This window comes from Zerene cesonia, chromosome 4 (assembly GCF_012273895.1).
Source record: "Zerene cesonia ecotype Mississippi chromosome 4, Zerene_cesonia_1.1, whole genome shotgun sequence".
NCBI lineage: Eukaryota > Metazoa > Arthropoda > Insecta > Lepidoptera > Pieridae > Zerene > Zerene cesonia.
Window position 1 is genome coordinate 1,985,568 of NC_052105.1, and position 72,089 is coordinate 2,057,656.

General features: G+C 32.9%; 4 protein-coding genes across 6 annotated transcripts in view; 3 read left to right on the plus strand and 1 right to left on the minus strand.

Annotated features, from left to right (window-relative positions):
• The window catches only part of LOC119839774 (mucin-2-like), a 19,811-nt gene extending 6,718 nt beyond the window's left edge, over positions 1 to 13,093 (plus strand). Inside the window, exon 2 of the mRNA XM_038366214.1 lies at positions 10,694 to 13,093. Within this exon, the coding sequence (XP_038222142.1) occupies positions 10,694 to 13,093 (2,400 nt within the window). The remainder of the gene's footprint in view (positions 1 to 10,693) is intronic.
• Positions 13,094 to 20,050: 6,957 nt separating this feature from the next.
• On the plus strand, positions 20,051 to 23,282 carry LOC119839717 (pupal cuticle protein Edg-91-like). The gene is made up of 4 exons (XM_038366150.1): positions 20,051 to 20,149; positions 20,730 to 20,898; positions 22,054 to 22,266; positions 23,032 to 23,282. The coding sequence occupies exons 1-4, from the start codon at positions 20,141 to 20,143 to the stop codon at positions 23,211 to 23,213; spliced, it is 573 nt and encodes a 190-aa protein (XP_038222078.1). The 5' UTR covers positions 20,051 to 20,140; the 3' UTR covers positions 23,214 to 23,282.
• A 526-nt stretch (positions 23,283 to 23,808) lies between these two features.
• On the minus strand, positions 23,809 to 33,941 carry LOC119839673 (conserved oligomeric Golgi complex subunit 1). Of its 3 annotated transcripts, XM_038366078.1 has the most exons (15): positions 33,676 to 33,941; positions 32,556 to 32,723; positions 31,743 to 31,885; positions 31,182 to 31,336; positions 30,587 to 30,815; positions 30,237 to 30,369; positions 29,470 to 29,642; positions 28,554 to 28,726; positions 28,093 to 28,219; positions 27,474 to 27,696; positions 26,864 to 27,197; positions 26,219 to 26,659; positions 25,827 to 26,009; positions 24,971 to 25,003; positions 23,871 to 23,981 (listed from the first exon to the last, which is right to left on the minus strand). In XM_038366078.1, exons 1-14 carry the CDS (start codon positions 33,810 to 33,812, stop codon positions 24,980 to 24,982), a joined length of 2,643 nt encoding a protein of 880 aa, XP_038222006.1. In that variant the 5' UTR covers positions 33,813 to 33,941; the 3' UTR covers positions 23,871 to 23,981; positions 24,971 to 24,979. The 3 variants fall into 3 exon arrangements, with proteins under 3 accessions (XP_038222005.1, XP_038222006.1, XP_038222007.1); XM_038366077.1 differs by lacking the exon at positions 24,971 to 25,003 and having other exon boundaries at positions 23,809 to 23,981; XM_038366079.1 differs by lacking the exon at positions 23,871 to 23,981 and having other exon boundaries at positions 24,966 to 25,003.
• A 7,643-nt stretch (positions 33,942 to 41,584) lies between these two features.
• On the plus strand, positions 41,585 to 44,941 carry LOC119839775 (mucin-5AC-like). Its single transcript, XM_038366215.1, has one exon. It carries the CDS (start codon positions 41,585 to 41,587, stop codon positions 44,939 to 44,941), a length of 3,357 nt encoding a protein of 1,118 aa, XP_038222143.1.
• Positions 44,942 to 72,089: the final 27,148 nt, after the last annotated feature.

Sequence of the window (72,089 nt, forward strand, 5' to 3'; positions counted from 1 at the left end):
TTAATATTTACTAATAAATATATAAAGCTGAAGTGTTTGTTGAACACGATAATATCAGGAATTATTGTACCGATTCACCATCAAACATAATCCCCGAGTGCAAAATACATATTTATGAAACACGGGCGGAACCAGGGTGGACTGCTAATTAACATTAAATTTAAATGAGTATTTATTTCTTCTTAAAAATCCTATTGTTTCTTATTAAACACTTAACTTAAAGTAGGTGAAAGACAATCAGCGGCATTCATGATCAATATGTAACTTAATATAGGTATTTTATTCAATTGTGGAGTGATCTTTGATATATATCGTCAGTTGATAGAGACACACCGCTAGATATTAGATGAAGTCTTATTTCATTATGACAACATGATCATCGCTACTGTTTGATTTCTGTATTCAGATTTACAGCTTGTTTTGATTTGATTCTTAATCTATGTATTTAAAAAATATCCCCAAATGTGTTGTTATGCGTAAATTAGACAAATCTCGAATTCGGATAATTTTCGTTTTAATGTTTTGGTTAGGGCATAAGGGCATTTCTTATGGAGAAAAAACGTACCCATAATTAATAAACCAATCTAAACATAGTCTTTCAGTCCATATAAAAACCTTTATATTTGTCAGTCGTGCTGATACGACACTGCATACCTATATTGTCTGACAAGAAACATGGTTTGCTTGAAATGTCATAAATAAATGTATTATCTTTATAATCTGATACTGATATATTTTTATGATTATATTTACGATTATTTGACAATTACAGTTATAAAGTTCAATCAGTGCCGCCTTAAATTCTATGGTTAGCGGGGGCCTTTTTTATAAAGGCATTATCTATATTGCAAATATGCATACAATAATTGTATTTAGTGTGTTGCAATTCATCATTCGACTTTAAATATTTATAGAGATTATAAACTATAAGATTGCTTATAAGTAATAATATTACAATTAGGTTTGCATAAAGGAACACGACGGTAAAAATGTTTATTTCTATGGGTATGTAACTTCGCTGGTGAGAAAAAATTTAAAAATAATGTAGATTAGATATTCGGAATATTTATAAACACTCAACACTTTGTATTCTGGCGTAATTAAGGATGTATCTACTTAGCTGTGTCACATTTCAAAAGAATATAATCTTACAAAAAATATATCCCTTTCGTTCTTTTAAACAAAAATGACGCATAGTTTGCACTAACAAACGAGTTGCGACAAAAAAAACTGCCTGTTTTATTTTTGAGTCCAATAAATGACTACATTTGTAAGTTTTTTTTTTGTAAATTTAGACTCTAGTCACCGTGTGTATAAAATCAATTAGACATTCGACTAAAGAACCTCTGCTGTAACGTGGTTTTTTATCCTACAACTTTTTAAACTTTACCATTTATTTTATTTATTTTTTATTGTAAACAATAAAAAACATGTCTATAGAAGTTGTTGTAATGAAATGATGTAAAAAATATGTATATTTTATGTAATAATATGAAATTAGTGAATGATACATTAAATGAGAAAGTTGCTTTACAAACGGTTGATTGGCCCAAATGGCTAAGAATCTCGAGTACTTTTCGATACAATCATAAAAAGAAACAATCAACGCTTTATCAAAATCAGTTAATTAATTTGTTTTAGCATTGATGTTATAGACAGATACAAAGATACAATAATTAGACACGTCAACGCCATTTATTAATTTAATACATTTAATACCCGATTCTATATAAACAACGAAATTTTGCCAAACTGTAAAACAGTTTGTTAGCGATGCGCTCTGATAATAAAACCATAAAATTAAATACCGCAGGTTATAAATTACATAATTAAATCTCTATATTTTAAGATTTAAAAGTAAAAAAACCCTTAAGAATTTATTCAATCCTGGCATAGACATTTGAAGAATGTCCCTTTTTAATTGAACCTATTTTTATTATCAGCCAGTAAAATTGGTACGTATAACAAATTAGGGGCTTTTTATTAGTTAGATTTTCTTAACAACGAAAGCAATTGATTTTAAATATATAGGAAATGGCTGGCATCTAATTACAACAACTAATTACTAAATCGTTTAAATGTAATTATTAGTAATTTGAAAATAACGTTACTTGTTTTGCTAGAGTGGCGTTAAGCTTATTATAGAAAAAAACAGGTAAAAAAAACGATATATATATTCAAATACATATACGCCAAAATGTACTTTATTCTCTTTTGAGACATATCAATATTCCGTGTAATAAAATTGGCAAATTGAATTTACCTGAGAGTACATTCGTTAAAATTATCTATGCTGAATTAGATCGAGATCGTGATATGAAAATTTGAGTAATCTTATCAGATTGATTACAATCTTGCAGGTAATTGTCCTTTGAAGTGTTAATCTATAGCTTCCAATAAAGATGAGATAGAAATCTCCAAGCCGATCGATCGTTTTGATAGAATCTTTTATTTACGTAACGATGGAATATATAAAATAATATTGGAGGTACGATTTGTGCAAATATGTACTTTATTACCATGCATATAAAGGTTTAATACTTGTTATATTGTGGTAAACAATCACGCACAGCCTATAGACACTAAACTAATTAGAGAGTTTACAGTGTTATGCACGATATTAAGTAGGTGGACTTCCTCTTAATTTTTGAGTATTGTCATACTATTAGGCCTACTATATTAGTAACTACATTTTCTGAAAATGTTGAGAAAAATAATGTCCAAATAAATATAGCTACTCTGGAAATATCGCTTCGTCTTCAAATGTCAATTTAACCACCTTGAAATTTAAATGATTATTTATTTAAATTTTCCCTGCATTGTTTAAACTGTAAATAATGAAACAAATGCATTTACCATTAATATGAAGTATTCAGATTTATCTTTAAAGTGCTCGTGGCTTAAGGTTATAGTTAAATGAGTAAATTATTCACCCCGTGATTTTCTTCATTAACATACATATATATAGAAGTACCTATTCTGTGTCATTATCCAACAGTACTTTTATTTATGACTAAAATGCATTTCACATGAGATAATTTTGGTGTAATGAGGACATATTTTTTTAATTGTGAAAAAAGAAACTCAATTGTCAAATGTAAAAATAATAAAAGATCTGGACTTGTTCCGAAAATGTAATGTGATTGTCATTATATTTTCAGAAAAATAAGCTAAAATAATTAGGTTCTTATTTTCTATGTCCTATAATAAAATTTATAAACGTTTACAGCAATTTAGTTCTATAACCGTAAAATAAAAGCAAATACTGATAAAAATAAAAAATATTTAAAATACAATTTTTTCCGCGCGTTTCCTGTTTTAAGAAATAAGAATAAAATTCATTTCAAATAAATAATAGAACTTCCTACGTGCGGTATCGTGTATAAAAATATAAAAAATGTGTATATTTCATGAAGACAAGAAATTTATCTAAGTTAAAGAACAATAGTTTGAATAAATCTGTTAAAACTCATTTTTCACTTTTGCATAATAGAGGAAACAAGGCATTATCATGAAATAAAATAAAAAAAATGTAGTGTTTTCTTGTGTTTGATTTTACGCGAGTGTTGTACATTTAGAAATGCAAGACTTTTAAACAGACGTTAAACGCAATTTATTCATTATATTATTGCATATTATGTAGATACATAGCAAACTTTATCTACGAAGTCATTTCAAATCGTTTATTTACTGCATGTAACATGATTTCACAAATGGTACCTATATTCATTACATTAAAAAAATACTTTCACGAGGAGTACTTTCCTCGTATTTTATTATTCAGGAGTATTTTTTAAAGGTAGACAAATATGAAAAATAATCCAATCAAGTGCATCCGTATAATATCTACATATATTTACCGATTAGTACATAAAAAAAGGAAAAATCTTCTTTAACTTATCGGATTGGAAACCGCCGTTTTCAAAAACACGTTTTGTAGAATGAGTCTTATTGAATAAATAGTTGTTCTAGTTAGGGTCGTCGGTATTAAACGGTGTAGATTATGACGAATGTTTTTATGTTATATTTAATCTTTGTATGATATACGAAGTACATGAACTATTAGATAATCTGTGATACAGGCGAGGTAATGACCGAATTTCCCTCTACGATCCTATCACAAGAGTATCTATTTTGATAATTAAAACAATGTAGTTAATAATTAATAGTTTATTTGTAAGGATAATGCATTTTACAATGTATTTGAGGAAAATGGTTATACGCTTCAGTAATAATTTTACCCCAGCCAAAAAGATAATTTTGAAATCGACGATTGTATATGAGCTTATTCACTAGTAAAAAATACGAATCTTAAAAATATTTTCAGTTAACAAATGATAGTCACATTACACTGATTAAATTTATAGATTTAAGTCAGTTAACATAATTATAATAAACAGGTGGCATTTATACACTATTTCTCAAATATTTAGAATTGTATACAATTTGGTCAATGTAAAAATACTCTTTCTTGAAAATGTTACGACGTTTTCCCTTAAAAAAAGTGTTTTGAACGGATTACGATTCAATGAATCTTTAAATCAAAGATTATTGTTCGAATAATTACACAAAATCCAAGCTCATCGGATATATTAAAAGATAACAATCAAGTAATTTAATCTTATCGCTCAGATTTGGCCAGCTAATAGTTTTACTTAAGTATCATTTTGGTAATAGGCATAAGTGCCTTGAACGTGTTCTTGAAATACTATACGTTAATTGAGTTTTGTGAAAATAGTCCGTGAAAATAATTTAAGATTATTCAGTGCTTAAATTTTCATATCAAGATGTGTGAGATGTCGAATATTTATGTAATAACATGAAGCATGTGTGGTGCCTATATATTACAAGCATTATCAGTGATCGTTCAATTGGTTAATTATGAATTTGAAACGAAAGTGAATTTTGTTCATTGACACGTGCCGTTGCAAATACTCCGTCTAAAGAAATGTCGAAACGTTTGTTCGTTTTATTAATAACGCTATTAAGTTACACAGTTCTATGTGATGATTGTGTTAAATATGACTTCGAGTTTGATTTCGAGGGTACATTTCCGAACGATTGTGCCATGTGCCTCAATAGAATGCAGTGGCAATTAGGGAATTATGCGGACATATCTCTCACTCCACCGAATAATCGTAGCACGAAATTTGCGTATGCAAGGCACGATTTGAGTTGTATGTCGACGTATATATTTCCAATGGCTTTCAATGGTATATTTGAAGTGACTGCGTATATGAAATCTACGTCACCGGGTGATGCGTTGTCCGTGCTTGTGAACGAGATAGTTCCAGGCGGTTCGAATGGAGCTGTTGGAAATATCCCTTTCAGTGGAGAAGGATGGTTTACGAGAAGTACCCGCCTCACTGGTCCGGCTGAGTATCAGGGATATGTAAGTATTCTTAAGTGTAGGTTTTGCCTGCGAGATACGGACTTTAGAAAATAGTTGATCTTTGAAACTTTCGTAATGCGTGTATCTACTTAGAAAAACCAATTTTAAAAGGATTTTAACTATCTTAATTTCCGTGTGTATGTACTATCGTATGCACCTATCTACCACATGGAGATGGGTTATGGTAACCTAGAAAAAAACCACCTTAAAATGTCGGCATTTTACTTTCATATTACCTTCTCAGGCTGTGTTTAGCTTCCCACTTGTTCTATTACTAAGGCTATTTGTTAGCAGCCAGGATTGTTAAATTATTAGAATAAATAAAAGTTAGGACATGTTTTAGAAGTTATAAGATGATAGTATTGAATTCTATGCTAAAAATAATCACGCTAAGAATACGACTAATTTATCGACCATTTCTTTCCACATCGAAAGTAGTAACGAGTCGATCAAATTACGAGCTACTCGTATTACCCATAATGATTTAATGATTTTGATATGACGGTGCATCCAATTTTATCCGGTTCATTCCGGAATTGTGCAAACTAACTGCCAAAAAATGAACTGTCCCCATGAAAATTATCACTTATAAACTTTAATGACAAAATTTTTGTTTTTGCAAGAAAATTTATTAGACAGATCATTCGAAACGCCGTATAATATTATGCCTTTTCTGTTTTTTGTTGGTATCGGGTTGGAAAATCCTCATGGAGTCCCTCCGCCCTCGGGAAGGGCGAAGAGGACTGTCGGACCGACTCTTACTGACTAAAAACCAACCCGTGTTCCTCATGTACCCTGTGTCGAAGGACGGGTATCGCCGAAGCATTTGTCGCTATCCCCTGACGGGTATTGGCCCGCCAGATGGTCAGGCAGGCCCCGTCACCCACTGCGGCCGTCACCCAAACCGCAGGACTCCACTATGAGACGCGCGCGGAACACGACGCCGCTGCCTCGAGGCCTGCTGCTGGTCGGACGACAAGACGAGTCGTATTATGCCTAAGCCATGTCAACCTAAGCGTTGTCAACAAGGATGCATTTTGCTATGACTTATTTTGCGATGATCTGTGACTTAACTGTAAATGTAATAATTTATTCCAGTAAAGAAAACAATATCTAATAATATATTAAAAAACAATATATGAAGTCAAAACATTGTAGGTTGCGAAAAAGCTTCTGTTTTTCAATGGAACTGACCATTCTTTCTTCATTTGATAAGAAGTTATTGTTATCTATAATAACTATGATTTTCGAATAAGAATCAACTTTGCCCTATAGATAAGCAATAAATTAATAAACAAGTAACAATACGTATTACATTTAAATTAGTACGAGTTTATTGTGGGAGTCGAGCACGCTTCGGCACGAATTGGGCCAGCTCGCACCGGGGAAGTACCACACCCCCACAGACCAGCGTGAAATAGTGGCATGCCACTGTGTTTCGTACGGTGAGTGGGGGAGCCGGAGGTCCATTTCCTTTTCCTCACCCGTCCCAGTCCATTCCTTCTTTCCAGTCGTTAATCATTTCCTTTTCCTTTACCCCTTAAAAGCGGGCAACACCTTCGTAGAGGCACTACCTCTGCGAATGTTCATGGGCGGTGGTGATCGCTTACCATCAGGCGAACCACCAGCCCAGTTGCCCGCTATGACATAAAAAAAAAAATATATATATGAGATGCCAGCGTATGCCCTCAAATATGACACATCTATACGACATTACATTTTATAGCTGTCATATTTTTTTTACTTTATTTTCTTCAGAATGTTCAGCGGTGTAAATGAAATCAGTGTTAAAAGCATTTATATCCAAATGGCGAATCCCGATATTGTTGTATGATCAATAAGGAATCTAAGTTTTACCAAGTCGTTCAGTCATCATGGTCAATGTGACGGATGGAGGTTCCTAAAAAAGTTGGGAGATCAAAGTGCGAAAGTACGCTGTCCGCTGTACGCTTAAGTGTACAATGACCGCATGCTGATAAGCAAAGAAGTGGCTAAATTTGGAGCGCGTTTCCACAGAAGGTATCTTAGAAGAAGACCCTCTGAAGACCTCCATGCTAACCGCATGTTGCCTAACCCCTACTGCTCTATGACGAAATATCTGGAACTGACATGTGCATTTTCCACTACATACACCCTGTTTCTGATTCATACTTTACCTTATCGTTTATTTAGCTAAGCAGGAGATAATTTCACGCTCTATATCTATGCCTGCTTTGCATATAGCCTAATCTTTAAAGAATATGTTTAAATATATTCAATAAATTCTACTAAATCCCAGGGGCTCAATAATTATCTAATCTATTAAATTCCTCGACCTATTAGGTTTACTTCTAATTATGAATTATTTGAGAGAAGTCATATGGACCTTGATGTGTCTGTTAAATGTGAAAACACTACTGTTACTTTGATGGAAAGCTCATTTTGTTCCATAGAAAATTTGTCGTGTTTTGATTAGAAATGAATTGTGATACAAGAACTACGGGAAGTGCACTGCAAAAGTCATTGAATTCCATTACATTATTTTCCAACGATTTTCGGACATAAATTACGAATTTTTATCAGTGACTAAGTTCAATTTGGAGTTATATTGGGGCTATAATGTACGATAAATAGTAGTGTAAAACAGTGAAGAATGACGAAAAGCTGGTCCATTTTCATATTGTCGCTGTTGAGTTACCATGTGTCCTGTGAAGAGTGTTATAAGTACGATTTTGAATCCAATTTAAGTGGCACATTTCCAAATAATTGTACAATGTGTTTGGGGAGACCAGTGTGGCAGGTTGGATATTATGCTAATAAATCTATATCGCCGCCTAGTAATGGAAGTATGACATTTATGTACGCAACAGAGGAGCTTAGTTGCATGTCGACTGAAAGCTTTCCAATGTCAATTAATGGCGTATTCGAAGTGACTGGATATATGGAGCCTACTTCGCCTGGTGATGCATTGTGGGTGCTAATTAGTGAAATAGTGCCTGGTGGTGCGAATGTGGTCGGTAATTTGTGGTTTACTGAGCAAGGGTGGCTTACTCAGCAAGTTACACTCAGTGGTCCCCCTGGTTATACTGCCTATGTAAGTTTCGTATACTTTTGTTAAGATGTAAAGTTTGATTGAAAATATAGCCCATAGTTTGATTTGCGTTTAATGGTTTCGTGTCGACATTAAGGAAACAATGAAAGTATCGCGAGTTTTTCAATTTCAGTAAAATTTTCTATGTCAATTCCAAATATATACATATTATCTAATAAATTGAGATACAGATATGAGAAATAAAATCTTGCAATATTGTAACCGTGTTTTTTCATCACAACTTCAAGGCAATTAACTTATTTGCGTGTATATTTTTGTCCGACATTGTCAAAAAGGACAGTTGCTTAAATAAAAATAAAAAATTTCTTGTTCAGAATATTCAAGCCAATATTTGAATAAAAATAATCCAAATACAATTAATTGTTATACCCTCAACTTTCTATTATACTAGCTGCGCCTCTCGGTTTCACCCACTTTAGTCCGTATCCCGTAGGAATGTCGGGATAAAAAGTTGCCTATGTGTTGTTCCAGTTGTCCAGCTGTCTACGCACCTAGGATAGTATTAGTTATATATACGATAAAATTACATTACATCAACTTTTTTATATAAACACTTCCCATCTCCAAGGTGAGATTCTACCCAACCTCTTTAACACATTTAAAGCGTTAGAAATTTGCAGTTATTAAGCTGAGTGAGTTCAACCGCCGACCGCCTCCTTGGTTGGTGGTAAACGCGTGAGCGTAGAACCGAGGGGTCCTGGGTTCGATCCCCAGTGGGGACAATAAAAAAAAAATGTCTCGGTCTGGCAGGACACAGAAGGCTGATCACCTACTTGTCCATAAAGAAAATCGATCAGTGAAACAGATGTATATCATCTGCCCCATACCCCAGTAGGGGACACGGGACTTCACTTTTTTTTTTTTTAAGCTGAGTGAGTGAGTGATTTATATATTCATACATTTACTAGTTAACATAACATCTTCACGATATTTTCATACCACGCTAATCTACACTAGATGTCCAGGTAGCATTTGGGTAGGACTCATTTCTCGACTATTGCGTCAGATACTGATATAATACTAGCCAATCAGGCAAACGTTGATCCGCCATTAGACCTATATCACCTATGAGTATAAAAAGAAATTATATGTCGATTAATTTATTTTTATTTCAATGATTAAAATTAAAATTAAATTATGATTTATTTTAATGATTTTCTGTAATGCCATTGGCATTTTGAATAGTCACTGATTTATTCATTTGTTATGACGTCTCTAGTGTGTGATACTTGTATCTTATCTGCAAGGTCATTTCTTTAATCCAAACGGATTATTTGCATCTACCATTTTAATATTCGCTTCCTACCTTCGTCTTTCTCTGTCTTTGGTTGCCCAACATTCAGCCCAACAAACTTAAATAATCTTATTGTTATGGCCTTCATTACATTATCTCACGAGGGTGAACAATTAATACGTATAATATAACCGTTTGTTCCTTATATAGGCAAAATCATTTATAAATATTGATATACTTTTTTATGTATTGGGGAATACTTGATACCCAAGGCCTCTTTCAAGGTTATGTCGCATTCCTATTTCCTGAAACTCTGTCTTTCGCCGCTTTCGTGAAGAGGGACGGGTACTCTTTGGAATTCGTCGACCCCCTCTGCGACTATAATACACTTGTTACACGTTAATTAATTGTAATAAGAAAAAGAATCACTTTTCTCTTTTCTTTATTAATATCCGTTTACGAAAAAGTCATGGCTGATCATTATCTCTTGGTAATTATTGTGAAGGATTAAGGATTAATATAATCAATTTATAAAATATGTAGATAAGAATTAAAATGAATCGTTACAACATGATTGAAATCCAATTTCCTCGTGATTGTATAATTTATGGAAATCAGTTTTTACAAATGTCATGGATGATTTATATACAATTCTTTCCAGACGGGGCAAAAACTATTTTTAAAAATTATTCTTCGTAATTATCATTGTTTGTTATAGTGATATAGAGATGGAGTTTTTTATGATACGGGGTTTACTCACTACATCTTAGGTATAGTTAAACGATGTTAAGAACCAGCACCATCACATTATACCATCTCATTTTAATGATATGCGACAAGTTTTTTTACTAATTAGTACAACAAATAGATATTAATCATGCCATTACCGAAAATAATGTATTTGTGTCCGATATATCCCTGATAGGAATACGCAATGAAGTAAAAATGTTAACCAAATATTACTACATTGTTGCAGGTAACAATGCTAGGAGTGGCTGCAGCGGACTCTATAGTTCTTGTTGACTCATTCAGATATATTCCTCCAAACTATGACGGTGAGTGTAACATCTACGAGTATGAAGTAACCACAACAACACCGGAAGTGACCACAACAACAACACCGGAAGTGACCACAACAACAACACCGGAAGTGACTACAACAACAACACCGGAAGTGACTACAACAACAACACCGGAAGTGACTACAACAACAACACCGGAAGTGACTACAACAACAACACCGGAAGTGACTACAACAACAACACCGGAAGTGACCACAACAACAACACCGGAAGTGATCACAACTACAACAACACCGGAAGTGACCACAACAACAACACCGGAAGAAACATCAACAACAACACCGGAGGTGACAACAACAACAACACCGGAGATAACGACAACAACAACACCGGAGATAACGACAACAACAACACCGGAAGTGACGACAACAACGACGCCCGAAACAACAATAACAACACCGGAGGTGACAACAACACCGGAGATGACGACAACAACCACGCCGGAAATAACAACAACAACACCGGAGGTGACAACAACACCGGAGATGACTACAACAACAACGCCGGAAATAACAACAACAACAACACCGGAGGTGACAACAACTACAGAGATGACGACAACAACAACACCAGAAGTGACAACAACCATAATGCCGGAGATGACGACAACAACAACACAGGTGACAACAACAACAACACCAGAAGAAACAACAACGACGACACCGGAAGTGACGACAACAACAACACCTGAAGTGACAACAACAACGCCGGAAGTAATAACAACAACAACACCAGAAGTGATCACAACAACACCACCACAATGGACAACTACTACAACACCGGAAGAAACAACAACAACAACACCTGATGTGACAACTACCACAATACCGGAAGTGACTACTACTACAACACCGGAAGTGATTACTACTACAACACCGGAAGAAACAACAACAACATCACCGGAAATTACAACAACAACACCTGATGTGACTACTACCACAATACCGGAAGCGACTACTACTACAACACCGGAATTGATTACTACTACAACACCGGAAGAATCAACAACAACAGCAATAACACCGGAGGAGACACCAACTACAACTACACCGCAAGTGACCACAACGACAACACCAGAAGTAACCACAATTATAACAACACCGGAAGAGTCAACAACCTCGCAAGAAACAACAACTACACAATCGGAAGAAACAACAACAACAACAATACCGGAAGAATTAACAACAATACCTGAGGTGACAACAACCACACCCCAAGTGACAATTACTACAGAAGAAACAACAACAACGACAACACCGGATGTGACCACAACAACAACACCGGATATCACAACATCTACAACACCGGAAGAAACAACTACAACAACAATATCTCCAGAAGAAACAACAACTACTACAGCGCCCGCGACAATAGAACCGGAAGTGTCAACTACAACCACTCAAATAACAACCACAGCACCAGACGTTACGACTATAACTTCAACACAAGAAACAACAACAACAACACCTAACGAAATAACAACGACTGTTGAACAGACAACTATAGATTATGATACTACATATTCAACAGAATATACGAATGACTATACAACAGAAATAGGGTCTTCAGCTTTTACAGTAGACACAACAGACACGCCAATAATAACAATAACTCCAACTGATGCAACTACCCTAACACCGGAATACTCAACGGCTACTCAAGAAACAACCTTAGGTTATATAACAACTACACAAGAAACTTCAACCGTATCAACAGTATCGACTGACGATGATTTAGATACAGATGGTCCTTATACAGAAACAGATATGTTTTCTACGTCTGATTATACATCCACCCAATCTTTCTCAACCCCTACAACCGAAGGAACTACCTCTGACAGCTCTGGCGGTGGGACAAACGACCCAACGACTCCAACAGGATCCCCTACAGGCTCTACAATCGAGTCAGAACATATAACTACAACGGCAACCCCAGTAACAGGAACGCAAGAAACTGACGAAACATATAGGAATCCAGATATAACTACATCAGAATGGACTTTAACTACAGGAGACACAACTGACGGGCAGATATACACTACACTCTCTACAACAGAAAGTCCTATTATAATCGAAGAGAATTGTTACAGTTTTTGGAACGCTTTCACCATAACGATGGTGACGTTACTTTGTCTTATAATGGTTATTATAATTGCTATTGTTAGTTATTATTTAGGAAGACGGAAAGGTCTTATAAAAAGTTCTCTATTTGTTGATTTAGATTTACCCAGGCCGTATCGAATTCCCAGAGTTACGAAATTAGAAAAGAATGCTATTTTGTCCAATTTGGTTTAGTTTATTAATTTGATTTTAATTTATAGTTCTTAATAATAATGTGTGATAAAAGGCGGGTCCTGTATAACATTGATATTATAATTTAGGTTCTAATAATTTATTTGTGTTAATGTTTAATTTTAGATGATAATTAATAATAATTAATAGGTACAATAAGTTTAATAACATTTATCATAGATAATGCCGAAGGCTCGTTGATCTTAACTGTGTCGTTTAATACGAAAAGTATTATGCAATCCAACTATAAATAGGATCGTTTTATAACATTATAGGTGTTATTTCTAGCGTATTAATAATGTAAGTTATGAAATATCGTTTGTATTTAAATTTGTCGAAACAGTATTTTCCTATTTTTATTTGGAAAGCACTTTTGTTTTTATTCCAAGTACCTTATTTGTGTTTAACTTTTATTTTTGTCAAATCTGTATTTAGTCTGGGAATCCTGTGTAGTAACTGGATTCACATGAGCTATCCAAAACTGGATATAATAAAATAAGTGATGTATACATTTTATTAGAGAATACCTACATTTAGAAATTTATGTTCACATAGGTATTATATTTACGCATGTTTTTTTAAGTTACTGTTCTTTATTTTTTGACGTTGATACTGGAGTTGTCATTTTATTTATTTTGGAAAAGAAAGTGATTTTAGTTCACAAGATAAGTATAGCAAACAGGAAAATAAATTGTCGAAATAAGACTAACGTGACAGTTGTATTGAAAAATACCATAATAAAATATGATATTCGTACATTCAAATAGTTCATTTGACACCCTCATTTCAGTTGAATTTAATTAAAAATGTCATGTATTGTCAGAAGGAAAAAAATTTTTTGCAATAGGCAAAACGCTAAAATTTAATTTTGAAATTAGGCGGAAGTCTAAGAGATTCTCAATAAAATAGGTTTTATCTATTCTTTGAATCAAGATATTGTTGTAAAGCTAGTAATAATGTAAATACGTACCGGATGAGATTACGTGTTGATACAGAAAACATTCCATGGAATTATATTTTAATCCATTTAATCCGAAATAGACATAGATATGGATAAGTGTTAGGCAGTATTAGAAGTATTCAGTAATCGCTAATAAATAAGTATGTTATAAAAATTGGAAGCATGAGGAAAGAAGAAAATGGAGTACACATAATATAATACATTTGGCATTTTCTACAATATTTAAACATTTGCAAAGAATTCTAAAATCTCCACGTATATCGACTAAATTAAAAAAGTAACATAACAGCAAGTAGCTAAGAGTTTTGTCTTACTTAGTGATCCGAAAGTTGATACATTTTAACCGTGATTCCTTACCTACTACGAGAAATGTTAAATAAATAAGAGATTTGGATGGAAATGTACTCTTAAGTGATAATATACTACGTAATAATAAAACTGGAAATCAGTATTAAAAGATTAAGGATCAGTAAAGGTCGATAAGCATATTTATTGGCTTCTGGTGTTCAACAATCTTGGTTTATCATTTGATAGACATGCGATTGTTGCATACCGGCGAAGCATTCATCATTATCTTATCAATAGTAATGCAAGTTCTTATTCGAATTAAGGTAGATTATCCTATATTTTTATAGAATTAAAGGCACCTTTAGTTTAATAATGACCGACAGATGTATTGCGATCTGAGTAATTTCAAAGTTGTCTTATTAAATTACTGTAAAGATTAGAAAAAAACTAAAAATAAAATAATCACATTTTTGACATAGTAATTAAGTACTATTCTTACAATTCTTCGGTTGTATGTGGCTTCTCTCTTTAAATTATGTTACAGTAAATTTTGTATCTAAAAGAAAAGGGTTTAGAAGAAGTTTTAATACTTATTTCAAACTAAATAGTGCTACCACCACAAGTTGGACCACTAAAATCTCCTCTTAATTGGTTTAGAACGTGAGTGTTATAAAACGTCTATGTGACTTTTGTTTCACTTGCCTTCTTTGCAATTTTGTTTGCCTTCGACCTTTGCAGCAAGGCTAATTAATCCAATAATGAAATTAAAGAACAATCTTGTTCCTGTGTATCAGTAGAACGCAATTCTTTTGTCTGTCTGTCATAGCGGTGATGTGACGTCGTGTTATTGTATGCGGAGTGCAGACCTTCGCTGTTATTGGCCTATTAGCTCCAAATTGGGACGACTACATAATATTATGGTTCTAAATATCAAAGTTAATTTTATTCGCCGTTTCATCAATAAATCGATACATTTATTATGATTGCTTATCAAAACAAAATCCTGTAATAAAACTGTATTAGGTCTACAATATCAATAGGTCTCTAATAAAAAGGATTAATAAATTTATGAATGTTTAGAAATGGTGTAAAATACTTACATTTAAGAAGGAAAAACGATAACACTAAGTTCTTTGTCTACTAATATAGGTACCTATGTACAATACCGTACCAAAGTTGTTACTCAGACATCAAACTAAAAAACCCAAACAGCAGTTATAACTTATAGCATCTTAGTCCACTGTCTACCACCATGGCCCACCTTAAGGCTTTTATGAATAAATCGCTCTACTTATGTATATTATGTATATTTATCAACATACACAGAATATTGTATACCAGTGTGACTTACATAACATTCACCTGCAGCCACTTAAGGTCTGTAAAAGCTGATTACCAAGACCTTAATAGATATCACTGAGTATTGCGATACATCCTTGGGGAAAACCCCAAGTCAATATAATTCCCTTATTTCTTAAATTGAGGCTTTTACATACTTCCTATACTAGATTGCTTAATATGGATACTCGGGGTCAAGGCTCTGTTTCGTTGATAAAAAACCAAGTCTGTGATGACTCATTACAAATTTGTAAATTTAAATTTAAATGGATGTAAATGTTCACAGTTCACGTAATAAGAACAATAAGTCGGAACAGTTTCTGTAATATATCTGTCTAGTTTGTTGGTATCGTAAATAACACATATTTATCGTAATAGAAATATGGAATGAATAAGTAATATATGGTCAAGGACTAGGTATGACTTGTGCTCGTAAACTTTCGGGTTATTTTGTATTTGGGGGCTTCAATTGCAAACTAGCAAGATAAGGAAAGGATAGTATCTAGAAAGAAATGCTATGCGTCAGTTTCAAGAAAAAATTTATTAAATGAAGTTATTACATATTTGTGGTATAACATTTTGAATGATGAAAAAAAAAAATCAAATGATTGTCAATGATAACTAACGATGATATTGATTATTGATTACAATCTTGATCTGTATCGTATTAAAGGGTTACTTTAATACGAGTACCGTGCAATATTGTTTATTTGCTACGAAATAATTAGCATTTTTTAGTTCTATATTTGTTTGCTTTACTATAGGTGAACTGACAGCGGTCGCGCCTATAAGTATTTCTTCACACACGTTTTAGCTAGTGTTACCTATTAGAGAAAAATGTTCTACTTTTAGCCATTGTTTTAACTAGAAACTCTAAAATGTTATATGAGTGGAGTAAAATGTCACTTACACAATTACAAATAAATTTAAAAATTACATTTTAATATTATTGAGCTTAGACACTAAGAACAACTGTCTTAGTGAAAAAGAAATATATAAATACACCGAATTACGTATTAGTCATTATTAATTTGCAATGTTTTGTTGATGAGATTCCTTGTGACAATGATAAGACAATTGCACTTAGTTCGTCATATCCGTTAAAATTAAATGTGTGATATGAAAACTTCTAGAAGGTATCAATAAATTTGACAAATTTTCTTTCATGTTGCACCAATTTTGTTAAAACATATCACATTTACTATTAATTTTGGAATTATTTTATTAGGTTTCTTTGGCACTATTAACAATTTTCATGACACGTTTTGGGAAATTACTTATTTTTTTACTTTAACAAGATTATTCATTCAACATTGATCTATTTGTTAATGTTTTATTTCAGTCGAGCATGCTTGGGCACGAATTGGGCCAGCTCGCACCGGGGAAGTATCACACCCCCTTAGAAAACCGGCGTGAAGTAATAGCTTGCTATTCGTACGGTGAGTGGGGGACCGAAGGCTCGATTCCTTTTCCTCGCCCTGCCCAGTCTATTCCTTTTTTCCCGTCGTTAATCCTTTCCCTATTCCTTACCCCATAAAAGTATACCTCTGTGAATGTTCATGGGCGGTTGTGATCGCTTACCATCAGGCGAACCATCAGTTCCGTAGCCCGCTGTGACATAAAAAAAAATATATGTATATTATAGTCAGAAAGCACTATACCTAAAACAAAATCTTGTAAATAAGAATGAAATGTAAACTTAAAATAAACTAAACTAAATTAAAATTGAAGACTAATAAAATTCTGATATTTTTCTTATTTTGAGTTCTGCAACCTCGACCGATATATGTCAACGAGTTTGATCCACAGCAGCACGTTAATGTTAATTATGGCGCTTCACATTAAAAATTATATTTAACATTTAAAAAACGAACAACTTTCACCTTTCGATACAAATATCGCACACAACAAAACTTGTCCGCTCAAGGTCAATTATGTAAGCATAATGGGCATGCTCTTATTTTAAATCAAAAAGGGCTTATCGATTATTCATATGAGTTAATTATGGCAAATAATTACGAGCACTGCCTCAAATAAATACAGTTAATATATCAGATTTTAATGTCGCCTATTAAAGGAAGTAACTTCTAATATAAGATTTAGAAAAGTAATATTCATTAAGAGATATTATTCCAAAACTCTAGTATTCGAAATTATATAATTTTTTGGTCTTGTTTAGAATAACAAAATTAGGCCACGCACGTTTCGTTTACGTCCTCATTACCATAATCATATATCACAACAGGAGTTACATAATGCGCAAGCGTCAAAAGAAACGTATCCTAAAAAGCCACAAAGGTTTGCCTTTAAGGAATGTAGGAAGTAGTATAAGCGATGAGTGAAAGATGAAATAACGTATGTTTTAAAGGACTGTTATAGGAATAAATGTTGTGGTGATTCCACTAATATGAGAGACGTGGTATCACACAGAGAGAGATGGTATCGATTTATGAGTTAAGGTCCCCAAATGTAATCACAGTTTCATGTAGCGTCGCGTTTATATATAGCTGGGCCCCGCGGTTTCACCTGCGTAAGTCCGTATCCCGTGGGAATATCGGGATAAAAAGTTGCCTATATGTTATTCCAGTTGTCCAGCTGTCTACGTACCAAATTGCATTGCAATCGGTTCAGTAGTATTTGCGTGAAAGAGCAACAAACACACACACTTCCTTACAAACTTTCGCATTTATAATATTATTAGGATATCATGTCCATTGTCCATTCCCATATAAAGCTTTTCAGAACCATCTTAAAAAAAACTTGGAAGCAATGATGAAATGTTTGGTGTAAAATGCCTACGTAGGAATGAAAATCTTATGCTTTTCTCTGGCATAAGGAAAAACAATAAATAATTAAGCCTTGTTACAATAAGACGATTTTATTTAATTCACATGTAACACCATCGATTGTTATCTCTGTGTTTTAACGATCCTATCTGGGAAAAATATAAACACGATAACTAATATTCTATAGAAGTATATTAGAGCATATTGAGGTCTGAGGTCTATGCAAATAAACAATAACATACGTTATGTATTCCATCGTTGCGTTTGCTATTATCCTTGCCGCGTTTGGAGTCTTCATACTATTTGTTTATAACTGAGTCATGGTTTAATATAATGGCTATAAAAATTTAATTGATCCAACCTCATTGGGTCTACGGTCACTTTTAGATATAATAAAATAATTCAGTGCAATTTTTATGCCTAATCACTGTTTGACGACAAGAATCTTTTAGGCATGATTCAACAATATTTTTTATATACCCTACAGTAGTACTCAATATTAACTAATTAGCTTTAGGAAGCGACGTTACTATTGAATACGTTATTACGATAATACGTTAATATAGAATAGGCATGTAAATCCTTGAGTTATTACTTAGTACTTTAAATATTACATTACCTACTACCTAAATAGTTACTATTATAACCATAAATCAATTATATATTCTTATTTTTATATGTGGAATGTGTGCTCTTATGATTAATATTCTTCCATACATTTCTGGATTTTAATTTATAGGATCTCCTTTTTTTTTAATCATAGTTTGGCAATGGAACTGGTGGATCGTCTGATGGTAAGCTTTACTACCGCCCATGAACATTTGGAGAGGCGTAAGGTCGATTGCAGACCTTACGCCTCTACAAATGGATTGCCGAATTCAAATTAGAATGGAGATTTAGTGGAAGGATTGACGAAAGGAATAAAGGAAAGGTCTAGCAAGGGTAAGGAAAAGGACATGGGCCAACAGTTATCAGTTTAATTTTTCTACCCCTTTAATTCGTTCACCTGCATGTTTGCATACAACGGTATCTTTAAATTTTGTCACATTTTAAAAGGGCAGATTTCATTCAAACTTTGTAACCTTATAAAGGATCGGCAACATCTTGTTAATTATACTTGTTGTCTTGATTGGGATCGCCAGGATTAAATAATTTCATTAAGATTACTCTGCATAAGAGCAAGTGAGACTATTTAGTTGAACCTATCATTGAAGCGTGTTTTTTTAATTTTCAAAATCATATTTATTTTTTTAATACATACGTGTTGTTACATCTACTTTTCCTTCCGTTTCTTTATTTCTATATATGCCTAAGAGAAAGTACATAGGCCTTTTACAATATCTAAATAAAACTTGAAATCTCAGCACAGTGTGTACCTATATTTACAGATGCCATATGAAATATGAATTTTATAAATCACTCAAAAGTTTTTAAGTATTTATTATTATTTACCCTTGTTACGGATCTTGCATCCTCAACAATTCCTTGCAAATATAGGCTGATGATAAAAATCTTAAACAATGATCAATTATCTGGTACCTACCTACTTGTGCGACGTAAAAACCACGGTGATCCGACCTCAATATAAAGCCTTACTTCACAGAGCCTGCTACAATTTGAGTTCAGCAGTTACAGTGGACGGTTTTATGTGAACTTAGTTTATATTTTATTTAAAAAATGTATACGGTAAGTACACGTGGTTGGTGTTTTGTTCAAATTACTGCGGACAGGAAATGATTAAGAATAATGGTTCCTACGTTTCTGTATTGTGAAATTAGTGCTATTGCGTACATTACGTGTTATATTTTAAGTAAATCATAGATTTGAATAGTAATTCAGTTACTATAATTGATGAAGTTCATATTTTGATAACGAACGCATACCGAAACTATTTGTGAATTTTAAAGTTTGCGCGGTAAACTTACAAACTTATAGTTTGTTATGTAACGACTTTAAATACTTACAAATAACAGTGGAGTTAAGAAAAACATCTTTGTAGCCAAATTGCATGCATAATTATTCAATTAACGAAAATTATCACATGTAATATGATTCTATACTTTCATGATATGAAAATCTTTATTATTCAAATCACTATACAATGTACAGTGTACAATGAGTTCACCCCGTCTCAAGTGTTGGCTGATTCATCTCAATTTGCAATAAAAATAATTAAATCCATTAACACAACGGACGACAATAAAACCAATGAATAAAATACATTAATGCGTGATGATGGGAACTATTTTTTGTTCGACTTTTTCAGAAGCTCTTCTTGTTATTCTGTTTATTGACCGTGGCGTGGGGTCAGAGATCGGAGGTCACTAGAGGCTATACTGCGAGAGGGACTGGCGGTTATGGGTTGTTGAGACCCGGATATTCAGGTTACAGCGGCTATGATGGTATCGGTTATCAAGGACAGGGATATCAAGGAGGTAGTTATTGAAATTGTTATTTTAATTTTTGGAGCCAATTATAGTTATAATGTATGTAAAAATTTGTGTAGGGGCACGTTTGTTTACATGGCTCAAAATTCGAAACATCTTATATCTTCAAATTAACTAATTTAGGATTATGATAATAAAAAAAACTACGACAAAATAACTAGCCTCCCTAATTAACTAAAAAATATTTTTGAAGTCTTTCATTGAATTCGTAATAATGTTTCTCAATACCTTAATCATTATGAAAAAACCTTCATTATTCCATTTCCGACGATTTTACATTTTATAAAATTTAAAACTTATTTATTTACAACTGCATTTTTTAGTATTCTTTTCTCATAAAGCACATATATACAAGCTGTTCTTTCGATATAACTATACAAATAACTCTGCTTTCACATCACGTATTTACAGCGACATAATATATACTGCGCCAGTTCAAGCAACCCTATTGTCTCTGTATTTGTAAAACTCTATATGCATTTTATCAATAGACATATCATTTATTCGTTATAAATAAAAATAACAAAGGCAATTGATCTTTTTTCTGTTTTTGTTAATAAATCTTAGTGATTTGTATATTGCAGCTAGCCATTTGTTAATTTATCATTTGGCTTATTTACATGCTTATGCTATTAAATAGTGTTCCCAGTGTTAAGATTTCGTAATGTCGTTAGATGTTCCCGTATTTCCGTTCAAATGGGTAGGTTGGTGCATATTTTAATCGAAACTTTAGTATATTATTTTACTTTGATTTGGATCCGTTCTAGGGAATCCTTAATACTATATATAATAAACTAATTGGTATTTGACTAATAAAAATTTGAAAATTTGAATTTAAGTATGATATAAATACTTAAATTAATGTCACACAAATCACAATAAAATTTAAATTAGGCGATCTTCAAATGATGAATTTTTATTATTAATCTCGATTAGGCATAAATACTAAAAATATGAATGTATAGGTGAATGGCTTCCGTAAGCATTAGGTAATTTATTTTTCTAATTTACATTGACAACGTAACGATTGCTCCTTTTGTTTTCAATTCAAGCGTGTATACACGTGTTCTAAGAAAAGCGGAATTATTGACTTTCCCTTTCCGTTTATATTTGTAAGGAATCGTAATGTAAATAATTTTTCAGGTAGTGTAGGTGGTTATGGCGGTTACAACACTGGTTACAGTGGATACAATACAGGTTACAACCAAGGACTCGGTGGTTACAGTCAAGGACTCGGTGGTTACAACCAAGGACTCGGTGGTTACAACCAAGGACTCGGTGGTTACAACCAGGGTCTCGGTGGTTATAGCACAGGTTTCAGTGGTTATACTGGTTACAACCCTGGTCTTAGCGGTGGTATGTAATATTTTTTTTTATCAAACTAACATTAAGTCGAATTATTCATAATGTGGTTGATTATAAAAATTAACTGATCTGTTCAATATAAAAATTAAATCCTATAGTGCATTCGATCCCAGAAGTACGTAGTTCAAGTTATTTTATAGAAATGATCACAATTGAAAGAATAATATGATTAAAGAAGAAATACAAATTGCGTATCAAATTAAAAAAGGGACAACAGCTATTTTGTTTCTGCTGTAAAATAACTTCCGATACAATGAAATTACATGTTGCTGTTTCGTACAATTTTCGTGTAGAAGGTGTTTAAACTATTATTTCATAATTGCAAGCAGTACAAGCTGAGTCATTTCCTTCTACATATTTAAATAATGGCTACTGTTGACTTTGATAATTAATATTATATTGTCATTTTTACAATATAATTTATGTACATAATAAAAAAGTCGTTTTATATCTATATTAATGTTATTTGTTTTTGTTTATCACAATATTTAATAATAAGGAAAACTTGAATGGACTAGATTAGTACGAAATAGATCATAGAAGTGTATTATCTTAAATTATGTAAATTTTTATGCGATATGAATTTTCAACACGAAAACATGACTTTGTTTAACAAATGATTTAAGAATATTTTATCTATTACAGATGTTTCCTCCATGAAATGAAAAATATTAAACCCATTCTTATTTACTTTTTACAAAACCTCTCTCTTTCTTATTCGCTTTATATTTCTCTATAACTAATTATTATTTCCAGGCTACCGTCCCAACTACAGACCCGGTTACCAAGGAAATATCGGTTACCAATATAACCGCCCAGGTTACTCAGGTTACGACCGTCCCTACTCAAGGGCCGGTGGTAACTATTTTGGCGGTTACGGTGATGGTTACGACACAGCGAGGTTGGGAAGGAAGGCTGAAGAAAAGAAGGATAGCTAAGCTAAGAAGGATAGCGAGGTATAACTCGGTTTAGACGTTTGTGTATATTGTTTGTGAATAAATTTTCTATTTATAATATATAAATTATTAAAAACATATTTGAGAATAAACATTTTGTAATTATTTCATTGTTTAAATTAATTGATAAAGAAAAGAGAAATATTTATTCATTTGCCTTTTTTTTGTTTACTTCTGTCTAGAGCAGTTATAAAAAAAGAGGGTTAGGTTAGGTTAGGTTTTTATATATGAGATTTATTTTTTATAAACGGCAATTTTAAGTAGATATTTTAAAGGTAAGACTACGAATTAATAGATTTTTCGTCAAGGTAATCAAATAATTAAAACAAGATTTATACTATACTACTACGATAATAATAAATTAAATATAAACAATAATAATGCACCTACTAGATTTGTTCTTATAATATTTAATGTAATCTTATTATAATAACTTCAATATTTATTTACTTATAACAAACACTCTACAGTATTAAGAGTATCTACTAATAATTGAAAGCTAAACAGTTTGTACAGCAAAACAAAACAACTTCTATATCAAAGAAATTATTTATATTATATATATTACATTTTTTTATTAATAAAACTACATTATTATCCACTGAACCAATCAGACGTCATAGAATTGAAGAAGGATGCTGCTCCAGACCGCGCGTTCGCAAAATTTAGTGGTAACGAACTGGTCATTATTTCTGATATTTCTGAACGCGACTTATTCGGGCTTGCTGACGGTGCTTGCTTCTTTTTTACCTGAAAATTAAAAAAAAACTTATTCTACATTAGTAGAGAACAATGACAGTTATTTCAATTTCAAATAAAATCGACGTTGGGACGTGTATTTCAACGTTGAGATTGAGGACTTTTATGAGGGAGTCGAATACGCTTCGGCACGAAATAGGCCAACTAGCATCGGGGAAGTACCACACCCCCACAGAGAACCGGCGTGAAATGGCACACTCCTTTTCTTATCCCTTTCTCCTTGAAAGCAGCCGCGCAGCGCATTCGCAGAGGCACTAACTCTGCGGATGTTCATGGACGGTGGTGATCGCTTACCATCCAAAATCACCAGCTCAGTTACCCGTTATGACATAAAAATGAGCAGTTGCAGCTCTGTGGTGAGGACCTCGGACTTCTATCGAATAGTCAAGGGATACAGACAAACAGATATATACATTTATTATTCAATTAATCTGCACACTATACACAACACTACTGCTCGAGAACATGGTGAGGAATGAGTTAGCGTGAAAACGGGATGTCCATGTCTAAGAATTAAAGTTTGACAAGTGACATGTGCCAACTCGCACTTGGCCAGCGTCGTGGTTAGGGTCTGAACCTTCCTAGGACTCGTGGCCTAGCAGTGGGATCATATATGAGCTGATTATGACGTCACGATCGTGAAGAAAAGGAAAGATAATATAGACGAATCTTATAAATATCACTCCAAATGTCAATAGAGTTACTCAATATCGGCACCGAAAACTACTGATATACAGTTTCAGATGAATAACATTATTTGTCTTGTTGGTATTTTATATGAACTAACATGCTGTTTATTCTAACGTGGAAAAATTCATCAAATAAATATATACTTATCATTAGTAAATAAATTTAAATATAACTATGAAAAATGTTAATAAATCGAAACACTAGAATTTAGTCATCAAAAATTAATACGTCTATGTTAATATTGTTTATGCTGATGTTAAATCAAAACACACAAAGGGTTGAATATTTACCAACTGTTCTTATAAGACGAAGAAGAGGTCTTTCTGTTATACAAAGACAATCTTAGCGTTAGAATTTCCTATTAGTTTAAAGAAATATTTACATACATTTCATAACTGCAGTAGTATATAAGAAAAGGCTATAGAGAAAAGTATATAAAAAAATATGTAAGAGAATTAATTGCAGTTCGTCTGTCTCGTTAATACTTGAGAATCGCTGGAACGGTATGGCTAATTTTGATTTTGAAATATTTGCGAAAGTTACAGTAAGGTATAAACGCGAGTAATATAAAGAAATAACTTAAAACTATGAAAAAAAATTCAGTCTACTACGGAAGATTAATTATATTTTCCCAATGCTACAAGGGGATATAAATCTAGTAGTAAGTAATAATTAATTAATGCAAATAGAGAAATTAAATAAAAATATAAAAAAACTAAAGAGTGTACAGTAGGTAAACTGATAAAGTATTACTTATGAAATACTTTATCAGCTTGGTCCTCAATGCTGATAAAATTTATCATCTATTCAGTATCAAAGTAATAGTAAAATACTGAGACACCTTTACGAGAAGGTTATTTGTACAAAGAGGCGGAATCTTTGTTAGGTAATTGTACAAATAATCATTGATTACTATAGCTTACTACTATTTAGTTTACTGACATTGACAGTCAGTGATGGCCAGGATGTTTGCAGCTTTATCCCGAATGCTGATATAGGACTAATTTATTGTAGACAGCACATCACTAACAGGTTTATCTTGTTTCTTGTGCAAATTATCAAAAGAGTCAACGAAATCTAGGATATCAGCAGCTTTATCCCCAATGCTGAGTTGGGACTATTTTGTCAAGGAACTTAATTACTTACGGGTTTATCCTGTTTCTTGTGCAAATTGGCGGGAGTAGCGACTGGCAGTATGGAGAACCACTGTGAATCAGCGGAGGCTAGAATGTTGGCAGCTTTATCCCCACTTCCGCCGGAAGTCACAGGCTTGGTGCCAATGATGCCCGTTAGTTGGCCGTGGTGTAGAATTAAGCTTCCTAGTAATGTCTGAAATAAATAAAAGAAAATACACTTATTGATGAGTGTGTATCTCCGAATTAACATATAATAAAAATTTCAATAAGATTTTTTTTTTTTAATATATAACGAACTTCTCAGCATATTTTTTGAAAACGCTCGAATTTAAGATTTGGAATGAGAATAAGCCCACATTATTACTATATATTCGAAATTGTAAATAAAAAAAAATTACTAACCTGAACTCTTTGTACAGATCGTTTCAAATTCGTCTGTATGTACGGATAGAAAACATCATAGTCGAACGGATCGATCTTCTGCCGCAAAAACTCACAAATCTCCTGCGAGAACTCCATACATTTCTTGTTCTCTCTCGGCACAAGTAACAGTGTCAAGTGCCGTACGTCCATTAGCAATTGCAGCGCGCATCGCTGATTTATATCCGTCTCTTTCTCTCTTATGACGTTGTTGTAATGTGCGAAAGTGATGGATGTAATGTTGTCGATGAAGGAGGTGTGTATTTCAACGGGCAGCGTGTGTGGTATGACGTCATCTAATAGTCGACTGATTGCGTACAAATATTCTTGTAGTTTTAACGAAGGCCCTGCGGGGACTTTTATAGTGGACTCTATGGAATTTCCTTCGTCGTCTTTTTCGACGATTTTTATTACGTCCCATTGCTGAAAGCATTAAAATGATATATTATAATATAATATAGACATATCATTTTTCGTTATAATTCTGCATATAACAAGGATTAATTAAAATTTTTGAATTTCATTTTTGCTTTTTTAATATACTGTTTGCTTTTCATGTTCTTGTTAGCAATAAAAAATTATATATATATATTTTCATACATATTGTTAAAAAAAAAACAAGCCCACCATCATCAAGTAATCAATATTCTCTTCCAAACTGAACCCTTGTGGCAAGCCGTTGGTCAAATCCTTGGCCTTATCCATCACCAGCGCCAACCATTTTCCCCAACAAAACTGGCAATTGTCCTTCAAAGTGTCGCACAATTTGTGCCAACGCTGGGCCAAGCTCTCGTCCAACATGTTGACGTAGTTATCGGGAATATAGCATTTGCGTATGTTAGGAATAAGGATGGTAATCGCTTGCACGAACCGTGCCGTGTATATGGCAGTTGTTTTTCTTTGTATTATTGTAGATTGGAGCGTGGGTTCTTCGAAGCATGCTTTGATGTATGCTAACATACTGAAAAGAGATTTCATTTCATTATATTATACGTAAAATATGGGACGTATCCACAACATTTAAGGAAAAAGAAGTGTTCAAAAAAATTTAATGTTTAGTTGCAGGTGTTTAAAGCTTATACTCCACATAAAAATATTTTTCTTTTTCGAAATTCATAAAATTTTATGTGATAGTAAAATAATTTTTATTAAAATACTAAACGCTTCTGCCATTTTAGAGACATATTGAAGTCCTAGTAAATTAGTCCCAAAAAATATATATTCCATTGCAATTAACCTTTCGATATATTTATCGGTGACGTCACACAAGTACACTTCAATCTCACTCGTGTCGATATACATCTGTTCCAGTCTCTCGTCCTCATCATAGAGGAACTCTTTCTTCCTCTCCACGTACAAATAGTCCCTCAAATCGTCTAGAAGCTTCTGCAACTCGACGTCGAGACTCTTGCACAGTTTCTCGAGGTTGGGCGTGAAGCCTCTATCTTGTTGGGACATACCTATATAAAAAAGGAATAATTATATATTGGTAAGTCAGTGAGGATCTAGCTATTAATGTACATCCATAACAGAATTAGGAAAAGAGCTATTGAGAATTCTATTTAAGTGTAGTGTTTAACCTAGTGCAAGTGAGTCAGGAAGAATGCATTTAAAACTAGCTTTCCGCCTGTGGCTTCGCCCGTGGAGAATTTAGAGAAGGAAGGAAGAAGGAGTTCTTAAAACAAAACCATGTGGTTTTCCTCGCAAAGTTCCAATTTAGACTATGTCCATTGCGAGTCTCAAACTATCTCTGTACCAAATTTCATCCAAATCGCATCTGTGATTTGAAGAAGAGACAGAGAGAGAGAGACAGAGTTACTTTCGCTTCAATCATATTAGTAGAGATAAATATATACCTTTCATCAATGAATTCATGACGGAGATAACATCATTCCTGGACTCAATCACAGTGTCACCAATGAGGTCCTTCCAAATGAACCAATTTATATTCACCTCTTTTTCCACTTCACTATCCGCTGATACCTTTAAATAAAAAATTTATTACAATTTCGCTTACAATTAATTAATAATAAAGATAAATAGAGAGCATGTATCCAATACAATTATTAGATTTAGGTACATACACTTTATTTGCACAACATTATAGCAGACGAAATAACACTGAATACAATAGACAATACGCGGCAAAATAAAGTTAAAAAAAAACCTTCAGGGGATTGACTACATGAACAAAATGCGGTCGAAAGAAGTTAATAACCAAAATAGTTTTTTTTTTTTATTCATAAAGGCACCTTACAGACAATTTTTTTTTATTTTATTCAAAAAGGCACCTCACCAATAAATAAACAACCAATACCTTAGTAAGATCGATGAGTAGCTGAGTTTTGAACGTGTCGTATATTTTCAACCAACGGTTATCGACGATGACTTTGACGTGTGACGTCAGCAGCGGCTGGAAATAGCTGCACCACGCGTGCACCGGGGGCACGTTCAGTGATTCGCACATTGTGGACCAGTTCGTTGGACTTTCTGGGGATAAAGGGCTTTATTATCTTATTTTATGTAGGTATTGACTGTTGCCAACGGCTTGGAAGACGTGATCGAGGGACTTTAAATAGTTGTTTATATGTAGCCTCACAGCTATTACCAGACGCGAAAAAAATCGTAAAATAAAATAGCTTCGTAATAATTTAAATGGTATGTAATAACAATCTAATAAAGAATAAAATTAGAAATGCATCGCAGTAGAGCTAGTGTCCTTCGAATGCGCTTTTAAGGGGAAAGGGATAAGGAAAGGATTTACGACCGGAAAGGAGGTCGAGACGGGGAAGGCAGAAGAAAAGTAAACGGGTTTCCGGCTCACACACTCACCGTACAAAACACAGAAGCATGCGACTATTTCACGCCGGTGTTCTGTGGGGGTGTGGTACTTCCCTGTCCTGTTTCCTTCCCTTCCCCGTGCTTACCATAAAAAAATTCACAATTTTCTATTCAAGTCCAAAGTCCTAACTACTGAGCCACCAATGCTTGTCATATTTTAATTTATGAAATACTAGACGTTCGTCCGGGCTCCGCCCATATAACAAGATTCCTGTTTTATCCCAAGGGAGCATTTAATCGGGATAAAAAGTATATACCCAAGTCATCTCATACTCTGTCTGTATACCAAATTTCATCAAAATTCGTTCAGCAGTTTCAGCGTGATTGACGGACAAACATCCAAACAAACAAACTTTTATAATATTAGTTGATGTGATAAATAGACCACGTACCAATTTTAAAAGCCTCTTCCCGTATCTCGTGCAGCACCCGCACTCTGCTAACATTCTGCAGTAGTGCCTTCACGCTTTCGCTAACAAACCCCTTCACCCATACACTCCAGTCTTGTACGGATGAAGATATCTCCGCGTTGCTCAGTGCCTGTATCGATTTGTTGGCCGTTAATCTGAAAGTAATATGGTATTAATTAAAAAAAAAAGATGCCTTTGACTTTTAAATGTTATTAGAAAAAACATGAGAGATTATTCACTGCATATTATAAAGTGCATTTTTTTTTGTTTTGTTTTAATTCATTGTTTTTGTACTTCCAATATTTAAGTAATTAAAAAATTCAATTACCTATTTAGAATGATTGTCATTTACAAGCGGTCCGCCCCGGCTTCGCCCGTGGTAAATATATAGCCTTGTTCAATAAATCGGCTATCTAACACTGAAAGAATTTTTCAAATCGGACCAGTAGTTCCTGAGATTAGTGTGTTCAAACAAACAAACAAAAAAGATTGTTTGTATAGATAACCATGTGTGACTATATACAAATAATGTCTGCATGAAACTCCAATTTTAGTGCTTACTAATTATTGTCGGCCTACATGGTTAGTGGTAGAATTTTTTTTAATCTTTTCTTAGTGGATGCCATATCACTGTGGCTATCTGCATAGCAAATGTCATCCTGATCAGTCCAGTAGTTTGGGCTGTGCGCTGATAGATCAGTTAGTCATTTTTGCGTTTTATATTTTAAGATAATTGCATATTATGTTACCTATATTGAGATATCACAGAGGGCAGCAGCTTTAAAGCGCTATGGTCACTGAACTGTACCAATTCCAAGAGTGGTATGGAATCTTTTCGATATAGCTCTTCTAATTTTTGTATCACTACACCTCCCTTGTTTTCTGTAATTAAAACATTTAATAGTTATGTGTGAAGAAAAAATAATTATTTATATTTATTCATCGCCATTTCTTTATTATCAAAAATGAAAAGGAAAATCACTTACAGAAGAATCCAGATATATATTTTTTTATGTTATAAATTATGTTATTACCTGCTCTCCATAAACATATACATTATATATTTTTTTGTAAATTACCAGGTCAGTAATCAACTCACCAACAAAGCATGCATAAATCAACTCTATGGTCTTCATGACAATCTTAACTCCATTCACAATTTTATTTTTAATCTGTGCTTTAACATCTCCCTCCAAAATCTTCTGCAAATCGAACTGTAGTGTCGTTTTTAAACTGTTATTACTATGCAGGTTTATCAATGTGTTTAATAGCTCCACCATTGATCTTGAGTCAAGGAGATATAATCCCACTAGGCAGGAACAGGCCACCTGTAATATGAAGCACAAAAGTAGTATATTAATATATTTTGAAGTATGTATGTCACACTCAAAGACCAAATAGGCACATTGATTAAAAAAAAAAATTCCACAATGCATTGTTGTCACAGTAACAGAACCACAATGCAAAATTTATTGTAATGCATATCATTAAAAAAATTCAATTTTAGCCATATGTTTATAAATTACTACCTAGTATAAAACAAAGTTACTTTCCGCCATCTATGTGTATGTATGCTAAGATCTTTTTTAATAGATAATTCTAGAGGATTATTCATATGTATAATTACATACAAATAGTTTTACATATTTTTATACTCATATTAGTATTTTTTTCATATAGTTTGATATAATTACCTCCACACTGATATCAAAATCCTGCAGTCTCTGGCCACACATGTCTATGATGGTTTGGCTTAAGTTACTGATAGAGTTCCACTGCTGTTGAACAATCCTTTGTAGGGGCTGCATACTTTGTTTATCGTTTCTACTACCAATTTGGAGTTGCAAACCTTTAAAATTGTATTTTTAAATGGTAGAAACACCTTTAAAATAATCTATGACATAGAGTTATAAAGACTTATTCAGTACAAGCTATCCATTAAAAACCATTTCATGTCCTTTCTCGGATCTCAAACTATCTCTTCAGCAGATTTCAAGCATATTTGTTCTGTGTTTTAAGTGTAAAGACAAGACGTATAGACAGACAGACAGACAGAGATAGCATTTGTACATGTTAGTAGGGATAGTAGGTAAGCAAGGATATGCAAAAATTCAGTATAGACAAAAAATACAGAGAAAGTGTTAACCAAAGAATAGGAAATATTTGATATTTCGTGTTTTTTAATTCACATAGTTAAACAAGAAAATGTGAAATATATTGTAATAAATAAAAATTTATTCAAATGAAGATGTTACCTGTGTTAACATGTCTTGCCATAATAAATAATTGGGCAGCTTTAATAAAATCATTGCCATTAATACATTTCCATATTTTCTCTGGTATTTCCGTTAGTAACTTGATTTGGACTGATATACCATGGACAGGATCTATTTGAGGACTGGAAATTAATTATTCATACAATATTATTTGGTCAGTTTTGTTAATTTCTAAAATTTCTCTGACCATAACTAATTTATTAGTTCACACCATAGGGTTGGAGCCAAATAACTTTAAAATTTTAATGTATAAAAGAAATTTACTACACAAAATTTGAGTATTAAATAAAAAATTATACAATTTAGTCTCTGTTCCTGCCAAATAATGTTGTAAAACTCCTATCTTTTAACAATATAGCTTTTTTATTTACAATTTTACTACAAAGTTACAAGAATTCTCATATCACAATGTTAGTTACTATCATCATCATCATCATCATCATCAGCCCATATATGTTCCCACTGCTGGGACACAGGCCTCCTATGAGGGTTCAGGCCATAATCCACCACGCTGGCCAAGTGTGGGTTGGCAGATGTCGTCAAACTTTTAATTCTTGGACATGCCGGATTCCTCACGATGTTTTCCATCACTGTTTTAGTTACTATACTCTGTCAAAACGGCTAGACCGATTCTCATTAAATTTTTGACCATATCGGGTAGGTCTGAGAATCAGTCAACATCTATTTTTGATACCCCTAGATAATAAGAGTAAAGCAGAACAGCGTTTGCCGAGTCAGCGAGTATACATATAATATGTTCTGGTGATATTTATTGATCCCAGAATACTTTACCTATTACTCTGTGAAGGCTTTTCTTCTACCTTAAAGCCAATTAAGTGTGCATTATGCAGGTTCTTACAAATACTCATCATGTTACTGATGTGGTTCAAAGTACTTGCTGTGGTTGATCGCATTTCTTCAATAGTGTCGGCAGCATGTATTAGGTCTCTGTATCTCTCACTAAAAGTAAAATAAAAATGGTCACTTGTGATTCCAACTTGCATGATTAAGGGTTCCGTACAAATTAATAATTTGATCTGTAATAATATTTCTCACTCATCCTATTCATGACCATGTTAACCATTCTCTGACCGTCATATTTAATATTTGTTGCTATGTCAACAGACATACATTATGTCTAAAAATTTTAACTGTCTAGTATGGTTCATGAGATACAGCTTAGTGTGCGATGGACAAACAGATCGGCAGATGAAGACAGCAGTTTTAATGTTAAATCATTTATTTACAGAAACCTAAATTGAAAAATTTTTTGTTTTTTTTTAATGTCATAGCGGGCAGCTGAGCTGGTGGTTCGCCTGATGGTAAGCGTTCACCACCGCCCATAAACATTTGCAAAGGTAGTACCTCCGTGAATGTGCTGCCCGCTTTTATGGGGTAAGGGAAAGAAAAGGATTAACTACTGGAAAGTAGGAATGGACTAGGACGGGTGAGGAAAAGGAAATGGGCCTCCGGCTCCCCCACTCACCGTACGAAACACAGTGGCATGCCACTATTTCACACCGGTTTTCTGTGGGGGTGTGGTACTTCCCCGGTGCGAGCTGGCCCAATTCATGCCGAAGCGTGCTCGACTCCCACAATAATGCCTTTAAATTTATACATGTTTATTATTTTACTAATAATTGTACAAATTAGTAATGATTATTCAACGCATGTCTTTATATAAGACTAAGTTCATGTTTTCTATTCATTGTCAGTAAATCTGTTACTTTATAATATATAATGGAATTGAAGTGTAATTTATTATTGTCACACAATCATTTTTATCTTATTTTTAAAGGTTTTACACTATCAATCATGGTAAAAGTAAAAAAAGTAAAAAATTCACATATTCAAAGGTTTTTTATTCATCCAATAAGTGGATATGGTGGAAAATAGATAAAGATATACACACCCAACCATAGCTCTAAGCTCTTCCCTTTTCCTCTCGATTTCATACTGTAGTTTCTTTTGAACCTGGTCTATCTCAACGATGGAATGTGTTTGGAATAGTTGTTCAGGTTCCACTTCAAGTAAATTATTGTACGCCATTATAAGTCATTTATCGCACCTATAGACAAAGGTTATTTTTTTATCTTATAAACTATTTTACGTTGATAGTATAATTTTTCATAAAATTAATTTAAAACTATATATATATTCGTCACGTCAACAAAAACATTGAACTGATTACTGAATTTGAAATTGTCAAGTCTCAAATGTCAAGTATTCCAATATGTCAAATGATGATTTTAGATTTCCATTATACGCTATGTAACTCTAATATATATTTTTTTAATTTTTAATTAATCCTTCATACATGCCTTTCTCGGTGCATTTTTTATTCTAGTAAATATTTGTATGCCATGTTCACTATTTAAAATGATTTTAAGTTTTGATTTTAGATCGGTAAGTTATATTATTTAGGTATTCTTTATACTTACAACAAGAATGTTTTAAAACAATTATTATGTTATATTAAGACATATTTGTATATTAGCTGCCAACTACTTTCTTCGTGGAATTTGGACGTGATCAATTATAAATGAGGTTGGACGTAATAATTTTGTTTCTCTTTTTATATTTTATTGTGGACCTCCGTTACTGTGTATAATCTCTTTCAATCATTGTATATATTTTGTATTAAATTAAATGTACAGACACAGTTTTTTCATTGTTTTATTATAATATATAAATGTATAGATAATACCTATATGTAGATACGCTGTGATGACTTAGAGATAAACCAAGATTAGACCTTATGAGTACTACCTGCCTTTGAATAGTCATTGTCTAAGATTAAATCGTTTCTTAAGACAAAAACCACAATAGGTACAATAGATGTGCAGTACGGTGAATTAGTCAGGAGTAATTAGTTGGCTTTCCAATAATTAAAAGTGCTTTGTAAAATCTCTCATAACCGTAGGTAGGTACTGAGTAAACATTCATGTCGTAATTTTCATTACAATTTTTTTCTTTTAACTAAAGACACACATTTTCTGAAACTCTATTTTATTTATCAATTTAGAACATTTATTTATTTGAATACCTATATTTATCTCTTTCCTAATTCGGGGTATCTGATGATTTATAGCTGTTGTTCATAATATCTAATACGTTTTAATTATGACGGAAATATTATTAAACAAAATTAAATCTAAGAAATACAAGTAATCGATTAGTTGGATATAATATGGACATAATGAAGCAACTGACGGTATCTCTATATGATATTTGTATCATGTTATCTGTATCTATAGTAGGGAAGAACAAAAAGATGCCTCTTTATGGGATCTTTATTATAAGCCGCTGAAGTGTTTTGGTAGCGGCACATTAATTTTACTTGTTTTTCTGTTTTTTATAAGAAAAGTTATCTAGAGAGATAGGTTTGTTTTTTTGCATTTTTAAATTGAGTTTTAAGTACCGATACGATGAATTATTTTGATAGGAAGCAGTTATTTAGTTTTGCAAGATTTGATGGCGCGTGATAGATTATTTATATTAGTGTATAGATTATGTAGGGTTTACGATATTAAACAATAATTTACCAATAGGTATTAGGTATAGGCTATTGGTATATTATTGCTAAGATGAGCCATGTTGTATCCAACGTATTTAACACTATATTATGAAAAGAAAAAAAACACTTTTTCAATAAAAAGTATTAAAATATAATGAATAATTACTAGGTTATCCCATTATAGTCTACATCAGTTAATTGAGTCCATTTTATTTGCAATCGAATCCAAGAAAAGAAGACAGAAAGAAATTCAGTGACACTCCAGACTTTTGTAAACACTTTACGTAATATTTTTATTTAAACTTTGTTGAACTCTTTGTTTCTAAAACCTTCACAGACTGTTTCTTATTACGAGCGAGTTAAAAGTCACAAAGTTTCGTTTAAGTGAATCACTGAACGGAATTAATTTGATTTTCAGTGGAGTGCACGTAAAATCTGCAATCAGGTATAAAGTTTGCTCTTTTCTTTTCTAATTAAACAAAGTTTAGCTTGAAATCTATTTCTCAGTCTCAAGCTTTCTACTAGTTTTAATTACTATCAATAAAATTGCAATTACACAAAAGCGTAATTATTGTATATTATTATATTGTGTGTGGTGTGTGTGATAAATAAACTTTAGTAAAGATAATGTTAAAAAGGCATGAAAAGATGCTGCATTATTATGAAATTTTATTTACTTTTACTTTATCACTGATCACTGACAAGCTGTAATCAAACGTTGAACAGCATCATGAAAACGTTATTTAAAACCTAGAATAAACAGTAAAATTAAGCATGCGGCCCCCAGCGAAGAGTTAGCGAATACATATTTCATCAACAAACGCACGTAATTCAATTTACAAATTCACATTTCGCTCCGAACCGCGAGGATTCTGACGTCACTCAACTGAATGGGGTACTAATGGTGAGAAAATTTTACCCGCGCAATTGTAAAGCTTTTAAAATCTCTACAAATTGAAGGGAAGATTTTTCTTTCCAGTGATTTGAGGGGATTCGCTGAATTTTTATTATCACTAGCATTATAATACAGATGTGATGCATTGCCCTGACAGTGTACAGTTCTTTAAAATTCTCTCCTTTCTCTAATGATAGTAATATTCGATGTTCTCTGCTCTTACTGTCTTGACAAGCTTTCTATACGTGATTGCTGACTGATGTTTCGAGAAATACTGGGTACCTCTGGATAGTTTGCTTACTAATAAAAAACCAGGTTAAGTACTTAATGAGAACGCTTGCTTGACCTGAGCTTCTGCACTAGGGTACTATAATGGAAAGCTCTCTGAACCCGTATCGCAAACACCGTCATTTAAATGCAACTAAAGCGAAGGTTTTCAAATTTACAAGATTAATATTAACTTGAACTTACTAAACATCTATAAAGTTTCATTTATGAACGTTTCAGCTCGATGAAGTCAGTCTAATCAAGCCCTATTCTAATTCAGATTCGACGGAAAGCTGAAACTTCAACGGCAGGTGTTCTCAATTCTAACCATAAGTTACAAGAACTGTTTGAATTCTATTCTCATTTGATTCTTTGCTATTCAAAACCTGCTTTGATAGCTTGTGGTTGGAGAGCGTTTTATGCTCAAATTGGTATGAAAAGAGGGTATAAAGAATTCTGGCGTTGAATTAAAATAACCGATATCATTTTCTGTGACTCCGTTTTGTGGAGTATTATAACGTTATTGGAAACTTATGGCACAAACTACATTTTTAAATTTGAAGTTTGACAAATCATATGTTTAACTATAATTGCAATTATAGTCTCTTTAAAAATGGAACTATTAATTTTAGTCAATAAAGTTGAAAAAAATTATGTAGTTGAATGAACTTACGAGACTCGATGTGTAAAGAGAAATCTTTTAAGAGAGGTTGGATCTAGTAAAATTATATGCATCTATATCCTAACAATGTGTGATCTCCACAAAGTAATAAATGAAAATGAAATAAATGATTTAAAACGCACATAAAATAATGAAATAAAATAAACCGTCAAGCCCGCTTTGTCCGTCGAATGTAACAGACAAAATTGGTCATTTCAACTTGAAAGGAATCCAATATTGAAAGTTTGGGTTTGACATTGTGAACTTTTCGGATACTCTTATAAAAATACTTTGGATACGAACATTGTTCGTTGGATACATTTTCCTTATTTATTTCTAACATTTGAAGAAAGAAGTTTTAATAAGATGTTATAATTGTAAGCGTAATTTTTGTCTTAAAACTTTAAATTATGTTAAATAGGGAAAAACTTCATAGCTTATGCTATTTCTAAACACTTACTAAGAAGATTTATTCTCGGGGATAACGAGTTACCACTAATGATAATATACAGCAGTGGTGGCTCAGAGGTGAAGACCTCGGACTGACAATCAATAAGTCGGGGGTTCGAGACTAGGCGAGCGTGCTGGAAATAAATTGATTTTTCTATTTATCTGTGTATGTGGGAACATCACAACTGCTCAAAACGGTGATGGTAAACATCGTGAGGAAACCGGCATGTTCAAGAATTAAAAGTTCGAGGACATATGACATCTGTCAATCCGAACTTGGCCATCCGTGGTGGATTATACCCTCACAGGATAGGCCTGTGTCGCAGCAGTGGAAGCATGTATGGGCTGATGGTGAAAAATATATAGAGGCATAGAATCTATAGGTGAAATGTTAATGTTATTTGACGCCCAACAAAGTAAGTAGCAACAAGCAAATTTTTAGATTAGTAAACTTATACAGCCTTACTCATAAAAAAATACGTGATCTATTGTTTAACTACCTCTCAGTTAATCAACTCTCAACATCCTAAACAATGATTTTACTTATAAACCCCTATCAGCGCTCTCTCAAGTAAATAACGTCAAATTAAATTATTCGAGCAACTTTCATAAAATAATGACGCCACGCCATTTTTACGCCATATTGAAGAAATAGTTAAATAATCATGATTGAAATTAGATTGGTCAATTTAGATTGATGACATATACTTTTTATAGATCTTTACATAGTAACAGACACAATGGAATATAAATATTCGTAGTGCCAAGTTTTAAATAAAACTATAATGAAATTTGTCTTTGTAGCTAGTACATTGCAGAATTTATATATAGTGCAAGAAAGATTTTCTTTAAATAGCGGCAATGTGTTTAACAATATGTGTTACACCGCTTCTAAAATAAAAGTAAAAATTATTTTTACTAGATAGTTTTATAGCTATATGTAGAGGTTCATTATTCCTATTTAATATTATATTACCTATTACCATACGGGACACATGTGCTACCACCTGCAACCGTGATAATTGATGGATTCATTATTGTAGTTAGATGTACTATTGATTGTTAATTTACAAAGCTATACGACGAATAAAAATTCACCCATCTAAACGCATCTGTTTCGCAAAATTCACCCAAAATTCCAGCAGGATTTCGGTGCTCGATCGAAAAAGGTTTTTATGAAATCCCTTTACTTAAAGTCAAAATTTTTTAGTAAATAGCTGTTTGGACTATTAAATTAGTCTTTTGATAAATATTAAGATAAACCCAAGTGGCATTTGCACTATAAAATTTAAATTAAACTAGGAATTTATTTACATTCTTAACAAATTTGTGGTCATTTGAGGAGATGATAAGGGATCTCTGCTAATATTATAAAGCTGAAAAATTTATTAGTTTGTTTGCGCTAATCTCATGAACTACTAAATGATTAAAATAAAAATTCACCAGTGGACATTTACGTGATCCCTAAGTGCTACACGCACAGATGTATTTTCCGGCTTAAGTACTACTGCTAATTTGATGTTTTCATCTTTGATGCTTAGATTTGCTTTTGAAATAGCCATTTGAGATATGCTAGCCGTGAAAAGTTATCCAGGTAAGGAAATGTCTATCCATTTGGTATCTATAGATCAACAAGGTAATAAAAAAAGCGTAATGATGCTACCTTAATATTGTAGTTATTGTGGCGTACTTAATTTTAGAATATAAGATTAGAAACACAAAACATTTGAAGGATTATCGAACAGTTCTGTCGCTAAAGGTTTTGGGAGCGGGCCTCTAAATATCACATCATAAAATGCGACGGAGGTATTTGCATCGATAAATCTTTATAACGGTTGCTATAATTCCTGTAGTTACGTCCCTAAAGCCACTGGAACTCAAATATTATTTATTTGAGACATCTATTTGAAAGTTTACGGCCTCCCATGGGCAATATACTTTTCATTTTACGGTAAAAGCAAGCGACAGCGTTGAAAAATATTTTACTGGAAAATAAATCTAAATATTATGTTTTTCTTACTTGTGTTTTGTTTAGTTGATAAGATTTTAAATAGCTTTCAAAGGAGTCCCTTATTTGACTGATCTTTTTATGTTCTAATATTATTAATTTTGGCATGGATTCTAGAATGATTTGGTTTTGTGTCTTATATATTGTAATTACAGAGTTTAATATTTGGTTTAAGATAAAAGAAGATATTTTGAGTATATTGTTCTGGTAGATGAAAAATTAAAAACGTATTTTCCCTTATTTCTTTTCTTCACCTCTAGTGTATTCATTTTCTGTGAATAATTTTATTTAAGTACTATTTCGTATTCACCCATTTATAGTATTACAGATCCTGTTCCTATGCTAAAACATTTTTTTTTTTTATTTAAAATTCTCATAAGGTACTATCATTAGGTATTAGGTATCTTCTAATCATTATCAGTAAGTAATCATCTTCAAATCGTGTATAATATTTTTTTTTAATTAATATCTAATGGTATCTACACTATTTTTCATAATTAACTTCTAATGTGTGTGATTATTAAATAATCGAAGGAGAAGATTGTTATCGCTCACTAATTGAAGTATTACTTCCGTCGTACACCAAAAATAAATAATATAAGAATCTAGAAGAAAATAATATAAGATCTGGATTTCCACAGCATAAAATAGCACAAATCTTTTCTGGGATCGTGGCTAAATATAATTCATATATTACTGGCTGACCCGGAAAACGCTGTTCTGCCTTATTCTTATCATTTTGGGTTATAAAAAATAGATGTTGGCTGATTCTCAGACCTACCCGATATGCACACAAAATTTCATTTGAATTGGTCCACCCGTTTCGGAGGAGTAAAGTAACTAACATTGTGACGCGAGAATTTTATATATAAGATAATAACGTTCAAATCTTTACACATCTAGCATTCATAAACACGTGAATTTCAATTTTATTCAAGTTGAAGCTTTTTGGGTGAACGTCTTAATTTTTGTGTTTGTCCATCTACTAATACATACATGTTATATCACCCTACGACCAATAGGAGCGTAGCACGTTAGTATATAGTTTGGCATGTGTATATGTATTTTACAGTCAAAATTCATTGACCGAAAATGAGTTATGATCATCACAGGAAAACCAGAAAACCAGTATAATCTACATGAATAAAAAAATGAAATACATGACTTAGTTAAACTTTCCATCGAATAGTTTAAATGTGAAACATTTTTGCCAGTCTAAAGAACCAGCAGCTTATCATAGTTTATTCTATTTTTGGTGGCATTAAATTATTATGGTGAACAGATTTTAAGTAAGGCGGTAGATAAGTCACATAAAAGAGTCTAAGGGACTGTTATCATAGATTATATCTAAGATAATGAATGAAGAATCAGATAATATGAATCAAGATAAACCTTCGTAGCATACCATTAAATAATGGCCTATTAGAACTTCATTTCTATATCATTATGCTGAAAATTAGTATCATGTTTTGTGCGTTGCTAATTGTACATTCTCAATCTAACAATGATTATAACAATTATGAGACTAAAAAAGTCGATACAATTTTTGGAAATCATATGAGTACGGGTAAATTTTTAGTGACGATAGATAACTTTCAGTACTACATTGCGAAGTTGTACAATTTAGTTGACAGTGATGTAAAGAAGATAAGCATACTTTTAAACCATGTGTTAAGTGAAAGAAATGTGTTAGTTATAAAGTGTGACGACGGTTGTATGAAAATATGTAGAATATTTGAGAATGACTATTCAGAAAGAAAGAAAATTAGGGATACAAATATTAAAGTAAGCATTTCAGAAATCCATTTTGATTTGATTGAAATTTTTTTTTTATTTAATGTAAAATTATATTTAGCTTAAAAACTTAACAATATCTTTTTCGCGCTTTTTTAAAAAAAATATTCATATGTATAAAGATCTCTATAGAGATCTCTATATCTATATTCTATGTATATTTATATGCTTCTTTGTATTAGATAGTATTTAAACATCTTACCTTTTTCAGGATAAATTGCTGGTACAGATGGTATTGAACCAGTCCTTAATAAAGTTATATAAACCGTACCATGCACTCGATAATACTAATAACCTACATACAAACTCATCGAATAATAATAAAACATTGATTGTTTTAAGTCAACATTGCGTAGAATTTATAGATGTACCATCTTCCCTGAAAAATGAAGTATTTACTAACATAGCAGAATCTTCTAAATTGCCGAAATTAAAATGTAGCATAAATAATGACTTAAGCAATTTTACAAATGATTATGTAAAAAATCTGTTCCCGAAAGAATCTGTCAGTACGATAAATCCACCAGATTTCCCATCAACTTTAATTATTTCCGAGACTACAGATTCTTTCCTTACTGACGCTAATACAGTAGCAACAAATGATCCTACAACAATTCCAAGGGAATCCACCACAGAATTCGTCACTTCTACAATCCAGACAGAATTGCCATCCACTTCTGCTATTACAACTGATATTACTGATCTTCCTTCAACTGTAGAATTCACCACAACATCAAAAATTATGTCTCCGACTAACTCAGTTGTGTCTACGACTGTTGATATAAGCACTGATTTGCCTTCAACGTCTACGCCAGAAACAGCAGATCCTACAATTACAAAAGACCCTACAATAGCGACAGATGACCTTATAACAGTCACAGATGCATATACAACAGATTTTATCAGTACAAGATTTCCAACAGATTATCCAGAATCAACTTCAATGAATACTTTAGAGACGACAGATTTTTATTCTACGGAAGAGAGTACAATACTATCGACAGAAGATCTTACAACAATGCCCAATGAATCCACAACAGAATTTGTTAGTACTAGTACTCAAACTGAATTTCCATCGACTTCTATGATAACTACTGCCGTTACTGACCTTCCTTCAAGTACGGACTTTACTAAAATACCGACCAATGATTATTTTACGATTACCGACTCAGTGATATCTACGACTGATGATATAAACTCGGAATCACTTTCAACATCTGATACTACACAAGAAATAACAGATACTACAATCGAAAAAGATCCTACAACAGCGCTAGATGACCTTACAACAGATTTTCCATCTTCAATTATTACTGAGACTACAGATTATTCAACTACAGAAATTAGTACTATGATTTCGCCAGAAGATCTTCCAACAACGTCAGGCGCATCCTCAACAGAAATGTTTAGTACTATGACCCAAACTGAATTACCATCTATAATAACTACAGACGTTACTGAGCTTCTTTCTACTACAGAATATACTACAACACCAGCGTTTGAAATTTCCACGACGACTGACTCAGTTATCTCTACAACTGATTATATCGCCACTGATTTGCCTTCAATGTCTACACTAGAAATGACACACCCTACAATTACACAAGAACCTACAACAATGACAGACGCCTATACAACAGATTTCATCAGTACTATGATTCCAACAGATTTTCCACCAACGACTTCAATTAGTACTTCAGAGACACCAGATTTATTCCCTACAAAACAGAGTACAATAATCTCGACAGAAGATCTTCCAACGACGCCCGATGCATCCACAACAGAATTTGTCAGTACTACTATTCAAACTGAATTACCATCGACTTCTATAATTACAACGGACTTTCCTTCCACCACAGAATTTATTACGCCTCCAACATTTGAACTTTCTACGATAACCGATTCAGTGGTGTCTACCACTTATAATATCAGCACTGAGTGGCCATCAACAACTTATTCTATGCCAGAAACAACAGGAACTACATTTATACAAGACTCAACAACAACACATGAACCTACAACAACAACGAGCACACACACAACAGAATTTGTAAGTACGCTTGATCCAACAAATGTTCCATCGACTCCTGTTTTTACTTCAGAGACTACAGATTATGACTTTACAGAAGAGAGTACAATTAACGCGACAAATAACCCTACCACACAATTTAATACAACTGTGACGGAATATTTAAGTACTACTTCATGTGATGAATTTCAATCCACTTCTATAATTACGTCAGATGTTACTGATCTTCCTTCCACAACTGAATTTACTACACTACCAACGATTGAACTTTCTACGATAACCAGCTCAGTTATCTCTACGACTGATAATTTAAACACTGAATTACCTTCAACACTAGAAATAACAGATACTACAATAACACAAGAATCCACGACAACAATAAATGACACTACAACAGACTATTTCCCCACGGAAGAAAGTACAATAACAGTGACAGATGATCTTACAACACAATCAGATACAACCTCGACGGAATCTTTAAATCCTAGCACTCAAACCGAATTTTCATCGACTTCTATAACTACTACTGACATAACTGACCTGTTTTCCACTACAGATTCTTCTACACTACCAACGATTGAATTTTCTACGGTAACTGACTCAGTTGTATCTACCACTGATAATGTCAATACTGAGATACTATCCACAACTTATTCCACACCGGAAACAACATATACTACAATAACGCAAGATACAACAACAACAACAGATGATCCTACAACAACGCCAATTATGACCGAGACGGAACCTGTAAGTTCTACAATTCACACTGAATTTCCATCAACTTCTATAATGACTACTAACATAACTGACCTTCCTTCAACTACAGAATTTTCTACATTACCAACGTCTGATATTTCTACGACAACAGATGCAGTGGTTTCTACCACTGATAATATTAACACTGAGTTGCCTTCAACTTCAAATACTATCTCAGAAATAACAGACACAACAAACACACAAGAAACTACAATATCGACATATGATTCTACAACTACGCCCGGTTCTTCCACATCAGACTTTGTTAGTACAGTTACAACTGAATATCCTTCCACTGTTGTTATTACGTCAGAAGTTACTGACTTTTCATCAACTTCAGCATCTACTACAGGTTCAATAATTGACACACCTTCGACCTCTAAATTACCGACAGATATTACAAGTCCTCCTGAATCGCTATCAACTCTCACAACAATCGTTGATTCAAACCCTACGTCAACTACTATAGAAATAAACATTACAACAGAAAATACTAGGTATCCAGAGTCGACAACGAATGAAATAACAACTGTAGGAGAAATTGGGACATCAGAGTCAACCACAACAGAAAGTCCAATATATGACGAAGACTCTGGTTTTTGGACTGCATTGAACACAGCCTTGGTTGTAATTCCATCTGCTTGTGTAATAGGACTCTTATGTTTTGGAATATATGCTTGCTTTATATCGAAAAATGTGACAAATACAATGCAAAATTCTGTTGCAATGGAAGATGAAAGCAATATCCCGAAACTAGTAAATTTGTCCAGATCTAAGAGCATTGAATCTATGGTTTAATGGCTAAATTTATTTATTGTTTAACATTGTGGATCTGAAATTCATTAATTAGTATTTAATATTAATAATCCAGAATGGATGAATGAAATTTGTATTTCAAGATAAGCACGTGGAAGTACGAAAAATTATGATTCCATTTAAACATTGTTAATATATACGAGTTAATTTAAATGTTAATATTGTGTTCATAGATTAGAAAAAATTAAATACTTAGGTTAATATACACTGGGAATTAAATTATAACAAAGTAATATAGGTAATTTTAATTTGAAATATTACTTTTAAGTATTCATTTGTTTTGTATTCGAGTATATTTTGTACTTACTATTTATGTATGTTTTCTTATTCTATTTATTATTTTTACGCTATAAGAAATTATTAATGGGATAAAGCGGCCAATTGTATAATTTCACAAGCTTTGTTTTTGTTTTTTATACCTTATAACAAATAAATAAGTTAATGTCTCATTACTCCTATGTACCATCTGAATTCTTAAAAATTTGGCATGCATTTTTTTAATTGTTTTTTTAAATTCTTTCTAATAGTGATTCCCTGTTATTGATTAAATGGTAAAGTTGTAAATTAACTGGTATCTTATCTATGAAATGATAATTTCAAGTGCATTCATATTTGGAGGACTCTTTTTAGTCAAGTATTCAGCTTTGATTGGATTTGATGCAGATTGAGATTCGTATTAAATTATTTATGAGAATATATGTACTTTTTATGTATAAATATATAAAAAAAAATATTTGTGATTTTAAAACTCAACTATCTTATCAATAATTAAAGTCACAATAACACTACAATCCTATTACAAACCAAATCGATATTACGATTATAAATAAAAATTGACGTAAAGTATCCGAAAGGAAATACAGATTAGAAAAAACATTAATAAAAAACAACTATGTTCTGATCATATAACGATGTTGGATAAAACGATCAGAGAATTATTAGTGTTATTACACTATTAGACACATTTGTCTAAATATTTCTTCTTTTGCATTGTTTTTAGTTCAATCAAATACTTGTATTCAACATCCAAATCACTTGAAGATGCAATTTGTAAAAAATTTTAATCATGGATTAATGTGAAGTGACGAAGTGTTGTGTTAATTATTAAGACATAATTTATATTATAGAGAATGGTGGGGTAAGTTTATTATTATATAAGGTTTTTAGTTAAAAGAGAAGGATTTTACCAGTTGTATAGTTAGTAATTAATTAAAAATAAGCCTAATTTCCTTGTAGTGTTACCTACATCATGCAATAATAGTATTAAAGAGATAGTATTGATTAGTTATTCTTTTTATTTATAAGTATCCTATAAAATATATGCTATATGCTATACCAAAAATGAAATGATCTTGTTGGAGGTAAAAGCTAATCAATCCAAGAATTATAGATATGTAAATATTATAGTATGTAAACCATATAGCAAACAAATTCTCCAATTTAAGGATTGTATAAAAGTATTCAGTTATAATGAGCTTGAAGATAAGTTAGTAATAAAAAAATGCTATGTTACCTACAAGAGAAGATTAAAACGTAATGATCAAGATTTTTATTCGCATAATAATTACTTATCAAATGAGCAATTAAAATCAAATCATATCACCACAGACTCTCAAACAAAATTACAACCTGCTCATTCCATTGACAATAGTATAACAGAACACAGTATTACAGAATTCGATAATTTTACATGCACCTCTGTTATAAGAGATGCTAACCCCATCAATCACAATAACAGTAACATAACTTTGGATATCAAAGAATCAAACAGTTATTCAATAATTCAATAATATTAAAAAAATTAGAATCAAATGCTTATTCCTTTTCTTTTTTTTTTGTTATAAGATCCTACAAATAAGGTGGTATACTAGTAAAGAAGTGAATTTACTGTCTTTTAAGGTAACAGTATAAAGATATTTCGATTACTTTAGGTCGTGAATATTTCAAGAGGTCAGCAGTTTAGTGCAATTTGTTCGGTCTCACGCGCCTCGGGTGTGGATGAGCCAACTAGCTACAATGAAATGTGACCAACGCCTAAACTGTAGGAGATGGCGGCTTAATACTGAATCTTGATCGTTTATTTAGTACTAGCGGTCCGCCCCGGCTTCACCCGTGGTATGTTTGTACTCTCCATAGGAACCTCAATAAAAACATAAAAATTTATCCGAATTGATCAACCCATTTTCGAGTTTTACGATTGGTAATTTTTTTATTTATATATGGATTAAATTTAGTATGCAGACAGTTCGGAGGCGATAATTTCTTTTGTTTGTATAGAGGTGGGTTAGTAAAAGCTAGACTTCAAGTTGTAGGGTCGTCACCCTTTATATCATTGTAGCAATACTACAGAAAATTTACAAGACATTATTATCTTTGGTCCTGTTCGTACTTTATACCTATCAATAATGAAGTTATAAATAACGATCAGTTAACACAAAAAAACGTAAAACGTACCTACTTGCTTATAGTCCGACTGATATAGCCGGAGCGAGATCAGACGCAGTATTTTTAAGCGAACGTGCTCTAAATATAATATAAAAGATGCCACACTCATGGACTGTTTTATCTATAAATATTTAAAAGCAATAGATATATATTTAAGTGCACGATAACTAGTTAATATAATTAATTAAAATAACAAATTGAATGCTGGCCGCTGATAAGATACGACAAGTGACAACTGTGCGTTCGGATTCCTACGCGTTATTCTAAAACGCTTCATAGAGGTTCGTACATTTCAGCTGTCAGCACCGACGGTCAGCGCGCCGTCAGCGTGACTCTAAAACCAGCCTTAAGTGCCATCAGTGTAAATATGAACCGTAATAAGCTGATATTTGGACCTAGCACACATGTCGTTAGACAGTGATCGATCTGAATTATTACATCATAAAATTTTATGACGCCGAAACGCTCAGGTATGTGACTCAAAACGTGCATCTTGAAATTTAAGCGAAGCAAATATGACAGGTTTTGTGCAATCTTTTTTGTGTTTCTACACGTAAATACTCATGAAGTGTAATCATAAATATTCATAATCGTGTATGGAATTTAAAGAAACGGCCGCTCGGAAAGTCATATTCATTCAACCATTAGTGATATAGAGAATGCTCAAGAAACCACACATATATTGAAAAACATAAGCTTCCTCCTAGTGCAGTCGAGTAAACAAAGTTCAAATAGCTGGTATAATCCGCTCGCACCTCTGTATTACCTCCCAACGTGCTACTCCAAGCCTGAAATTAAATCGGCCGTGTGATTTACATTTTAATATGGGGAGGGACCTACCTGTAGTAGAATCAAATTTATGGTATTGACGATGTTACATTAGCGTCTTATCTCCGTAGATTGCAATCGAACCTGTGTTTTATCGGATCAAATTAGTTCCTCTTCGCATTTTTCTTTCCCTCCGCTCGTTTAATCGGTTGAGCTTTGAGAGCCATTGATGAGTTTACATGGTTTAAGTTACGAGTTCTTTTATTACAGTTCGTAGGTTTCTTTAAAGATTGTTTAGAGAAAGTGGCGTGAAATTGTCGTGTAATTTTATTCGTGTCGTGTCGTGTGTTTAGTCCACTTATTAAAAATTAATAACGTACTGCACTGTACAATATAATTAATAGGCATTGAACAGTGCTTTTGTAGTAATGTCTCATATATATGAATTCTATTCTTATCTATATATTTGTACACTTTCTTGTATGTATTTATACACTTTCTACCTTTCCAAAATTTATATTTCCTGTATCCAAAGGTTGCCTGGAAGAAATCGCTTCAAAGCGATAAGGCCGCCAAATTGTACAATAGATATTGTTTATTGGTTTTGTTAACTGTATGTGTATTGTACATTAAAGTGTAAATAAATAAATAAATATATGAATTATATCAATTTTAGGTAAATTACGAGCATTAAAAATTAAGCATATTGTTAGTAATAAAATGAGTTTTTATATTTGCTCGAATAAATGAATATTATATTATATTTCGATGCCTACATCCTTATACATATATGCTGCACTTACATTATATATCCAATTCAATTTGGTATACGTATTGGTACTATTTGTTTAAAATTTACAATATTTTAATTGCATTTAATTTCTATCGAAAGCAAATCAACGATTTCACTGAGATCTAGCTTACTCCTCGCATAGTTAAGTACGCGAATACGAATTTCATACGTATTTAATATCTCATTTATAACACAATCATGTGTAATCACCAAGAGCTAATAGCCTTATCAATGCAGAGTATTACCGCTCCCACTATCTTATATAAATTGCGGGCAATGCCACGAATGGGGGTTTAAGTCTGCACAGAATACTCGCAAAATCATCCTCGCATAATTCATGAAGCTATTTATTTGTATTGCTTCGGGTTTCGCAGGTCTGTGGCTTATTTTGGACCTCCGTCTACTTTACCGGAGTGATTATATGCTTGTAAGCTGTTAGGGTTAACCCTAAACGTATTACGTTGACAAGCGCCGAATCTATGGTATTCAGGCTCCCTTTTGATGTAGACCTACGCGTGTTTATTGTTCAAATATTAATGATATCTGTTTTATATATATGCAACTACGTACTCACAAATCGCAATACCTTAATGATATGGATTAAAGATTGGGTAGTTGATCGTCTGTGGAAAATTTTACCGTAGCAAAGACTTCATGTTATTTGTGTATGTTCAAGCACATGGTTCAAATTTCTCCTTTGTTCGGTATTTGTCGTAAATATTGAATATTAATAAAGTATTTGTAAGCATATGTACGGAAAACATACAATCTTACCGCAGATAACATAATAGTATACTAGTGTTACTATTTTTCTCGATAATTTTTATGTCCCTTCTAATTTAGAGCATGGTGTCTTAATTCATAGCAATTGTACTTAACAATGTTCTGATTAAGTAAGAAGGTATAAGCAATAAAGGAATCAATATAAAAGTATTGTAATAACTTGGACTTTTCTGTAAAATGTGTAAAAAAAAACGTACACCCATTAGGTATGTACAATAACAGTATAAATTCTCAAGGGAAAGGCAGGAATCAATAAACTTTTGATTTGAATTCATACTGTCGCTAATCGTTACAAAATAGATTAATTATTCAGTACAATACATTAAGTATTGTTAAAAGCATATATTAGTACTACCTCTGGTTATAGGCATTCTCCTATAGGTATTTAAAATATGCAGGAAATGGTGATTACAAAATACTCTTAAATAGGCTCGCCCTTTTCATTTCATTTACATTTTTCTTCAAAGTGAGTAAGTATTCGTCATTTATGTTGCGTTTTTGACAAAATTTAAAAGGGGCCTTCAATATTAAATTCGGTATCCTTTCATTAATTTAAATACGTTTCCATTTCGTATTTCGAATACATTTTAATTTACGAGAATATAATTTTTTTGTAATGAATTTTTTATTGAAGGAGCGAATATTGTGGCAGACCTCCGACTTAATTGCGAACAAATTTTAAGCCTTAGACCGTCATATTGAATTTTAAATAACATTAAGAGCAAAAACTATGTGTATAATGAGGGTATTTGAATTGAATTCGTTTGAAATGACTTTGTTATACGTTCAATATCTAGGCGGGGTAAATGCATGATTTTTTTAAAAACAGTACAGCAATATTATGGTTTGAAATTATAAAGGACTAGCTGCGCCCCGAGGTTTCACCCGCGTATGTCCGTATCAAGTTTTCGATACCTATATTGATTAGATAAACCTATAGTAATCATAAAATATTATACTCATATAAATCCGTTCAGTGGTTTAGGCATGAAGAAGAGATAGAGTTACTTTCGCATTCGTTAAATCATAAATTTACTTCTGTTTATAAAATAGATAATAATATGTGACTTTAACACCAACCAATGGTCGAATGCACGAGAATATCTTATGAATGCTGTTTTACTAAAAATTGAATCTTAGCTTACAGGCTCCAACGCCACGTTTTCAATTCCAGCTAAGTAGATTAACGATGGTTGTATTTTTTTATTATTAATGGACTGAATTTGAGAGACGGCGGAGTGCGCTTCATAAATTTGCAAATATTTTATTCGTTTAGCAAGCTCTGGAGAGACAATTTACCAGTAAAAATTGTATTTATCGTCTCCGTGAACCTAAATCCTAATGTTGATCTATCGCAAACTAAAATTTTGCCAAAATCTACCTCGTGGTTTTTAAGTGATTGGCGAACATGCAGAGATACAGACAAACAGGAGAAAGAAGAAAATCAGAAATCAGAGAAGAAATTGCTAACCTATACATATAACGTATGTGTTATAAGACATCCATATGGTATAGTAACTACTCTTTTTAAAATTTTATGTTCAGAATTGGTCTGCTCACTGTTTTATTATACGCATATACTATATGATTATCCATAATTTTTAGTATAAACAAAGGCTAGCGTGGAGCGAAGCGACGAGCGTGTTAGGTTGACTTTGAACCGAGAAAGAGAAGCGAGCTTGCCGCCCCAATAGCCAGCCTCTTCAGGGCGTATACCATTCAAACAGAAACCAATAAGGACTGAAGTAAAACCTCATTTTGAACATTCTAAACTGATTTGTTTTCGAGAAATGTTGCTTTATCTAACTATCAATTTAGTTACAACTAGTCCTAACTAAAGAAAACGCGTTCTTGCGGATAACAAGTTAAAACTCTACTATATATGCGTAAAATTAATTATTTTATTTGTAACATAACATTATTACAGTCAAAAAGCAGTTGTGAGGACCTCGGACTTGATAACGACAAGTCAGGGTGCGAGACTAGGCAAGCGTGCAGGAAATAAATTGATTTTACAATTTATCTGCGTATGCGTAACATCATCACTGCTCAAAACGGTGAAGGGAAACGTCCAAGAATTAAAAGTTCGACGACACGTGATATCTACCAATCTACACTTGACCAGCGTGGTGGATTATATCCTGAACCCTCATAGGAGGCCTGTGTTCAAGTGGGAACATATATGGGCTGATGATAATGATTATTACAGTCTGTTAAATGATAATATGTATTACGATAAAATTTTGCAAAGATTAGTGTTATGTGAAGCATTTTGAAATAGTAGTTATTTACCTACATTAAAATTTAAAAGATAACCTTTTACGATTATGGACTATTAACACTTTGCTGATAACTCGCAGCAGTTGTACTCAAAAAAGGGAACTGTGGTAAAATTAAACAAAATCATCATATTAAACGACATAAAAACAAATAAAATTATTAATTTTTACAAATGTCAGATATCACTGATGTTGTAAATTTGTATCTCTTTCTCTTCTTTTATCACTTTATTCTATTTTTATTATAATATTCCTTTATCATATGTTTAAAATATGAATTAAATTTAAAACTCTGAAAATAATTTAAATATAAATGAATACAACTCAGACCTTAGAGGTTCTTGCCGTTCACAATTGTATGCACTCCGCATTAGCTATTTACTTGTCTTAATTGCATTTGGTCGTGACTTAATTATCTTGAGTCGTGAGTGAATTTAATTTTACTAGCTACTTAGCTCCTGAAGCTCTATTTACTCTAACGTTGATAGTATCAATGTAAACAGTTTGTATAATTTATCTATGGAGTATGTAGGATATATCGGTATATAGGACGTACCCACGGGCATGCAAGTATTTATGTAGCTCATGGCTTGTTCTGATGTAAAAGCTATAGTGTTGCAAAGTTATATTAAAATCCATTCAGTAGTTTTAACATGAAAGAGTAGCAAACATCGATCCCTCCATGCTTACAAAGTTTCGTGCGCGATTGTATTTAAACAGAATTTTTTTTTCGTGTACATCATTTCTTTTCAACAAATAATCCCGTCCGTGAGAGGGAAGCTACCAATACAGATTCTAAAGTAGAACAAAATGACATTTCCTATCAAACACTAAATGAATTAGGCCAATCAGTTGAAAACTCACGGAGCTAACGAATAACAGATAGAGATTTTTTTAGGATTTGAACTACAAATTAACAATCGTAAGTATAGTTCGTTGTGATATGTAGGTTTCATGGAGACGTATTTCACAACCACTACTACTACTGTGATTCTGTTTCTTGTAGACTCAGGTTAATCAAGAATTTAAGCCAGAGCACTCGCAGCTATTCTTGGTTACATCTATAAATATAAAACATGTTTGTGAGCTATCCACTTATACCATACGATCGTAAAGTTAGTAGATATAAGATGTTTTCTTCCCATTATGTGGGTGTAACATAGTGCGAACTGCCCATTGTATTTTCGTAATAAAATCTTGGGTGGATGTCCTTAGTAGCGGCGACAAGGCGTTTGGGACGTGTGGACGGATGGTATGATGTTTGGAATCTATCCTGTCCTACTAATATTATAAATGAGTGTGAGGATGTATGTATGTGTCTATGTATATTTGTTACTCTTTCACGCAAAAACTGCTGAACCGATTGCAATGAAATTTGGTACGTTGACAGCTGGACAACTGGAATAACATAGAGGCAACTTTTTATCCCGATATTCCTACGGGATACGGACTTACGCGGGTGAAACCGCGGGGCGCAGCTAGTACTTCATAAATAATCAAATAAGTACGTGTAGATATCGAAATTGTGGACCCTCATAACTTTTCGGCATCCTCGTCTGTCCCTAAGTAACTCTAACTTTTACTTAGTCGACAATATTTTACTTTTCCATTGTTTACTGCGACTTTCAAGGTGATATCCATTAATTAACACTCTATAAAGATTTTAATTAAAACTATTGACTTTTCGCAATCTATTTAAATTTGTAGTTACAAGGACGTGTCATCATGTTTTATGATTTACTGTACACTATCTTCTGTTAATAAAACGTCAAATAATCTATACTAATATTATAAAGCTGAATAGTTTGTTTGTTTGAACGCACTAATCTAAACTACTGGTCCGACTTGAAAAATCTTTCAGTGTTAGATAGCCCATTTATTAAGGAAGGCTATATATAAATATCACAGGCGAAGCCGGGGCGGACCGCTAGTTTTAAATACATATCAATTTAATGTCATACAACGTTAACAGTTTCATTTTTCTGAAATAGGTATGCAGAAATGAAAAGGAAAACTAAAACTAATTCCGTTTGCATATTCCATTTGTCTTCCCCACGCGTGACTGCTCATTTTTCTTTCCTTAAATTATATTTTTAGCAGTTTAAATTTGAATATTGAAAATATTTTGTTTTGTGCGAGTCGAGCACGCTTGGGCACGAATAGTGCCAGCTCGCACTGGGGAAGTACCACACCCCCACAGAAAACCGGTGTGAAATAATAGCTTGCTATTGTGTTTCGTATAATGAGTGGGGGAGACCTAGTTCCTTCTCCTAGCCCATCCCTGTCCATTCCCGTCCAGTCCCTTAAAAGCGGGCAGCGCCTTCACAGAGGTCTGAGCCTTTGCGAATGTTCATGGACGGTGGTGATCGTTTACCATCAGACGAACCACCAGCTCAACAGCCCGCTATGACATTAAAAAAAAAATATTTAAACATTATCAATCCATCAATTTAAGCTTCTAACGTAACCTTTTTTAATATATCACTATCCTTTCGCCCCGCCTTTACTCGTGGTACATATATAGCCTATGCCAATCAGTGAAGTTGCAGCGTTGTAATGGTGAAACTTTGAAATCGATCCAACAGTTTTTACGTAAATACTTTGCAAATATACGAGAATGCATTGTATAATATTGTATATAATACTGGTGTAGATAAAAGCACTCGTTTCCCATATTATATGGTAACACTATAATAATATGGCGATACACAGTGTAAGTGTTTCAAAGGCAAGGCTCCTGGGAGTCAGTAATTCTTGAATTTCAAGATAGTAAGGTTGGTTTGGGATTGTAATTAATTTCGGCTAAAGTTAAGATTTATTTGACGCGTTGTTATCCCTTGGGCTACCGTCTTTCACTCGACTCTGTATAAGATTATATTATTGGGATAATCTTTTATGTAACTCAATGTGACGGGGTGATTTCATTTCCGCGTTTTGTTGTATTTATATAAAGATCGAATCGTAATTTTGCAATATTTATCAAACAAAAGTTTCAATAATTAATCAAACAAGCCTATTTATGGTTATCAGTCCAGTAGTACATAATAAAAAATAAATAATCCCACTAAAAAGTAACCAATCAAATATTTCATTTGGCCGACGTAATTCAGTAAATTAAAAATAAAATTCAGTGTGTAATGCATTAACTAAAGCATAATAATAATTTATCTATACCGTTAATATATACTTATGTATACTTTTACTATAAATATATTATTTATGTCCTTTTGCTTTGTAAATAGTATTAGGGTTACGCCAAAACTTGCCCATTTGGAGCTGTCGTAAGAGTTAGGTCGTAACAATTTACAAAAGATAACAAATAGATTTGTATCCATCAGGACTCTTTCATTAACACTTTCATGAACTTCCATATGTAGGCATAAAAACTGTTGATATGAAAATGAATAAGTATCTCACACGTGAAACAGTAGCCGGCTATTCACGCCAGTCAAGTTTAATCGCGTTACAAATAAATTACAAACACACTCGTAAATTAAGCGCGCGCTCGTTAGTTGCGAAATTATTTTCATCTAATCCGCCAGTAGCGGGTTTTAAGTAAATTTAATTAACTTTAGCCCAAGTTCAATTTACTATCGTTCATAAAATCTAAAGTGTAGAGATAGAGCGAGGCGACACGTCTTCGTCTGCGGTTAGCGGAGCGTTGGATTTACCTCATGGTGTTGATAGTTATCAAGTTATTACCAGAAATAAGTTGCTCTTTATTTCGTGGTAATAAATAATTATGGTTATAATCTGACCTGTTTGTTTTTGCTTTTGATAATATAGTCCATTCAATTGGTACAGAAAAATGAATGGATTCATCTGGACTCGTTTTAGGGAGTTTTTCAGTGGGTGATGTTATAGATTTTGCTATGCTCCTTTCGAATTTTCACTGGGCCACTTCGTATGATTTCCGCTCGCGACGCCATATCGGAAAAATGATGTTGTCGAGATTTTTGGATTTATCTCTTTTACGAGTAATTTTACATGGAAAATATCTGCCTCGGTGCAAAATAAATTAAAGAGAGTTTCCAACAATCTGAATTTCAACATTTTTTTTCTGTTACAGCGAACGGTCACAGTGTTTCTTAAGTTACGGTATAACTCTCTTACGCCTTGAGATAAAGTACCATCGTGCCGACATTTACCTGGTAAAGTAGCAATTTTAAAGAGCACATCAAAGTGTATAAAATCATCATTTACATTACTCCAGGAAAATCTTCTTGGTTCTCTACCTACCAGGTGACTGAGCGGATTGGATAAATACCGTGGAATTAAGGTGATAAATAGGTATCAACATTTTATAGATTAATTATTTAATGAATTTCAATGTAATATTTTGCAGAGTTGTTGTATTTTAAGAAAAATGGCAAACCCAAATAATCACCAGCAAAAAGTAGTAGTACTTATGTAGTTTTAAAGAGCAGCTAAGTATGTTTGTAACGTAACTGAATATAAGGTTAATAATATATTTCTATTTAGCTATATTTGGCTAGAAATCGTAAACTGTATACATAATCAACATTAATTAACTCTTAAATTTCATTTTCCTTCATTTAAAGATTTTCTACAATCTCAATGACGCTGGGATAGTAAAGGACAGTTTATTACCCGCCGTAAAACCGGTATCGTAGTGTTTAATTGCGTCATAAACAATAATCTCATTAACTTGCCTAATAATGTTTACTAAATTTGCATATTATTGTAACAACAAATTCTACCTGTTCGCCATTTTGTCGTAAAACTGTCTGCTTAGGCCAATTTGTTTTATTGCGTTTTGCTAATTTCGTTTGTTGGTTTTGTTAAGCACATATTATATCATCTGATAATGAGTTTGCTTTTTATTTTGCACAATTGCATATGGGTTCAGGCCATAATCCACCACGCTGGCCAAGTGCGGGTTGGCAGATGTCACATGTCATCGAACTTTTGATTCTTGGACATGCCGGTTTCCTCACGATGTTTTCCTTCACCATTTATAAGCAGTGGTGATGTTATCCACATGGGCAGATAAATTAAAAAATCAATATATTTCCTGCACGCTCGCCAGGTTTCGAACCCCGACTTATCGATTTTGAGGTTCTCACCACTGAGCCACCACCGCCTCCTTGGTACAGTGGTTAAAACATTAGCGTAGAACCGAGGGGTCCTGGGTGCGATTCCAGATGGTGACGTTCAAAACAAAAACATATCCCTCTGGCATGTCACAAAAGGCACCTAATCGCTCATTAAGAAAATGGATCAGTGAAACAAATCTATGTCATCTGTCCCATACCCCACCAGGTGACACGTTATTTCTATTAATATTTATTTTTATACAATAACTATACATCAAAGATGTAATTTGACTTGTCAACACGCGTATATTACAATATAAATGCATAATAACTTTTGGTCTATTTATGCGAGCGAAATATGTCGTTTCCAAGTATAAAACATGTGAGTTATAACTCTTACTCCTAAATAATCTTTAGCGCTCCGAAGACTTGATCTTGTTTCAGATAAAGCGACCTAATTTATATGAGGCATGGAAATTTCAGGGACAAAACAATGAAGGACGAGTTAGTGAAAACTTTTGTATTATAAAGTTTTATTTTGTTTAAGTTTACATAATAACTAAGTCACAAAAGGTGAAAATGTAATAAAAGCAAGTGGAATTAGTGCAATGTGTGCATTTTATTTTGAAATCCCAAAACTCTAAAATATATTTATTTCATAAAGATGTAACTATAACAGTAACCTCAATCCTACTAATATTATAAACACGAAAGTTTGTAAGTATGGATAGATTTATATATATGGATGTTTGTTACTCTTCCACGCAAAAACTACTGACCTGATGTCAATGAAATTTGGTACGTAGATAGCTCGACAATTGGAATAACACATAAGCATCTTTTTATCCCGATATTCCTACGGGATACAGACTTACACGAGTGAAACCGCGGGCGCAGCTAGTAACATTATAAATGCGAAATATAATCTGTTAAACTCCTATAGACTCTGCTTTGGCTCAATTTAAATGGACAGATTTCATTCAAACGTCGGAAACTTATCAAGTATCGTTGGCACGACAATAATTTCATGAGTTTATCGGGTCATTCTGATTGGGATCGCCAGAATTAAATAATTTGCTTACGTATACTCTGTATACGAGCAAGTAAGTCAATTCAGTTAATTCAAGTGTGTTTTTATTATTTTTCTAAAAGTAGCTGACATTTTTACCCGAGTTAATTGTATGATAAGGAATATTTTATTGCTCATTTTGAATGCTCTGAGTGACATTCTTATCATAGCCGACCCTCATTAAAATTCATACACGTTACGTTAGCGGAAAATGTAGAATGATTGTAAACATGGCTAGGGCCATTCTTAATAGGAAAATTAATTATTAAAAATAGTGATGGTTGACTTTTTCGGTGTTTCTAGCTAAAATGCTAAATCCATATCATATATTAAGCTGCAGAGTTGCTTTGTTTGAGCGCGTTAATCATAGAAAATACTGGGCTTTTTCCGAAAATTCTTTCATCGTTGTATTAGTAAGTCACTGATTGCTACATGCTTTATAGGGGCGGAGCCGGGGCGGACCGCTAGTCAATAATAATTGTATGTCTTGTATTTATTTAAGGAGCTTCAGTCTAGAGCTTAATATAATGCGGGTCATATTATAATAATAAAATGGAGGTTGATATGGGATCTATTTGAGTATAGAAAAAGTGTTGTGCTAGCGAGAAAAAATCCATACTTACATCGATACTAGTAAAACAATCTGTCCTTGTATCTATTCAAATAATATAAAACGGTAAAGTTTGTTTGTTTGAGCGCATTTAAAATTCTTGCAGCATTTGATAGTCCATTTATAGAGGAAGGTTTATCCTATCCTACTTATATTATAAATGCGAAAGTTCTTTCACGCGAAAACAGCATATCGTATCTTAATGAAATTTTGTAGAGGAATGATTTTAGTCTGAATAATGAAATAAGCTACTTTATACTCAGATATCTCGCAAGTGAAGCCACGAGTTACAGCTAGTAGGCTATAGCATCATGGAATCTCTATTCATACTATATCATCATCATCATCATCAGCCCATATATGTTCCCACTGCTGGGATACAGGCCTCCTATCAGGGTTCAGGCCATAGTCCACCACGCTGGCCAAGTGCGGCTTGCCAGATGTCACATGTCGTCGAACTTTTGATTCTTGGACATGCCGGTTTCCTCACGATGTTTTCCTTCACCGTTTTAAGCAGTGGTGATGTTGTTCACATGTGCAGATAAATTAAAAAAATTATTTATTTCCTGCACGCTCGCCCCGGTCTCGAACCCCGACTTATCGATTTTGAAGTCCGAGGTTCTCACCACTGAGCCACCACTGCTTTTTTGTACTTTATATTCATACTAATGATACTTTTAAATTTTAATGAAATAAATAGTACATATTTCTTAACGCTCAAAAGCTACAGAGTTTCTATAATGAAGTCACGTAGACGGAGCCAACTTTTATTGAATACGTCATCTGTCAGCCAGCATGTACGTTAAACAGAGTACTCTTGCTTATGCCTTGTTTGAACTTCTTTTAAAACAAGTTCCGCAAACATCGTCAATTATTCCGCACCAATGTCACCCCTATTACAATATGATAAATATTACAATCGTGTGTTCAATTTTTGATGGGCTTGTATCCAAGATATTATAAACGATACGTGTCATACTTCGTGAGCTTGTTTATAACTTCCGAGGCGCGGTTCTGTTAAAAGTATGAGGTAACAATTTGTAAACTTTTGGAATTAATTAACGTATTTTTAATTGAATTTGCTGAACACATGTTATGTTGTGAATTTATTGTATTGTTAACAATACTCCTTACTAGTATTACAAATGCGAATGTGTCTTTGTTTGTTTGTATTTTGAGGTTAGATTGTTGTATTTAAGATAGGTAAAAGGCTAGATAATGACACAGGATGCTTCATACCGCGGTGAAAAGTCTCATTCCTGTGGGAATTTCAATGGGATACGCAGGAGAAACGGAGGGCGTAAAGCTTGTAATTTATGTATCACCTTCTATACAAAATTTATCTTGAGGATGTACAAAGTACAGGTATGTAGGAATAAAAGTTGTTTAGGTTTATTTAAATTGTGTTTTTCACATAAGTTTATCACTAAATAGTGAAAACATTCATGATTATTATTACTGCCCGTACACAAAATTATTACTAAGCACTTTTAGTTTCAATTACAGTAAGATATGTTTATCTATATATACGTATTTTAATTGTAATTATTACAAAATGCTTTATTAATTTTAAAGCTTCGAAATATACACCCTTATTCACGTTGTTCAAAAAGCGACGAAACAAATTCGAAAGCATTAAAGTCAATCTTCTTTTTAACGACATAACTAGGTAACAGTTGGCAGTTCGTTTCACAGTTCAAATAAAGTTTACGATTAACTTAGTGTGGTTTTACAATGGACTGTACTAGTATGATAATTGAATAAGTGTTATATTTCTTATTTTTTACGTCATCGTCTGCAATGGAGCTACCACCAACGTTACTAACTTGTATATTGGCAGAAGTGTGTGGTCGTTTGAATACCTTTCAAATAGATTGCAGGTCTATAAACAATAAGGGATAAAAAAGGATTAACGAGAGGAATAAAGGAAAGTGTAAAGGGCAAGCAAAATGATACGAACCTGCTACTCCCCCACATAAATCCCACAATCTTCTGTGGGGGTGTGGTAACTTCCCCGATTCGGGCTAATCCAATTAGTGCCTAAGCCTGCACAACTCCCACATTTATAGGTTCTGTTCATAAAAGATTTAAAATAATGGAGCCTGTCTCCGCGGAGAGTAGTCATCTGTCCATTTATGATAAATTATCTAAAACGCAATATCTAAACATTTTACGTATGTATAGTAAAATGTTATGCTTACTAATATTATAAATGGAAAAGTGTGTTTGTTTATTTATATGTTAGTCTTTTTTAAGGTGCAATGGATTGATTCGATGGTACGATTTATTAATCTAGAGATGCCAGACTAGAGAGTGAGTTAAAACATTTTATTTCTACAGCTACGATTCAAGCACAGAATGTTACCATTTTATTATTTGCTTGTGCACAATATCTAAATAACCTCAGTGCAGTGCTCTTTATCAAATCTCTCTTAATAAGTTCGAACAGAATTTGACACAACCGCGGACATTTAAAACTGACAGCTGTGGCTCGAGTGATAATTGGAAGTACATAGTATGTTAGTAGACAGATATACTCGTACGTCATCGCATGCGCCACAATGGCTGTTCAACAGTCGGTAAAAAACCCCGTTTATCATTATAAGTCGCCTTTAATCGCATAAAAATGGCATCCACAAAGGATAAATCATTACCCGAACGATCTGGCTCGCTCGGTTTGGCTGCAAGAATACAAAATTATGATGGGATAACAGTCCAACGCCTCTGAATACACTTTATTTAATCTGCGCACGATTTATGTTCTCAGTAAGGAAATTTTGCAACATTACACTGCAATTTTCGGGAGTAATGTACTGTGTTATAGACAACTCGCAGGTTCCAGGGATCGAGATATTTACAAACTTATAAGATACATTTATAACGAATAATGTAAATGATGGTAGTAATTGCTGGACTAAGGAAAACCGTTTTGTGCGTCACCCTTCGCAATCAAATCATTTAAACAAACAAATCAAACTATTGGCACAAACTACGCTTGTAAAAACTGTTTAAATACCGTTTATAAATTGTATTTGAAGAGTCCTAGTATAAAACTGATAATGCCGTGAATTTTCACTAAACAAAATGAATTACGTTCGTGTTTGAAACGGTGAGTGAAAGCAATACAGCCTTAATTTCCTAATCCTTCCTGTTTACTCGACTTTTCTTTTCCTTACTTTAATTTAAAGATAAGATTCGCGTGACTAATAAGTGATTAAGCGCTTTTCTATTTTGAAAAAACGTTTGTTGACATTGTATTCAAAATGTCAAATAATTAACACATAAAGTTTGAATAAGAGTAATTCGTTACTTAAGACAAATAAATTTAACAAAATTTATTGCCGGTTTTCTAAGATGATTTGTCATGAGATTTAAGGATCCTGGAACTTCCAGAAGCTAGTTATTTACGAGCTTTTTCATATAATCAAACCTTTTCACCCAGTTTTACCAAAGTGTAAGACTACATACATTTCTGATCCTGAAATAAATGGCATGCGACCGGATTCCTAAACAATAAAACCCAACTAGCTATACGCGGAATACAATGCTAATAGTTAAGGTAATACTTGTACAACAATGTTATACAATACCCGAGTAACGTGGTGAACAATACGGAACAGTAATGTGAGGAGTTGTATCCAGTAGCACTTACAGGTTTTCGGGAGTATAATGTGAAGGAATATTACCTGGTATTCGCCTTTAGCAAGTTCGGAGCTAATGATAGTGCTATCTCAAATTAAGTGGCAATAGGAGCTGGATGGTTATTTGGTTTCCTAGTAGGAATGACAGGCATTTGTTCTTCTGAAAGTTTGTCTGTAAATCTGTGATATACCAAGATTAGGTGCGAGCAGGTATTATTGAGTTTTGAAATTAAACTCTTTTGGGCAATTATTTCGATTTGCTAATTAATTATAATTCATAAATTATCTAAGTTTAAGGTTTAATGATCTTTTACTTAAGGTGAGCACTCGCTAGACTGTCGATAAGATACAATACGTTAATATAAAATAAGGGAAGTTTTGAAGAAAAAAATCTGTACATAAATCTGTCGTAATATAATAAAAAATAAAATGAACTATTAACGTGACAAATTTTAATGTTTGAATTACAAATGGTCGTTTATAGCCCTTATGCTAATGAACATAGGCAAATTCCTTATATTCTAGCAGACTCCATAAACCATATTATGCTTGCGTTAAAACCAAGATAGAAAATAAAGGAAAGCGTATTTGAAAAATAAAATTTATCGCATCACTTTTATCGAAGTCTATTTGAGACAAAGTATTATTAAAAATATCCGCCCACTTCGTGACGTTAGATTTAATATTGAAAACGCTTCTCCCCTCTACCCTCCCGCACTCAGTAAATATCGAAAACGTCAAAACAATACACGATATATCAAGAATAAAGTGGGTTTTCATAAAGACGATTGTTTCTCGTATGATACTTGATACAGCATTAGACGTCGGTCGCCTCAAATTTCTTTAAATAATACGATACATTTGCAGTGTTTTTATATACATTTGACACATAAATATTTCGGTTTCATTCGAGAAAATGTATAATCAATTCAAAAACTCTAAAAGTATTATCATATATCTAAAATCAAATACGATCAATTACGTAAGTATATATAACTATGTAATTATGTATAAGTCTACAACGATCCAACGGATTTTGAAAAGAAAAATTTGAAAAGTTAACATAAAACGTCTACGCGGGCGAGTCAGAGGAGAGAAGGTAGTTCATTATAAATGTTGCATGTGTTTAAGAAGGTTTCAAATATGCATACTGAATTAAATTAAAACGCTTCAGTCAATGATCGTTATCCTTTATCAAATTTCTTGTATATACACGCAACAATACCAGATTACTTCAGAGCACATACAGCAGTAGATTAGATATTCCTCAAAGGTTTTTAAAGCGCGGATCCATCACGTTATTAGTCCCGTTTGAACAGTGATGTTATCATTGTCCCCCAATTTACCGTGTTAATGCCTCTACACAGTAAACACCAGTGCATATTAAGCGCTGGATAAAATAACATCGGACGCAAACCGAACAGTACAATAACATTCGGATTATTGAATTGTGTGCCTTTGTTTGTTCGCCTTTGTTGCACCTGTTCAAACTATAGCAATCGTATGAAAAGTGTGAAGAGTGAGGCGCGCTTTGCTGGGTTCTGTAGTTCTGGGAAATTCTTTAATATAAGAGACGTTCCGTAATAATATGTTATTGAATGGTAAATAATGATTGGATTAAAAGCAGTAGTGGCTCAGTATTGAGAACCTCGGACTTCAAAAATCGATAAGTCGGGGTTCGAGACCGGGCGAGCGTGCAGGAAATAAAGTGATTTTTCAATTTATCTGCACATGTGGATAACATCACCACTGCTTAAAACTTAATTTGTTAGTGCTTACCGTCGCTTAACCTCGATTTTTTATTGTTTATTGTTATAGCGGCAGCAGAAATACATTATCTTTGAAAATTTCAACTGTGCAATTAATTATAATGGTTCATAAGATACAGCCTGGTGATAGATGGAAGACAGAAAAAAACAGAAAAATTCCTTTCTTATTCCCTTCCCACTTTAAAGTCGACATTCCATTTGTAGAGGCGTAAGGTCTGTAATGGACCTTATGCCTCTACAAATGTTCATGGGCGGTGCTGGCGCTTACCATCAGGCATCCCACCAGCTCCATTGCCGACTATGACATAAAAAAAAACATATACAGATAGATAAATAGACAAAAAGTGAGACGGACGGACAACGTAGGTCTTAGTAATAGGGTCTGGTTTTACTCTTCCTGTGCAATACCCTCATAAAAAAACGAAACATTGTTGAAATTAGGGATTCCTAATATTAAAAATGTCCGGTTTGTTTACATATCAACATATCTTTATGTGACATCTTTTGAACCATTTTAGTAGGTCACATTACATTACGATTACGTACTTTATGTTTCCTAGACCTGAGTAATTGCAATGGAAATATAAAAATCTTTACTCACATAATTAAATGATGTAGGTACTTAATTTATATAAATAGTTAGTTTTTTCGAAGAATTAATATTTATCGAGTCCACCCTCGTCTTTGACTTTATCACGGACAGGTAAAATAATACTATACTAGAACTACCTACCTACCTTATAAAAAAACTGAATTCATTCAAATGGTATTATGCAATTTATATATTATTCGAGAAAATGAATGAAACTCCTAAACAATCATCGCATTCTAATCTACATACAAACTATTCCGATTCCCAAAAGAGGTTATTTTATAAATAAATTTATAATTTTTAATTGCGATTCTTAGATATAAATGAAATAGAAGACGCTTTTCCATAGTGTGCTAAGAGAACATATTAATTGATATGATCTCAAAACGTAAGTCTATTAATATAATGCCGATTTGTGAAGGTATTTTAAATAAGCAATTTGTCTAAAAACACATGGTTTTGAAATTATTGCTTTTCAAATTTTTGTAATATTTTGGTTAGGTGGAATCCTATCCACCTGGTATACCAATAGTCCTATTATTCAACAATAAATTAATCCACGCATATATCATGACGTTCCCAGTCCACGTACTGGAAATCAAATAAATTTATTCAATAGTGTAGACTAATTTGAGAACATTATATTAAGTTTTCATGATTTTATTCAAAACGCCCTGTAGATAGTAGTTACGTACGCCTCTTAGCGTGACAGGTCAAAATCCTCTCAATTACTGTCACTTCATGAAATCATAAGGTGCTTAAAGTCGTCTGATAGAAATGAATTCATATTGAAGTACTAATTAATTGGTATGGAAATTACTTTTATATTATTATTAAATATTTCTTTTTCAGGATTAAGAATTGTATTATGAATTAGATTTGGCTGTGTTTTTTATTGTTGTGGAATTATTGCCTAGAATAAACATATTCTTATCGTTCGTTACCAGATTTTGACTTTACATTGGCAATGCCTTTATAATTATTTAGATTGCTATTTTGAGTAATCTAATAATTAATTAATATTATAAATAGTAGATGCATTAATGAGACAGCTGTATTATTTTCCTTACCTCTCCCAGTCCTCTCTTTTATTCCCCTTATCAATCCTTTCTCGACCTTATAAACGTTTACCATCCAGCTTCTTTCCGTTGTACTGTAATAGAGCAGTTTGTTTGAAATGATAACTTCGAATAAAGATGCGAAACGTGACTCTCCTAATATAATGTTTGTTCATGTATTTTAAATTAAATAACTGCGTCTAAGAAAGAACGCTTTGGAAATTTCAATCAGTTTTAGCCAAATAATATAACTGACAATTACTTACTTATTTCTTTGCCTTTTATATTCGAAATTTAAATTATATACAACATTCCAACTAGATAATATCATTAAAATATAAGAAATGTATATAAGAGAGTTTATTGAATTTTTTCACGCATCCGTGCACAAAGAAATGCATTGAAATTCAGAACGTCGTGTCAAAATAATAAAATTGAATGAACAAGATTGCGAAACCAGTTCAACGGACGCGAAAGAATCCGGCGGGAATTTTAACTAGGCGGGTACTTTGAAAAAACGCTCGGCACAGACAAGTAATAAGAAAATAAGTCATTTTCGCCAGTCGAATCTTTACAATTTAAATATGGAATTGAGTTCTTATTTACAATTATTGTGTGTATTATTGTGGACTGGCCGCCATCTTAGGATGAATAGACGTTTCGTGCAATTATTTTCAACTTTTTTTTATATATAATTGCTTGTATTATATTTTTAATGAAGTCAAGAAATTTGGTGTATGTTTTTATCACTAGATATTTTAAATTAAATGGTTGAATTAAGATAATTAGATTTTAAATATTGATGTATGAATTGTTTTTAATAAAATAACAAAATGTGTTAATTTTAATCCTCCCAATTCATTTGCATAATAAGGGCTGCACACTTATGCGATGTGTTATTGTCGTCTAACTAGAGCAAGTGTGTTTTCGGTAGCTATAGTATATTGATATTTTCTTACATGAATACGCTGCCGAATTCGTATGACATTGTCCAAATAATCCTTTTCGATATGTTGGTTATTGAAAAAGTCTATTTTACGTGGGAAATGCTTGTGAACTTTTATAATATTTCCCTTGTTTCAATAACAATACTCTCGTTATATTTCAGAAGCGCTCCATATCGTATTCGTATTTATATAGAAATAGAATATTTTTTCATGCATCTAAATAACTGGGGTAGGTATAAGTGCTTCATCTATATAGGTTAAGTACTTTATTTTGAACGTTTAGAATGTTGCTGCTTTATTGGCATACTATTATTTTTATTATTATCAGACGCACATCGCATTCACACACACACACACACACACATCGGACAGTAGTTGGCTGTTGTAAATTAGTACCATCACCAATATCTGAATGATTCGCGTTCTACTATATACTTTTCTGGAAACTTCTTTCCACGTACGGTGAAGGTTTGGAACGATTTACCTGCTGTTCTCCAATGATTGGGGTCTTCAAGAAAAGAACGTATATGTCCAATAAAGGCCGGTAAAAAACCTGTAACACCTCTAGTGTTACAAGTGTTTATGGGCGGTGGTGACCACTTACCATGTGGTGGCCCACCTGCCCCATCGCTTGCTCTGCCATAAAAAAACATCACAATTTATTCAGTGTTTGTTTACGACAAAATAAACGCAATAACAAATATTTTCTATTCGTTGTTAACTAGAGAAAATAGGACGAAAATTGTATTCGAAACGCAAATTACTCGTATTAATAAAGGTACAAAGAAATGGACGTTTTGACATGCCGTACTAAAAGCTAACAATGAGAAAATATATTCCGGCATTCTCAGATTACTAGAGGGAGATTTTAATTTATTCACTCAAATGGAACAACAGTACTCAGCAACAGAGCCTAATAAGCCAGAGTAAATTACCTCCAGAGAGCTCTATTGGTCTCGCAATAATATTAATTGATTACAATTCGACACACCTGTGCTCTCAGTGGGTACATTACACTGAATTAATAAATGATTTTGGTTATGGCGGATTTATTAGGGTTTCCTGAACGTGAATACATATATTTTATTTATAAATATAGCCCTGTTGTTTATTAAGGTCAGTTTAAAAAATATTGAACAATATTATATATGTATAATCAATGTTTTATAGTCATCGTTCTATCACAATATCTAAATATATACATCTGTGTATATTTTTTGTAATAAAGGCTCGTATATAGTATCCTCACAATTTTTTAAATATAATGGGTTGTGATATTTGATAACTTGAAAACTGTACAAATAAAGAAGACTTATCTACCGTGGATAACAAATAATTATTTTCAATAAAAACCTGAACCGCCTCTTAATTTTCAGAACTAGACAATATTGAAATGGGACCACTCGGGAGACACCAGCTTTCTAATGAAAAAAGAATCATCAGAATGTCAGAATCATTTCTTTTGAGAACGCTTTTTCAGAAGCATTTCATTTGAGAACGCTTTTTTTGAAGCCAGTTAAAAATACTCATGTATTAGTGTTGGTATATTATCATTTATTTTATTTCCAACGTTTTATAGATACTATCGTCTAAATGGGATCTCCTCACGTATATTAAATCCAACACTTTATCGTTATTAAACAACCCAAAACCTATTAAGGAAGAATTTGCTGGTTATCTCGATTTATGTTGATATATGTTGCGGAAGCCCTAAGATCACTTTTAATTAAATCGGGAAGGTAAGGCGCAATGTATGGGTTTTTAGCGGTATCCCATCGTTTGCGGTATTTCGATTCTTAACCTTTGTTACTTAATGAAATTGTGTACTTACAACGCTTTTGTATTACATTAACGTGTTTACTTACGTAATAAAATTTAAGGTTATTGAGAATTGAAAACCGAATGCGCAGAGGTTGGTTCATTTATTTGCTTTCATATGTAGTTAGTTCAAACAATGTGGGTAGATTGATTAATACAATAGTGTATGAGTACGTTAAGTACATACATATTTAGAATATATATATATAGAAGCCATTCAACTAAGAATAGGAAAGACAATGATCTTTATGCGTCATTTCGTATCAAATGTTATTTAGTAAAATATGATTTAAGTACCTAGAAAATCTATTTTGTATTTATGTATGCGTTTATTTTACTTCGCTTTACTCTTACATCAAATTTAAATACGTACGTTATTTTCTAACTAAGATTATACATTTATTTGAATTATTCTATGACGTCACAATCGCCGCATAGTGTGTCAAAGATTTGCAAGTAATTATATAGTATAAAGACATGGATAATAAGACTATGGTGATTGTATGTAAAGTATAACACACAACAGAGATATGTATTGTTAATAATATAATTCCCAAAATACATAATTATATACCTATTATTTGAAATCATAAAATCAAAATTAATCTAACCGCTTTGGAGTGCAAAATAAACATTACGATAAACACTTCACAATCCCGAAACTAGTAGGGATGATACCAGCATCCCTTAAACGTCTATCAACGTTATTAATAACCACTGGATATTGTATACATAGACAGGTCTATGAAGTTCCGGTAATGTACTCAATCAAATTAATAGTCCAACTCGGATTGGCTCGATTTATTTAATTGTGACCGATAACACAACGTAACATCTGTGTCCCGATCGTCATAACTTGCTATTGTGTATTTATTGTTTTGGAATGACGTTCGTGGTTATACGATGTATATATACGCTAATTGGACTTAACGCAGGTCATTCTGAATCATTTGCGATGTTGTTTTGTTTCTTTAAGTGGTAGCATTTCACTTCGTGCTTTCGCAGTAGTTCAAAGGACGGTGAACGTTCCATGTACCCGGACTAAGCGGTTCGATTCCACATTCTTTATTCGAACCGCAAGGGATTAGAACATGCTTCCTAGGTCTGTGTTCCCCGACGAGTACAATGTGGAGGTTTTCAAGAGAAGAGTGAACAGGTACCTTCTAGGGAAGGGCGCTCCATCTTAGACCACATCTCATCTTACCATAAAAAACACGGTGGGGCTTTAGACGGTAATAATGCGATACCACGGCTCTTAGAGAAGGAGCTCTGGGTATCTTATTCAAGAATTTCCTACCTAAAAAATGTGTGTAGCCTGTAGCCATAGTCAAAAATTCCATATTGATAGTGTAAATTAATTTACTACACATCAAACAAGTTACGATTTAACTCCTTCCAAATATGTGAGTTTACGTAGAATTTGAATGTTTGAGTTTCTGATTAGCTACATGACAGTTGTTGTCATACGTAAAATCAAAAAAGTTAGTAACCTTTTCACCACTTTATATTCGAAGAATTCAAAAGAAAATAAGTTTCGTGATTAAATCACGTTGCTTTTGAGAATCCCATATCATAATAGATCATACTAGGGTATCAGCTTAGCTAACGAGTCTTAACTCGGACAAAGTGAAGCAATAAAACGGGCTTGTCCAGGATATTGCCCCATAATGTTCGCTGTCTTAATTTATGCAGTTTAAACATACGGTGGAGCATGGTATATCAGTTTTATATAGGGCTGGATGGGACCAAAATGGGATTAAAGGATGGATTTTTCTGCTCGTTGAAATCACTATTGTATGTAGTTAACTATTTTTTATAAACATTGCTACGGTAATGCGAACATTTAATTAATAAAAGGTTGCTTAAAAACGAATTATCTTTAATTTTTAGTTTTATAGCATTGAAATGCTTTATAAATTAGAAATTTTGAAAGAATAGAAAAAATTTGATCACGAGGCAGGATTCGAACCTCGTGATCAAATTTTTTCTATTCTTTCAAAATTTCTAATTTATAAAGCATTTCAATGCTATAAAACTAAAAATTAAATTTAACAAAGGCCGCGTTCCATCGATACAATATTGTAATCATTGAAATAATGTTTCGTATTGGTTGTGATGGTTCTTAATCATCTCAATAGATGGCGTGGGGTGCCCCTTAGGCACATGAAACCGAAAGAATAGAAGAAATTTGATTACTGTGGCAGGATCACGGGTGGCCGAGAGGCTAGGCGTTGCTACGGTTAGGCAAGATACGCAGGTTCGAATCCTGCCTCGTGATCAAATTTTTTCTATTCTTTCAAAATTTCTAACGAATTATCTCTTTCCCTTTAAGTTTACGATAGGTAACTAAGATTTAAGATTGGAACAGTTGTGTGAATAATGTAAAATACCATATGTGTGCTAATTAATAGAATTTTTATCATACGTTCACTAGATTTTTAGAAATTCCTAAAAAAATTAGTTCAAAATAAAACAAGTATGTTCGTTCCAGAATTTATATATTAAGGGAGATAACGAAGTGGCAACGAGTGGGAAAACTTGGCAATTTATTATCATACTTTCTGCGAGTTTTATCTGAAACATTATGCGGTATAAGCTGACACATTTTTAGGGCAGCTGATGTTTAAAGTTTGAGATTAAAGTTGTAACTAATTAAATATTTATATATATGAATTATTTTATGGAATTCATTTTCGAACTTTAATAGCTTTGAATTTTGTTCACGTTCATTTTTGACTAGACTAATTGAATTAACTGAGGCAAGGGCGGTTTCGAGGACAGCTTGGTACTTGCTTTTAACTAATATAAATTAAATTACGAAGAAACAGTGAGCAATTTTATTTCAATACATTACACATTATAGGCAAACATTTAAAATAAATATTTAATCATTAATATAACATACATTATTTTCAAAATAGGCTCTCAGTAATTCACATACAAGACTATCAAATTATAGGAATGCTTTAGAGTAAATTATACCAGGTAATTATATTGCGCAGGTTTGCGAATTCTATACTCCTTATTACGAAGTGAATTCTGCGTTGAATGGAATCGCTAATTATACATTTGAACGTAAGTTGAGTCACGCGAACTTCTCTCACGTCTATGGGAAATATTGTTGACGAAATTTACATGTCAATAGCTTGACACACAGCAATCAGGGATGATTTGGGGTCGAAGTTTGTTAGAGTTGCCTTTAATGATGTTAACACGCAAAATTTTGCGCCGCGTTGCTTGGGAGTGCTAAGTGCGAGAGAAATATGTGTAGTAATTGTGTATGTGTGTGTGTTTTGTTTTAAAAGGTTACAAATTAAAAGGTTCAGGTAAAATTGGTTATGCTAAGTTGAACAATAACAAATGAAATGCGAAGAACAAATATAATTGAAAGAAAAATGTTTGTTGTTATGGACTGTCGATGAAAAAACACGAAATGTTTTTTGTGTTTTTTTTTTTTATGTCACGGCCGGCAATGGAGCTGGTGAGACGCCTGATGGGTAA

Excerpts from the sequence above, each read along its gene's own strand:
- LOC119839717 (XM_038366150.1), top strand. Across the intron at positions 20,899-22,053 it reads AGGACAGGGATATCAAGGAG|GTAGTGTAGGTGGTTATGGC; the intron begins GTAGTTATTGAA and ends ATAATTTTTCAG. Across the intron at positions 22,267-23,031 it reads CAACCCTGGTCTTAGCGGTG|GCTACCGTCCCAACTACAGA; the intron begins GTATGTAATATT and ends TATTATTTCCAG.
- LOC119839673 (XM_038366077.1), bottom strand. The coding sequence starts at position 33,812 with ATGGCGTACAATAATTTACTTGAAGTGGAACCTGAACAACTATTCCAA. Across the intron at positions 29,643-30,236 it reads TCTGTGATATCTCAATATAG|ATTAACGGCCAACAAATCGA; the intron begins GTAACATAATAT and ends TATTACTTTCAG. Across the intron at positions 23,982-25,826 it reads ACAAGAAACAGGATAAACCC|GTAAAAAAGAAGCAAGCACC; the intron begins GTAAGTAATTAA and ends TTTAATTTTCAG.
- LOC119839775 (XM_038366215.1), top strand. The coding sequence starts at position 41,585 with ATGGTATTGAACCAGTCCTTAATAAAGTTATATAAACCGTACCATGCA.